Source organism: Metopolophium dirhodum, chromosome 1, assembly GCF_019925205.1.
Source record: "Metopolophium dirhodum isolate CAU chromosome 1, ASM1992520v1, whole genome shotgun sequence".
Classification (NCBI taxonomy): Eukaryota; Metazoa; Arthropoda; class Insecta; order Hemiptera; family Aphididae; genus Metopolophium; species Metopolophium dirhodum.
Window position 1 is genome coordinate 23,042,505 of NC_083560.1, and position 61,114 is coordinate 23,103,618.

General features: G+C 28.8%; 2 protein-coding genes and 1 long non-coding RNA gene across 3 annotated transcripts; 1 reads left to right on the top strand and 2 right to left on the bottom strand.

Moving 5' to 3' along the window:
• Positions 1–42,494: 42,494 nt before the first annotated feature.
• LOC132937163 (E3 SUMO-protein ligase ZBED1-like) lies at positions 42,495–46,039 on the bottom strand. Its single transcript, XM_061003991.1, has 2 exons — positions 45,254–46,039; positions 42,495–44,802 (listed from the first exon to the last, which is right to left on the bottom strand). Exons 1-2 carry the CDS (start codon positions 45,436–45,438, stop codon positions 43,116–43,118), a joined length of 1,872 nt encoding a protein of 623 aa, XP_060859974.1. The 5' UTR covers positions 45,439–46,039; the 3' UTR covers positions 42,495–43,115.
• Positions 46,040–49,296: 3,257 nt separating this feature from the next.
• On the bottom strand, positions 49,297–52,525 carry LOC132937199 (uncharacterized). The gene is made up of 3 exons (XR_009663630.1): positions 52,065–52,525; positions 49,900–50,242; positions 49,297–49,714 (listed from the first exon to the last, which is right to left on the bottom strand). It is a non-coding gene; the product is annotated as an uncharacterized LOC132937199 (long non-coding RNA).
• A 359-nt stretch (positions 52,526–52,884) lies between these two features.
• On the top strand, positions 52,885–57,756 carry LOC132935187 (uncharacterized). Its single transcript, XM_061001659.1, has 3 exons — positions 52,885–53,088; positions 56,032–56,563; positions 56,647–57,756. The coding sequence occupies exons 2-3, from the start codon at positions 56,044–56,046 to the stop codon at positions 57,015–57,017; spliced, it is 891 nt and encodes a 296-aa protein (XP_060857642.1). The 5' UTR covers positions 52,885–53,088; positions 56,032–56,043; the 3' UTR covers positions 57,018–57,756.
• The last annotated feature ends 3,358 nt before the right edge of the window (positions 57,757–61,114 follow it).

The window sequence follows — 61,114 nt, forward strand, 5'->3', positions numbered from 1 at the left end:
AATGTGTTGTCCAAAGTCACCCCTCATTTTGTAATACTTAAGGCGATTTAACACTACAGTGTGTGATCAAATAACTTGACAATTTGCACATATACCAATTAACACAGACAAGTTAACGAGTAGGTTACCGAAAACCGCAATCAAATATGTTTATTTGTTGTTGTAATACAGTTGTAGTTATCAATTATATAATTTAAAAACTCAAATATGTAATATTTTGTATTTATCTCCATAACATGTACTAAACATATCTATAACTAACATCAATAAATATTATTTTCTATGGAGGTTATAATAGATATTAACATGGAGTATCAGTTTTCAACTTTTATTAAACATATATTCTAAAATTATAAGATAACTAAAAAACTTGGTGTTATCCGGAATCACCCCACATGTCCGAAATCCCCCCATTTTACTGTAAGTATTTAGGTGGATCATTTATTAGTTATTATTACTTATTAGGTACCTGCATAATATAATCTTTGAATCTTGTAAAATCACTTATCGAGTCTTGTTCATTTCGAGTTTAATCAACCATTACCCAAATTTAAAAAAAGTTTTAGTACCTAATACCTCCCGGCTCACTGCTTAAAATATTGTCACTTCTTTCGTTCTTTATCAAACTGTACCTATTTTATAAATTCTTATTTTATATATTAGTAGGTATTTAATATGTTTTTCAGGTTTTAGTTGCCTTAAACTTCTTAACCACTGGTAGCTACCAAACACCAGTTGGTAATAGTAGATTTACATCAATTTCACAAAGTTCAGTATCTCGTTGCATTGAAGAAATCACATCTGCGTTAAACACTGAAAATGTTTTTGGGAAATTGGTTAAATTCCCAAGTAGGTAATTTAAGAGAACTTAGAAAAGTCCGAAATGAGTAAGCTTAGAATGGCACTGTTAACTCGTTGAGGTACGATGGTATGCGCTTGTCAATTCTTAGTTCGTTCCTATCTAGTTGAAATGACTCAAAGATTACGTCATATACCTTGGCACTATTCAGTTTAATATAACTTCATTGACACATAGTACGTATATCCCGGCGCTGTTCCTATAAAAGGTAAGAATGTAAGAATGACTAAAATAATGTTTAACTCGGGTTTTCAGGTCGGAAACACTTTTATTGTATTAAAACAAACATAAATAAAACACTTAGAAAATTCAGATCGCCTAGCCCGCACTACGATCGGCGCGTTTCACACGCACGTCGTAGCTACGTCCTCGCCGAATCACCCATTGACAACGGGGGACGTGCCTGCGCGTACGGCGGTGCTATAAAGAAAATATTATTGTCGCCTCAGCACATTATTGCTTCGCTGGCTTGACCTATGTCAATAATTTACAATTTAAAATATTCCTACCTATATTACATATATATTAAATAATATTATTTTGACGACTGTCTGCAATATACGACAGTCCTCGTTGTTTTTTGGAAAAAATGCCCTCCTATTTTAATGCTATTGCTACATAAAAATGTCTTATTACTAAATTAAATACTAAACTTATATTATTACTGGGCTACTGTCTCGGCTTATTCGTGTCGTTGACTATAAAATTATGCTTAAATGTTAATTTAATCTTACTACTTTAATAATGAATTATATAATGCGTGCCTAAAAAATAAATAAATATGAATATAAGGTTATAAAAATGTATTGATTGGTCCTTTTGTGGAAAAATGTTTTCTTAGAGATTGTTCACAGTTTGAAGTATAATATTTTTATTTCGACAAATAGCAATACATTTTCGTTGTTTTTCTATGGTATTTCATTTTTTGATTCTGTGGTAATTAATTCTTCTACTCTTCTTGTATTTCATAAGGTAAGTATTTGAATATTATCTTGCTTGTTTTCGTTTTGTCGAATTTGATTTGTAATTTTTATTCTTAAATCTATATTTCTGCTTTTCAAATTTCTGTTTGGACTGTGTCTTTTTCGTGTCTTTGTATGGAACAATTTTATTTGCTATTGTTTCTATAATTTTTCGTTTAATGCTTATTGTCTACTTTGAAAATATTATATTCACCCTTTGTCTCAGAAGATTGTTGCTACTCGTTGACTCGTGAATTTTTGATTATGCTGAAAATACATTCTATTCTTTTGTTTTTACTTTTGTAACATGTTTTTAATATTTTATTATTTTTCCTTAAATGTAATTTGTTATATTATATCTAATATTACAATAGTTTAGTTAGTATAAAAACTGCTAATGTCTTGCTATTGATTTTACTAATCTGGTGTTAAATTACATATTTGTTCCTAAAAGGGTATTACATATTATAAAATTCGGGAGAAATATTAAAGGTAGAAATATTAAATATTTAAGGTAGTTAAATTAAATTTGTTCGTTGATTTAAAATCATTATATGATGCATATATTATATAAACAATATATTATATAACGATAATGTGGGTGACAGCCGGCTTGAGAAGTTGACTTAAAGTGGTGGCCCATGGCGGTGTCCTCATCATATAGTCGTATACAACAACCGAAACGAAAATTCAGTGTCGTGAAAACGGATAAAAGATGACACCGAACATGAGGTTGGTGTGGTTGCGTGAAAAATGTTCGTCGTGGACAGTGTTGCAATTTACAGGTCCGGGACGTAATATAAAATGATGGTTGATGATGAATCAGTAGAAATCGAATGAAAGAACGTTGGCGGCCGGAGCGGTCTGCTGGTCTCCGACGGTGGCTTGTTGAGTGGTTGGTAAAAGGTATTACATGTTATAAAATCTTGAGGAAAGTTAAATTTGTACAGTTATATTAAATCTTGTGTTTTTTGTTTAAAATAATATTCAGAAAAATTATTCAAGGGACTTGATAAAATTTATAAGATTTTCGAAACCTTCCCGGATTTCTTTAATTAATTACGGTGGTTGAAATGTCGATTTGTCTGTTTTAAATTTAATTTCACACGGTTCTACTTGTGCGCATCCTAAGTCTAAAGGGTCTGAGGTGAATAAACGCTTGAATTTGTTTATTGGTGTTTGTGTCTTTATACGTTGTTCGTAGCTAAGTTCGTTAGGTATTTTTATTATTGTACCTTGTTTATCCGTTACGTCAGTTATTTTTGTTACTATGATTTTTTCTTTATTAATAATTTTATTGTCTGAATTAATATTTTTTATTTCGTATTTATCGCGTTTAATCGTATTTAATTCAGTGGCAATTGCTATAACCATGTTTCTTGGTATATTACTATAGGTATTGGAGAAATTGTATAATATGACTTCGTCATCACTATTTAATAATGTTGTTTCTAGAGTTATTTTTTTATTATTTTGTAGGCGCTCAGTTGGTTTTATTATAATATATTGTATTTGCTTGTCTTCTATTTTTGTGGACACCTTTAATTTTGACCTAGTCTTAGGAGCTATGGTAATATTTTCGTTAGATATAATTTTAATTTTATTTTTATTAATGTTGGTTGCACTTGTGATGCTTTCAGTTGTATAAATGTTTAAGTTGTGATTTACAATATGTTTGTACCATATTTCGTCCATTTTTATAGAATTATTATCGATTTGTATGTTTTTATTTTTAAAATTGACTATTTGGTTGTATCTAATATTAAAATCGTTTCCTAATAGTAATTTACAATTTAGTCCTTCAACGACGTATACTTTGATTTGATATTGTCGTGTGTTGATTGTAATTATTAATTCTGTTGTTCCTATTTGTATCAGTTCGTTGTTGCCAGGGCCTGTTATAGTTAGGTATTTGTTCTTCGGGTTTAGTGACTTGTTTATTTTTTATTAGGGAATAATCTATACATGATATATTTGAGCCTGTGTCTATAATTGCATTTTGTTCGTTGCCGTCTAATTTTATTTTAATGGATAGCACTCTTTGTTTTCGTTCAGTATCTGAATCTACGCTTATATTTTGATTATTGATTTTAATTACATTTTTGTGTTGAATTAGCTGGTTTTTGGTTTCTATGGCATTCTCGTCTTCTTGTATAGGCCGGTTCCGATATTCCCTTATGTAGTTTCCGCATATTTCACAAAACATAACGTTTCCCCCCTCGCTCCAATACTGTTCTTTGTCATCGTGGTCGTCTAGTATGTCCTTGGACGTGGACAAATATTCGCAGTCTTGACAAAATTTTGAGTACCATATTGTGGATTTGTCTGTTTTAAAATTATTGTCGGTTTTATTTTTCTCTATATGGTTTTGTTGGGATAATTTTAAGCGATCGAAATATTCGTGTAAGAAATGGTCTACATTTTCTTCTATAGTATTAAAGTCGGGAAAACAGTGTTTATTGTTATGTTATTGAATTGACGTGGGTTATATGTTTCTGTTATGATTCCTGGTGTCCAATGGCAATTTTTATTGAATATCCCTATGTTTTTCCTATTTAATTCCCAGTAAATTATGGCATTTGTATTTTCGGAATTTTCGTGTATTAGGTATATATAAGTTGAAATTGAATTGGTCACAGATAAACGCTAGATCGTCATCTTTAAGATAGTAGCCAGATTTGCAATTAGAAATGCCGAGCATATTTAATAATTCTACTGTATTTCTATATATAGCATGTTGTTTAAGGCATATTCGTAGTGCGTGGGCACCACAGTCACCGTCTCCGGGTACGTTTTCCGTTTTTATGAATGAACCCGCGATTTGTGAGATTTCATTCTTTAATTTATCGTTAATTGTGTTATTGAAATTTTTTCCTAACGTGATATTACTAGTTTGTGAACCATTGTTTTTAAAATATTTATTTTGTTTTTCATCGTCATTGTTTAGTAGTAGGCATATTAAAATTTTTATTTGCGTGTCTTGAAAAATAAACTTAATCATAGTAGAAATAACGTTCCAATTCTTTTTGTCTCGTCCAGTGCAGATTTTGGGTAATGCTAAAGTAGTAATATTATTCTCAATACAAAATTTTCTAGTGTTAGCTAGTGTTCTAAAAATGTTAGTGTACGCTGGTTTATCGTAATATTCATTTTTTGTTATGAGATATAGAACCCATTGTCTTCCGTTTATCAAATAAGCAATTTCGGTTATTTTTTTTCTTTGGTCTATTAAATTTTGAACGTTGTTAAATTTATTTCTAAATTGTAATGCGATCCCCTTCGAAATAGTAAGGCATTGACTTGTGCAATGGCCGATTGCGATATAATTTCGTAATGATAAAATATTTACTGTCTGTTCACTGTAATCGCATAGGAAGTCGGTTCTATCGTTATTGCTGAGTAGGAATTTTTGAAATTCGTTTAGTGAGTTCAAACTACTTATTGTTACGATGTTTTCTATAGCTTTTTCGTCATCGTCGTTTACTTCATTAGTTATTAGTTTATTCGAATTTTTTGATTTGTACTAATTTTCTACAAAACGAATATAATTATTTTTTTCAATTTTTTTATCTCTGTTAAATGTAGAGGTATCGTTTTTTAAATCAATATTATTTGTTCCCCACGGTAGATATTCTGATTTTTCTCTTAGCTCGGGTGCTATTCGTTTTTTTGAAAAATTGCAATCGTTTGCATAGTGTCCTTTTTCATTGCATTTGTAGCATATTATGTTTATCTTCCATTAATTTTTTCCGGTGTTGAGTATCTTTCTCTGCTGTTGTCCCTACTGTGCCGTTTTCTATTTGCGTCATCTCCACGATTTCTGTTGTTATATCTATTCCTGCTTGTATCTCTGGACCTTTCTTAGGAGTTTTTCCTATCCCTTGAATAAGAAATGACAATACGCCTTACCCTCGTATTCTCTAATTAATGACACTCTCTAAAGTCAATTAGAATGGCACTGTTAACTCGTTGAGGTACGATGGTATGCGCTTGTCAATTCTTAGTTCGTTCCTATCTAGTTGAAATGACTCAAAGATTACGTCATATACCTTGGCACTATTCAGTTTAATAATACTTCATTGACACATAGTACGTATATCCCGGCGCTGTTCCTATAAAAGGTAAGAACGTAAGAATGACTAAAATAATGTTTAACTCGGGTTTTCAGGTCGGAAACACTTTTATTGTATTAAAACAAACATAAATAAAACACTTAGCAAATTCAGATCGCCTAGCCCGTACTACGATCGCGCGTTTCACACGCACGTCGTAGCTACGTCCTCGCCGAATCACCCAGCGACAACGGGGGACGTGCCTGCGCCGTACGGCGGTGCTATATAGAAAATATTATTGTCGCCTCAGCACATTATTGCTTCGCTGGCTTGACCTATGTCAATAATTTACAATTTAAAATATTCCCACCTATATTACATATATATTAAATAATATTATTTTGACGACTGTCTGCAATATACGACAGTTCTTACAGCGATTTAAAAAAAAATATTAAATTTATAAAAAATGTATAATTAATAATTAATTTTAGTAAAAGTATTTTAATTGTCTAAGTTAAACTACTAACATCTATTAGCTTAACATAATAACCTAATACCTATTCATTAATAATTAATAATTACAAATTATTAACAAACTGTACGTCGTGATTAATATCGCTCCGTATTATTTAATTATTTCCTTGTGTAATAGTTATCCGTTTTTTGTGATTTTTATTCCAGTATAACAATAAAAGTGCGCTTATAGTCTTGTGTTGTTGTTGATGCTGTCTGCCCTCAATCTCTTCCCTTTTGGGCAGTTTTCCTTCGATACTGAAAGGTACAGTTCCATTTATTTTAATCTTATCTACCAATTACGGTTCGAACTTTGAGTTTTCGTGCTGGTGTGTGTCTGCCAGTTATCTCGGTTCTTATTACGGCACGTGTCAAGGTCGACGGATCGTCTAATCTGGTTAAAGTTATGTACCGGGAGCATAATAATTTGCCTACCCACATCGTTAAGGCGTTCGCTTGTTTTACCGCCTATTATTAGCAATACTACGTGCATTATGCTTCCAGCTACTTCCGAAACATTGGTATTAGAGCTCGGAAAATGGACCAAGCCATGCTCATTGATTTTATTCTAAATAAAACACTTCCCTAGGGTGTAAAGGTAAGCGATAGTCTATTGTCGCACCTCAATACCAACACTTTAGAGCCTGGATCATTGGACACTACTGCCAAATACTACTTATCCACCTTTTTCTTTTTAAATCTAAGATTTGAAAATGTAATACAAGATTCCTAATAAGTTAATCAAAAAAAAAAGTGGATAAGTGGATGTCGCTCTGCTGTACAGTAGGTTACAAGTGGGTCACTGTAATGGATGGTGTTAAATTTGAATTCAATGATATAATATCATTGTATAAGAAAAACGATTCTGAGCGAAAACGGTCAGTCAGCCTATGATTTTACCAAGTATATTTGATGATATTATTGTGAATAAAGTAATTTATATATAACCTATTTACGTGGAGCCTTGTTTTAAATTTTCAATCCTTAGCCATAAAAGTTAAACATTTTATAAATTTTTAACTACAAAATAATTAATAAATTATAAATTTGATAAATGTTGTCAAAATTTGAACTTTAAATGCTTATAAAAAAAAATTGTGCCTATGTATTTTTAATATTTTTCAACTGCTATTAGAACGATATATCAGGAGCCTTATATTCAATTTTCACGCTTTTTTACCCAACAAAAAATTTTTTATTGATATTTATAGAAAAAAAAACTAAAAAAATTGAAAACTCACAATGTCCGTAAACAGCTCAAAAAGTGTCAAATTATTTTCAAAATTTTATCGTGTATAGAAAATGCTAATATAAACATTCAGTGAAATTTTCAAGTATCTACAGTCATTCGTTTTTTAATTACAATAAAATAAGAAAATTGTTACATGAGAAATCGAGTGAATATCAAATGTTGTAAAAACATAAATTTCGGACGTTCATAAAAATTTAATTTAAGTTTCTTGTAGACATTTTTTTTTTGATAAAGGTAGACAAACTTGTGAGTCATCTTATATTACATTTTCAAATCTTAGATTTAAAAAGAAAAATTTTTATGAATTCTTAACTCAAAATAATTTGCTAATTTTTGTAATTTTTCCGTATTTTGTCAAAATTTGAACTTTAAAGGCTTATAAATAAAAACTGTGACTAAGGATTTTTAATTTTTTTCATCTGCCTTTGAAACAATAACCTAGGAGCCTTCTATTTAATTTTCAAGCTTTTTTACTCAACAGATACAATTTTATTGATTTTTATAGAAAAAATAACTAAAAAAATTAAAAACCGACAATGTCCGTAAACAGCTCAAAAAGAGTCAAAATATTTTGTAAATTTTATGGTGTATAGAAAATGCTAATATAAACATTCAGTCAAAATTTCATGTCCCTACAGTCATTTGTTTTAGAGTTACACCAAAAACCAAAATCGATTTTCTCAAAAACAGATTTTGCGTAAAAATTCCCGTTTTTCCTTAATTTTTATTTTATTTTTCACGTCGCTTGTGAAAACTACTAGGAAATTTTTACTTTTGACCCCTCAAAGTACCAACTAGATTCACTTTCCTATCAGAAAAGTTACTATTGAAGAAAATCCAAGCACTTTTATTGTCTTAAAAGGTGATGACAGACACAAAAATAAAAAAAATAAAAAAAAAAAACACATATCATTGTAAAATCAATACATTCATCGCTTCGTTTAGAATCTAAAACATGTCTACAAAAATTTAAATTACATTTTTTTGAGCGTTTGAAGATTTTACTACATTGGATATTCACTCAATTTCTCATTTAAAGATTTTCTTATTTTGTTGTAATTAAAAATCGAAGAACTCTATACATGGAAATTTCACCGATTGTTTATTTAATCTACTACACAGCTAAGCAACATCCACGGCTTACCTTTTTAAAATTATAGTTGCCATAGTTAAAAAAATTATAGGTGTACCTATTAGTTTATTTTTGTATATACACTTTTTTTATGTCAACTTATATTTTTAATAATGTTCTATATGTATACAATTAAGTATATTATAATATTAATTATTATTAATAATATTTTCGATCATTTTACAAAAACTATATACCTATTATTTTATATTTTTTACATAATACATTATATAAGTTTTTGTTTTGGCCGATAAAGGAATGGTACGATTTGTAGTAGTCATAATTTTATACAAATTTGTATTAATTTAATTTTATGTTAATCCTACATTTTTTAAATTATTTATTTTGCAGTAGTCATATCAAATTGGGTTTAAATAAAACACTTAGGTATGTGTTAAGTTTAGTTACAAATAAATGTTTAACTAAAATAAGCTAAATTCTGTTATACGTATATACCTACTATATAGTTTCCATAATAATACCTTAATAGTTCCTAAATATATATTTATTTAATCTCCTCTGTCGTCATAGTCTCATAAAAAATATAATTTTTTATTATTTATCAATAAATACCCTCTCAATTTAAATTAATGAAAACCTTGTAATTTTTTTTTCTATTTGTAGCCTAATAAAAAACCTGGTAGGAAGCCTTCTGTTGATCCCGAATTTGTATATAATATCCTTTGCAAAAACCCTAAAAGTATATTCTTTGACGACGAAAGCTTGAAACCAGTCTCTAATAAAATTTGGCAAGACATTTCAGAAATGTTACAAAGTAAAATGTCTCCAAATACAATTTATATTGCATTATATCAAAATAGGAATGGGTTACAAGATCGCCTTCGTGAAAAATGTGGCTTTCAAAAACCACTTATTAAAAATGACATTGATGAATTAATAGAATTCATAGATTCTGTAACATTTAATACTGACGAAGAGACCGAAAAAACATAATTCAATATACAAATTCCATTTTCTGAGTGTTCTGACATTTTACCTTGTACTACTCGTTACAAGAGAAATCAAAGTACAAGATCGTATGCTGTATTAAAACCATATGCATGGACAGATGTAATTAACGATGCTTTTATTAGCCAACATAAATTACCATGTAATTTTATTTATAAAAGAGCAAGAGTGAGTGATGATACCTCGAACAGCAAACATTTTTTTACATTTCAAGCCAGGTGCAAAGACTGTGAGGAAGATTTATTTGGTTGGTGTGATAAAAAACCAAAAGATTTTGAACCAATGGAGTTAAGTATATTAGTAATTGATACTCGAGGTAGAGAAAATATACACATTACAAAAAGACCACTTATGGGAACAAAAAGACTTAAAATAAGCAAAGAATTGGAAAATAATATCCCTTCAAACTGGAAAATGCAAAATACGCAGAACATGGAATTTGGAAACGTGTCCCCTCCAACATTATATAAGAATAATGTTTTAAGTAAAGTCAAGCAACAATTTGTCGACAAACAGTTAGGAATAAACAAAAGCAATGTCATTGAATCTTTGGTTGACATTAAACATAATTCGCAGGCGGGAAGCGTACACAGTATTGGGTGTGATCCACTATTTGTGCATTATTGGACCAATCACCAGTTGCTTATTTACAAGGACATAAACAAATCATACTGTCGACTTTCCATTGATGCTACCGGAAGCCTAGTGAAAAAAATCCAATGTACAAGTGTTTATTTATTATCTGCTGATATATTTTTGTATGAAGCTGTAATTAATGAAGGTTTTGGACAATTTCCTGTAGCACAAATGATATCCGAAAAACATGACATGATAACTATTGCTTATTGGCTTGATATGTGGTTGAAATCAGGAATAAGTACACCTAACGAAACAATCACTGACTACTCTAAGGCACTATTGGGAGCAATTAGCCGTTCATTCTGTCTGTCAAATCTCCGAGCATATGTAATAAAGTGCTTTATGGTAATAAATAATCAATCAAATGATTTGCCACCTTGTTTTATTAGGATTGATGTGGCACATATTATAAAACTTTTTTGTAGTTTAAGATCTCTAAAAGGTACAAGAAATAAGAGACTTAAAGAGTTTTATGTAAGAGGATTTCGTCTTTTAATAACATCGACCAATTTGGACGATTTTAAAAAAATATTAAAAGCTATGATGACGGTAATGCTGAGTATGACTGATGGTTGGCAAGACGGAAATAATACCTTACCAAATCCCTCTGAAAAATGCAGACTTTATTTATTGTCTTTAATGAAAGATATGCCTATAAGTGTAGGCAATGTAGATGAAAATAAAAGTTTTAGTGAAGACAAAGACTTGGATTACTTGGATGATTGCGAGGAGAGTATAATTAACAATAAAGATGTACTTATTAATTTTATTAACAATATTCAAAGAGAAAGTCAAATTGATGCTGAAGTTCTAGGAGATCGTGATTCGGCATATTATGTTCCCGAATTAATAAACGACTTAAAGCGATATTGCTATGATTTTCCCTTATGGACGGCTATAATGAAAGACAAATTTGATTCACCGTTCATAATAGCCAGTAGTGCTTCAGTTGAAAGTGATTTTAATGAATTGAAAAATCAAATATTACGTTTCGTCGTACGCCCAATGACTGCTGATCGCTTTATTATACGACATTTGCATAGTATTGAACAAAACGCAAAACTTTTTCGAAGTAAACAACTGAGGAGAAATCAACTTAGTAATACAATGGATGAATGTGATAATGATTATAATGATCTCGACAATAATTCATATAATAAATCAACTGTTGAAATTACATGTATATTAACTGATGACGAGGACTCAAACAAGATTTGTTCGTCACTGTTAGCAAATGAACTCAGTGACACAAATAGTAATAACTCTACAGATAATGAATGTGAAAGATGGCGTGGAAAAGGCACTAATCCAACAGCAAGTTTCAGCATTAAAAATATTGACAAACTTAAAAACAGACCAACTAAATATACGGACGCATCACCTGAGATCGAAAGAATTATGAACAGAAGTACTCGTTCGAAATATGATATGCTGTTAATCAATGGTAGTATGAAAACGCCTATTAAAATGAACAAAAAACGGTATTTAATATCAAATACATGTGCGTTTGATTCTGTTACTACCCTCATTACGATGGCAATTACTGATAGTAAATATTACAAAGAGTTTATAGACAAAAACACAACTAATGTATTTATGACGTTTTGTAATGATCTGGCAAAAAATGGTACGAGTGCAATAATTTATAAAAAACGTTTGGAAATATTAAGAAATATATTTAAGGACGAAGTGGGTATAACAGATGTTACTTTAATAGATGCTAAATGCAATGTAATGTATATAGTAACGAGTCTCTTAATGAATATTCCATCAGCCACTCAAATTAATACATGCCAGGATAATATATGTGCCATAACGAGAGAAAATAAATCAGCAACTATAATATTGAGACTTTCAAATGGATATAAAAATCTTCTGTTAGATTTGGAAGTTTACACAAAAGAACATATCTTGAAATGCGCAAATTGTAAAAGTGGTCTAATTCAATGCACGAGGGTACTTCATGAACATCTTTTTATTGAAACGGACTCCCATGAAGAATTAGTTTTTTCAACAGATTTTCCATCTCAAATAACAATAGAAGATAAATGGTAATTATGATTTAATAATTTATTAATATATTATAATTAATTAACATAATATTAAAAAAGGATTTGGCCAAATTTAAATTCTGAATATATTTAACTTTTAGTATATAAAATAAACATAGCATAATATCATATTATACAACAGTAAGAGTAACAACTAAATCAATAAAAATAAAAATTTAAATCATTAATGATTCACAACAATAAAATATAATTGTAAAACTGATAATTTACTAATAAGTATAATATTTATTATGTTGTGATAGAATAAAAATAGGTTCATTTTTTAATTACAGTATATCAACCAATTTTAACTGGATATTTCACCCTAAAACCTGAGTAAATTTGTTATAAACTTATAAATCTTAATTATTATTATGAATATTATTATTATATTTTTACTTTTGTTATAAAATCATGTTGAATTAAAGAAAAGAGAAAGAATTTCATTATTTGAAAGATAAATATAGGTTGGTTTTTGAGTGAACGATTATAAAATACGTATAACATTATGAAAATAAAAAATGTAATAACAACGAAAAATAGGTATGTATTTAACAACTTACTGCAAATTTCATATAATATCATGTAGTTTTGTGTTTATTGTAATTTAGCTATGTATTATACGGAGCTGTGGCATATGTTCCTGGACATTATATTGCTTATGTTAGACGCATTGGTGGATTTTGGGAAGTACATAACGATACAAGAAAAAAATATTCTAGGTGTCACAACCCAAAAAATGTAAAAATCTACCCCCATTTATTAATGTATGCTTTGAAGTAATATGTTTTTAAAAACATTTTTTTTTTTTTATTGTGAAATCAAAGATGATATTTATTTTGTTTTTGTAATTAAACAATGCTATTTTAATTAAAAATAATTCAAGAAGTACATTATTTATTGTATAATAGTTGAACGTAGTACTTTTGCTTTAAAATAATTTTAGTAACAAGTTATTTTTATGAGGTCAAGAATAATATTTGTTGGTATATTACGATTAGGTTATTTTAGTTGATAAAAATACAAAACTAAAATGATGTTATTTATACTACTATATTATTAGTCCAAATTACGAAGGTTGCTGTTATCCAAAACCATATTAATTTTTTAACTATTTACTGAAATAATAAATTTTTTTTTGGAATATAATAAGACTACTAAAATCTTTTTATGTATTTTTTTTTTTTGCTATGATATGAGGCTGGATATTGGCTAATTTGGTCATGAAGTTGCCCACCTCATTCATAATAATTATTCAAACTAGTGCCAATTTTCCAACAAATTTTATTAGTTCTACCCTCTCTAGCTTTGGCCAATCTATGCGCCAAAGTATCGCCAATATCAAGCGATTCAAATTCTAAAAAAAATATTTAAATTTCCGTGTTTTCTGGTTTCTAAAAATATGTATGTCAAAAATTATTAAAAATTAATTTACCATTGTGATTGAAACAAGTACAATTAATAAAAGTAATATTAATAAAAAAGTTTAAAACATAAAAAAAAACAATTAATTAAAATCACAAATTAAGGTTATTAATAAATTTATACAAGAGTAAAATTCATTAATAAAAAAAAATTTTGTTAATAATTTACCAAAAAATAATGCATATTTGAAATTCATAAAAATATTTTACAATGTCATATATAATGAATTAAACTAAAATAAAAAAAAATTTTAAATAACATGTTACAAATTAATTAAAAAGACTAATTAGCATTATAAATAAAAAACAGTAAATTAATAAAACTAAATTATAAAAAAAATGTATATTAATAATAAATACAAACAAAATATTTAGAAATAATAAATAAAAATAACTTGAAAATGATTAATACAATTTAACCAAACAAATGTTGAAAATTAATGTGGGTATATTACTATATTAATAATTAATGAAAGTATAATATTTAATAATAATTTATACAAAATCCCTATATTCATAATTAAATTGTTCAATGTTATTTAAATATAATAATTGAAATGATTCAAAATGATAAATCACTGTTGCATTTTTAATCATTTATTGTAGACAATTTTATTTATTAATTTTATTAATGTTTTTTTATATATGATTTTTTTAAATTATATTAAAGCATTTTGAATTCCTTCAGAAATATCAACTTCTTCTGATTCAATTAGGTACAGATTCTTTTTTAAATTCATTATTTGGTGATACATGCTTATTCGGTCCTTGGTTGATGGACGAAAAAAATATTGCGGTATTAAAGTTATTTAGTATTTTAATCTTATTTATCATTCAGACTATTTCTTAGTTTACACATTCACTGCGGATGACACCAAATGGCGTCATTTAAAATTTTTTGAAGAAAAAAAATAGACTTATTATATTACAATATACCTACTTGATTAAATATATTTTATATATATATACTTATCAGATTATCATACATTTGTTTTTATGTTAAGGCATCAAATATACATATTTAAATATAAATTATTGAATTGGAAAAAATAAAATAAGATCATAAATAATGTTTTTTCCTGTTTTCTTAGATAGACAATTTTAATTTCTACAGTGATTACATAATAAATATACATTACATTCTTTCTTTTGATAAATTAATACTAGTTCATTACAACTGTTAATAGGCCTTGTATTTGTTTCCCCCGAAGTCGAAGACGATTCTGGATATGAACGATTTTGGTTGGTACTTTGATTACTGATTTCAGACAGTGCATCATTGGTGTTCATTTTTCTTATTTTTTTATTAACACTTCCAGATTTTAAATGAGCAGTTTGAGAACCTTGAGTAGCAATTATTGATTCTTCATCATTTGATGAAGAATTTAGATTCGGTCTGCTTCTTTTTACTTGTGATGAATATGACACTCGAGATGAACCACCATATACGGATTGAAAACTAGAAGAATAGTTGACAGTTAGTGAGAAAATTATTCGTGAACTTGAATAAATTTTATCAATTTGAATAAATAAAAAAAATATAATATACATCTTTATTTGTATACAAAATATAATTTAAACAATATTGTATTACCTATTGTTTGGTCTATCTAAAGAATTTCAAATTCCAGTAGATGTAGATGGCTGGTCAATAAAGGCCAAATTAAGTGGATCGGTAGAACGCAAGGAGTGACTTGGAATTTCAACATCAGTGTAATCGGTGCTAGAACTATCTTCTATTATATTTGACCTTTGGGGTTCTTCATTAACTGAATGAAGTACATTGATTTCACCAATGATTGGTGGTGATTGTTCCTGATAAAATTGAGCCTATGCATATACATATATTTATATTAACAATAACTCATAATTTGTAATATTTTGTTTATTTTACAGTCAATTCACTATCATGCGGCGGATGAGTATATTGAACATTGCGATCATAGTCCCCAATTTCGTAAGGACTAGTAGCAAAATTGTATAGTTCGTGGCAAAAATGTACTCCATGTGTATTCAAAAAAAGCCTTAAGTTATTAATAAAATTTAAATGTCTTATTTCATATGCTGCAAGTGATTGCATTATCGAATTTGTCACAATTATATCAGCGTTCTCAGGGAAAGGCATGGGCGGACCCTCTAATCTTGTAGACTCCCTTATGGCCACAACATCTCTAAGGATGAATGTATGCAATCTGTGCATCTGTGTTGGATTATTTCTGAAAGAATAAAAATATGTATTGATACAATCATAAATTATTAAAAAAGTTCAAACTAATTTTCAAATTTAACTTTTTTCCATAAAAATTGAGGCAAAAGGTTTACAATTCAATATAACTGAAAAACCGTTAACAAGCAAATTTCTACTTATATTTTTTTCTTGTAAAATAATACGAAGAGCTAAATACACCGAGTAACTAATTCTAAGTATTAACTAGAAGTTACTATGTTTTCTACATTTTTCAAAAGGTTAAACAAATTGTTTAACTAAAAATTACCAAATAAATACTAAACCCAACCACTAAATATAGCTGAAAAAATTAAAAATATTCAATACTATTAGAGATTTTTTAGAAATCATGGATACTTTTAAGTGGTTGCTTTGTTTTAGAAATTGTATTATCAGTTAGTACAAACTAGAATTGAATTGGAATAAAGTGATTTTAGAAACAATAATTGTTAATAAAAATATTTTTGTTATTATACATTTTTGTAAATGTGAACTTATATAATATCTGATTATTTTCTATTACCGTAATAAGAAGAATAAACAATAGCTTATACTTAAAAAAAATAATATAATATATTCCTTATCACACAACAAACACACAATAAATATCATTGTATAAGAAAAACGATTTTGAGCGAAAACGGTCAGTCAGCCTATGATATTACTAAGTATATTTGATGATATTTCTGTGAATAAAGTAATTTACATATAACCTATTTACATATAACCTATTTACGTGGAGTTTTTTTTTCAATTTTCAATCCATAGCTATAAAAGTTGAACATTTTTTAACTACAAAATAATTATTAAATTATAAATTTGATAAATTTTGTCAAAATTTGAACTTTAAATGCTTATAAAAAAAACTGTGCCTATGTATTTTTAATATTTTTCAACTGCTATTAGAACGATATATCAGGAGCCTTATATTAAATTTTCACTTTTTTTCACCCAACAAATAAAATTTTATTGATATTTATAGAAAAAAAAAAAAAAAAAATTGAAAACTGACAATGTCCGTAAACAACTCAAAAAGAGTCAAATTATTTTATAAATTTTATCGTGTATAGAAAATGCTCATATAAACATTCAGTGAAATTTGCAAGTATCTACAGTCATACGCTTTTTAGTTACAACAAAATAAGAATATCGTTACATGAGAAATCGAGTGAATATCAAATGTTGTAAAAATATAAATTTCAAACGCTCATAAAAATTTAATTTAACTTTCTTGTAGACATTTTTTTTTTATAAAGGTAGACAAACTTATAAGGAATCTTGTATTACATTTTAAAATCTTAGATTTAAAAAGAAAAATTTTTATGAATCCTCAACTCAAAATAATTTGATAGTTTTCGTGTTTTTTCCATATTTTGTCAAGATTTGAACTTTAAATGCTTATAATAAAAACTGTGATTAAGGATTTTTAATTTTTTTCATCTGCCTTTGAAATAATATACTAGAAGCCTTCTATTAAATTGTTAAGCTTTTTTAACCAACAAATACAATTTTATTGATTTTTATAAAAAAAAAAACTAAAAAAAATAGAAATTTAAAATGTCCGTAAACAGTTCAAAATAAGTCAAAATATTTGTAAAATATTATGGTGTATAAAAAATGCTAATATAAACATTCAGTCAACATTTCATGTACCTACAGTCATTTGTTTTAGAGTTTCATCAAAAACCAAAATGTTCTCAAACTTTTGACCCCCCTTGCTCCTAAAGTACCAACTAGATTCACTTTCCTATCAGAAAAGATACTGTTAAAGAAAATCCAAGCACTTTTACTGTCCTAAAAGATGATGACAGACACAAAAAAAAATGAAAAAATGAAAAAAAAGTGCACATTATTGTAAAATCAATACATTCATCGCTTAGCTCAGAATCTAAAATTAAGATTTTTCACCAACAACCCGTCTACTTGGTGACAATCAAAATTAGATAGGGGCAAAAACCCTTCATCAAATGATGGTCCTTTAAGTCATCTAATTTAAGTCATTATAAATTATTTTGTAATCATACCTACTTATTTTACTTCAAATAACATCTGAACAATACGAAATAATAATAATAATAAGACTTATAAAATAATGATAAAAATATTATCTAATATTATTTATAGTAAAATTTTGGATTAAAATAGAAAATTAATTTTTTTAAATTTTACCGATAGTAAGCTGAGGTACAATATCTAAAACGGCCAGCTATATCGGGTAATGGTACAGCCCATGCATTACCAACATACACTTGTATTCTCATTCCTTGACCTGAAATAATATATAAACTAAGAGAATGCCATAAACGTGTCTCCACCTTACAAATGAACAATATATCAAATTTAACGTTCACATAATCCATTTTACTCTTTTATTTTTAAATTTAGAGTCAAATTGACTTCATTTAAAATTTAAATGTAAGATGCAGGACACCTCAGAGGCTTTATTGACATTTCAATTAAAAAGCAAGTTTTGAGCATTTAAAAACTGTCTTTTTTCAACGATTTAAAAAAAATCAAAACTGGCTAAAAATTAAATAACATTGAAAGTCTCTGATATGCCGTAGGGCCTAGATAGTAATCTTAATTTTAAATTTAAAAATATGCCAATTGACTCTAATTAAAAAAAATAAAAAAATAGTTTAAATGGATTATTGAAAACGTACATATTGCTATGTTGTACATTAACAATTGTAGGACGGAATCAACACATGGTAGTGGCTGTTCCCTTAATAAAGTTATAATAAATACCATTGATTGGTATTTGGAAATTAAGACGTAGAAAGTTCTGAGACGGTTGATAAAATTGACCATGATTGTGGATCACTTCCACTTCGTTCAGGCCAATTACACTCCGCAAGGTACTTATTGTTGTCTGGTTTACACGATCCATATTCAAAAGTGAATGCATACCACTGAACATTCTAGACAAAACATGAAAATATGAAAATCCAGTAGTTATTTGATTCTTTTTATATATAGTAGGATACTTTTTAAATAAATAGATAAAAGATATAGACATAATAAATATTTGAACATACAATTCAACTATATACATTTTATTATGAGGATCGTTGGTGTTAGGGCAATTTAACTATAGCATTTGAGCAAATAATTTAAAAATATTGCTGAAACACATTACAGCAATATTTTATCAATGCATTTTGACTTTTGTTTTAACAGACATGGAATTATTAGTGAATTTCACTAGTATTATCAAAAATGCTAAATATATAATTTTATTTTAAAATTAAAATAAATAATATTACACATTTTTTGTCTCGGAATTTGAATGAACAAAAAATATATTATGATACGTATTATATAATACAAATTTCATCTGACATGTACTTGTACACAGTTGTATGTAAATATTCTTGCTTGTCTAATACAACTTTTTGACAATTACACTATAATTAGTATTTTTATGTACATCATTGCTTTAGGTGTTATTTTTATTTAACTTTGTTGTAGTATAGCGGTTACTTTAGAGATATTCAAGAGTAATAAATCTATCTTTGGTAATCTATACATTATAACTAGGTTATAACAATAATATAATGATTTTTTTATAATAAGTACATTGATACATTTTTAAACAAATGTTAAATAAATAAGATGAATTGTTGATACTTTATATTCCAAATTGAATATACAATTATAGTGAACATATGTTAAATAATCTTTACCTAATAATAATATTAATAAGTACTACTTAGTACTTACCTGTTACCATTTGATATTTGAAAGAATGGCCTTACGGATAATCTTGGTCTTGGACTAGAAAAACAAACATTGTAATAAAAAATATTGTAAATTTAAACATCATATATCAATATTATAAAATAATGTGTTTCTTACCTCAGTAGTATAGGAACAGTATATGTTTCAAAGGCGCCTAGATCATCAAATGAATGATGAATGTATCTGAAAGTTTTCTTACATAATGGACAAGTTGGTTCACACTAAATAATAAATATATAAAAACATAACTGGTGTGTTTAAGACATTTTATTATTAGTATGAAACTTTTCAAAAAGTTCTTAATAAATTGAATCAATCATTATATTATCTGCATTAAGTAAACTAATATTAATGAATTATATCAGATTTTTTTTTTATACTAATTAAAGACTTTAGACAACAAATATGATGACTTTTTTCTGATGTTTATTTTAAGTTTAGCCTCCTTACTTTTTAATTTTTATTTGGACATCTTTATAAAAATTTAAATTACTGAGAAAATATTCAATGTTCATTAAAATTAATGGTAGTAATAATTAAAGTAAATGTCTTAACAAATAATATTTACCTAATTTTCATATTAATAAGAATAAAATAGTACTTATGTATTCCAACACAAACTGCATAATTAAGTAAATTTTTATTCAAGACATTTTTGAAACATTATTTGAACAATTAATAATTATTAAGGCTTAACTAAACTTACACTTGAAGATTGTTGTAAGCACATATTTGACCACGATTTTAAACAACCAAAACAAAATAAATGCACACATGCATTGGTATAACATTTATTGGTTAAATCATCCAAACAAATTGAACATTGTGGATCTGGTGTTGAAGGACGTTCAGTAGGTCCGTTATTATGAATGTCCATTGTTAATGATTGATAATTGATACCTTCTCTTCACCCTTGATGAAAATTCCACTACTAAATTCCTCTGTAAGGTTCAGATTATAAGATTATTGACAAATTAAATCATTGTAAAATAAAAAGTAGGTTAATTATTCTGTAAAAAATAACATTAGTTATACTCTGTTCAAAACAAGACCGGACCTCGGCGGCGACCAGTTTTCGTTCGCGACGGTCAGGCACCTCCCCACCATAGATCACGTGTCAGGCCGAGCCGCAGAAATAAGCCACGCCCATGCGCACAACTCGGCCGCCGAGGTCCGGTCTTATTTTGAACAGAGTATACAGTACGCATCACGAAAACGTGCGGATGACCGCAGCGCGCTGTGTGTCGGTTTTTCAGTAAACCAGTGGGCCTCAATATTTGATCCATCACAGGTGCGCGCCACTGGCGCGACGGGTACTATACGTTTTGAAAAAAACAACTAACCTGCACCTTTAAAAATGTCCCTGTCTTTTGTTGACTTTAATATCATTAAATACATACACATAATTTATTAATATAAAAATACGAGTTTTAAATTTTATATTTGGCGCGAAACAGTTTGGCCACCACCAACGAGAAATTGCCACTGGGCGCGCGGCGGTCATCCGCACGTTTTCGTGATGCGTACTGTAGATTAAGTAAATATGGAGTACCTACACATAGGTACTCCATAAATATATGTAGTATATGCCTTAATAATTTAATTAATATGATTAGCAAAGTATTTAGATTGATACTTCCTGGGTTATCGCGACAACCAAAATTTAGATTTTAGGTGCCAGGAACAAATTAAATTTTAGTTGTTGCACATTTAAATGTGTTATTGCAACTTGTGCAGATTTTCATAAAATCAATTAATAAAGTAAAGATTTATTAAATTGGAAAAATCCCAATAGTTGTCTATTAGCAATTAATTATTCTACCAATTAGAACAATTTACTTCCAATTTAAAGGTGATTTTTTAAATACCACTGCAAAAGAAAATTGTTTAATTTACCCCTTCTGTGAGCATGCCTACGAGAACAGAATAGTATAGAACACAATTAAAAACACCTAATGATTATGCTAAATCATAAATTATGATAATTACGATAACTTGGATGAGCATCGCATATAAATTTAAATAGTCATTTTATCCGGCAGTCCCTATTAAAGGAGTGAGTGTTGTACCTTGGCACCATTTTTATAAAAAAAAATCTAAAAACACAAAAATGGTCTAAGGTACAACATATATTGTACCCTGGTATTTGGGGCCAAGGCACAATGAAAGTTGCATTGAAATATGCATACTTCATTTCCAAAATAGTTTTATATTATATATTTGAATAGTTATAAATAGAGACCGGAATTGTATGCATTTGCATGTTCATACTGAGTGTATGCACTTATACGAGGGTTTGAAATGTCAGCAAATCAGACCTAACTGATTCCATAGACCAAATTTAATTTTGCATATAATTGCATATTTGGAGGGTTGGGGCATATTTGTTCATAAATGCATATAATGTGCATATTCATTCAGTCTTAGTAAAATAATCAAACTATTTCATGTTTTCATTTTGGAAACTGGAATTTTTAAATATTGGTGAAAAAAAATGACTGTCAACACTCAACCTGATATAGAATATTATCTCGTATATAGTTCGATAAACTTTTATCTGACAAATGAAATTATCTACATTAAACATACATGTCTTAAGGTTTTAAAAAATTTAGGATTCATTTATTGGCTACACTGCATATTTGAAAAGTGTGATATTAAACTGATATTAATTCGTAACATTTCACGTATCAGTGTTTTATCAGGAAGAGAACGAAGTGTCTTACCCCCAAATTTTACACCAATGATGAGTTCTTGTATGAAATTTGCGCCTATAACTTCTGTGGACGTTGAACGATCCTTTAGTACATACAAAATGATATTAACTGAAAAAAGAACAAATATGACCTCTCTAAATATGGAAAAGTATATTGTAATTAATTGCTATGAAAACAAAAAATAATGGTGTTTTTTTAATTTAAATATTTTGTTCCTATTTAGATGTTGAAAGGTCCAACACTTCTATATAATTTTGTTATGTTTTATTTCTTTAAATTGTTTTAAAAACATATTATAATGATGTTTTTTAATATTTTGTTTGTTAACTATTTAGATGTTGAAAGGTCCAACACTTTTATATGAATATATAATTTTGTTATGTTTTATTTCTTCAAATTATTTTAAAAAGCATATTAAGATGATGTCATTTTTATATTTAAATATTTTGTTGATTATATACAGGTATAAAGTAATATAAATTTATGATGCATATTTGAGCATATTTTTCAATTATTTCTGCATATTAATGCATATTTTGACCCTTTTGCTTTGCATATTTGCATCATATTTGCCACATTTTTAGTGCATATAATTCCGGTCTCTAGTTATAAATATCTAGTTATTATTTATATCAATTATTATAATTAATTCTAAATACACTTTGCCACGCCGCCAATTGCAAACTTGTTATCTAAGTTTTTCTACGATACGAGATTTGTGTAGAGAGAGCCTAAAATAATTGGGCAATTGATAAAACCATTAAATAGCTTAAATAAAAATTTCATATCATAAATTTTCCTCCGCTCGGATAAGTTTGCAATGTCAAAAAAATCTAATAGTGGTTGATAAGGAGAATGTTGCACACGGGTTAAATTACATTTGAATGCCCTGAATCTAAGGAAACGGTTTTGAATATTATCTAAGCATTGAATTTGATAATTTAAGTATGGTGACCAAACCACAATGTTGTATTCCAATATTGATCGGACTAGAGAAGTATATAATGTTTTAATAACAACTGGATTAGTGAAATATTTACAATTTCTTAAAATTAAGCCTAAAATCATCGACGATTTTATAACAGTATGTAATAAGTGTTTATTAAATGTAAGAGTTGAATCAAATATTACGCCGAAATCACTGATTCCATGAACACGTATCAAAGGAGACTGGTAAATGTGATAAAGCACTATAAGTGGATCACGAGTTCTAGAGAATGAAATTACTTTACATTTATCAATATTTAATGGTAGTTTATACTTTGTGCACCAATCTGACAAAGCATTCAAATCATTTTGTAATAGTAATACATCATTTTGGAATTTATTTTCCGAAATAATTTCAAATCATCGGCAAAGAGAAGTTTACTTGAATATTTAAAATTTAAATCATTAATAAATAAAAAGAATAATAAAGTAGCCAAATGAGAGTCTTGAGGTACACCTGAAGTTACATTGAATGGATTAGATTAGAAATTTTTATACTTAACAATTTGTTCCCTTTTTGATATATATGAAGAAATCCAAGAAAGATATCGTGTAAAATAAAATTTCAATTTTTAATTTTGGACCCAAAAACTCCAAAAATGACATAAAAACCCTATAATGCCCTAAAAAATGACGTTAAAATCAAAAATTAAAAAAAAAATTTTCTTGTTCTCATTAATAAGTACATATTATGGACTTGTGACCAGGCGAACATCGTAGAGCAACCTCTGGAAAAAAAAATAAAAAGTGCATCGAAATCTCAGCCTCATTTAATATTAATATAAGTCACATTATATTATAATATAATTTCAAGTTAATTTTATTTCAAAAGTATCTAAATTAAGGTAATTTTTGTCCGTAGAATAATGCAAATTTTGGAATAGGTTTTTATTTTGATGTATCATTTTAAATTTGCCCAGTCATTTTCTTGAGCGTAGAGAAAAACCATCTTATAAGCCACATTATGTGTCTGGAATTTTTTATATTTGCAAATAAGCAAATATAACTTAACACTATAAGTTGAGTTACTTTTTTTTTCAAAGTTAACTTTTAACTTAACAAGTTAACGAAAAAACATATCAGTGACTTTTAACTTAATTTAACTTTATTATTTTAAAATAACTTAACTTAATGAGTTAAAAAATAATAGTTAACTTTCACAGCCTTAGACCTACTATAGTGGCCGAGTATATGTATTGTAATGGAAATGTTAAATTTTAATTCAATAATAAATAATTGAATACGTAAAACTATTCTGAGTGGAGGTGGTGTTTCAGGCTAGCATATTTGTATAAATAATATAAGATCAATAATTATTAAACTATAATTTAAGTATCTCTTAAACTATAATTCAAGTATCTATGGTTATAAGTTTTTGAGATATACCAAAAAAATTTAAACGGTTTTTAAAAAAATTAAATTTGCGTAAATATTAATATTTTCCATAAATAAAATTCAAGTTGGCTCTTTCGGAAACTACTGGGAATTTTACTTCTCAAACCCATTTTAAGCATCAACTAGATTAATTTTCCCATCAGAAAAGATGTTGAAGTAGAAAATCGGACCATTTTTAGTACACCATAAGTTGATGACAGATATAAAATAAAATAAAAAACACGAACCATCGTAAAACCAATACATCGCTACTCTCAGAATATAAAATAATATTAATAATAATCGAAAATATCTTATGACTATAAAGAGCATTATTTTCCGATAAACCTTTTTTAATGTGGAAAAAGTTATGGGGATTTTTTTGTAACATTTTTAAATGTAAGCTAAGGAAAAATGTTTTTATAAAAGTTGTCAACATTTTTACTTTAAATGCATATAAAAAATAATAGTGCACATGTATGGTTAATATTTTTGAACTGCTATCAATAAAACTTATGAGGAACTTTGTACGTACCTACTACCTATGCATGAGAAATTTTATAGTAGTTTTATACTATTGGATTTTTCATGCGTTTTGACCAATAAACTGGCGGTTAATTTTCACCTACTTCCGGTAATATAATTTTAATTTTGAAAAAATATTTAAATTTGTTCACCCATTTTCTATGTATTGTAGGAAAGAAAAACATTTTCATGTTTTTGTTTCATTGTCCCTCTAAACCAGTGGTTCTCAACCTTTTTTGTACAACGACACCTTAATTTAGATCCATAAAAATGGCGACACACTTAAAAAATTTATTATGGATTTTTGTAAAAGTAAAAATTACAAATCGAAAAATGATGCTAAGCGAATACGGTCAGTCTGTCTATGATATTATATTACTAAGTATATTTAATGATATTATTGTGAATAAATTCAATTTTCAAAAGTCCAAATTTAAATGCTTATAAAAAAAGTACTACTAATATTTATAATTAATCGTACCACGTAAGTAAGTCCTTAAAAAACTTCCGGTGACGATCGATGACGGTATACAATATATCTATAGGCTGCTATAACGGTTGTTTTCAAATTTTATTAAACACGGCACGCCGTGCTTTTCAAAAATTTTCATGACACACTGGCATTTTTTTTACACTAAATAATTAGATGAACAAAATTGTTTTGAATTATAATTATATAAGCATTTAATGACAAATGTGTGCTTTATGGGCTAACAAATTTTCATTAATTATATTTTTGTAATTTTATTCTGGTTCAAATAGTTTATATTTTTCAGAAGACCATGGCACACTCAGTTTGAAAATCACTGGCCTATAACATAGTATAATAATATTATTATGTCTTCGTCATTTAATTATTAACGGAAATTATAATATTCTTTTGCAATGAACTACGTAAATAATTTTGATACTGCCTACAAAAGGCTACATGGACAATGCGCATAACTTACTGCAAGACACTAAACGTGGTAATAACAATTCAGAGCAGCTCAATTTATCATTATTATTTTGTTCAACTTCAATATACATCGTTTCGATCATGTATTTACAATTGTCTATTTGAATTACCAACATAAAATAAATATTTTTGCCCATGGATTATACGAGTACTATATTTTAATATCTTGACTATATTTTTCCCCGATAGTGATACACGCATAATGTAGCGCACACAATATTACTTATTACAATTAGATATGTACACCTCTTTACCTACTCCGAAATTAATATTTAAAAAAATTAGTATGACGACATTTATTTTTATGTTAGGATCGATCATTAAAATCATTCTTATCTGAATTTTAAAAACAAGACTGATAGCCGATAGGTAATATTTTTTTTCACGGGCATTTACTTACAAAAACTATACTGAATACATCGTATATATCTGTATCATGTCATATATTGCCTCATTACCAAAGTAGGTAGGTACCTACTAATTTTGTGTTTAATATAAAAATAAAAATTGGATTTTATTAGTTTATAAAAATTATAAAAATTTAGATTTCTAACAAGACCTTAAAATTTATAAAATAATCTAAAAATAAAGTAAGTTCATTAGAAAATAAAATAAATATTGGGCCCCATAAAATTCTGCATCGGGCCCAAAATCCATTGGACCGGTACTGTCTGCTTCTTGTTTCGCCCAGTTTCGGGCGCATACGAATTGGGTGTCGGGTTATGTGTTCGAAAATGATATGTTCGAATAAAATGTGTTCGAATGAAAAGTGTACGAAAAAGCATGTGTTCGGATGAATTTTTGTTCGAATGAATTTTAGTTCGAAAACTTTGTAAATATTATTATCTATAGTATATTAATAGCCGTATATTCCGACTATTGTACCGTTAACCAGGGAAAGACGGTTAGACGTGTATTCAACATTAATATAATATAGTATCTAATAATCTAATATAGAGCAATAAATTGTATCTACTCGTTATGTTATCGTTAGCGTTATCATAATATGGGTTTCTGTAACATAGGTATCGACTTTAATTTACCAACTGCTGCAGTATATTTCCGATTGTCAGACCGAACGAAATAGCGAACGAATATGTCGACGTGTACTATAAAATTAATACCTACTATACATAAGAAAAATATGTTATTAGTTAATGAATATGAATTTATGTTTAGTAAAAATAATTTTCGTAAACGAGATAAAGAAAATGTGTACTATTGGATCTGTGTCAAAAAGTGTGGTGCTACATTTCGAACAATTATTAAAAACAATGAACATATTAAAGATGAATCGTGTACATTAATGGATCATTCACATATAACCTAACCTACGAATTGCGTACCACCAAAACAGGTAAACGAACCTTTTTGAACGAATTGTGTCGTTTTACTTTTTCACTCACATATTTTTTTAGTAGTTCCCAGTGGTTCCCAGTGGTTCTCAGTGGTTTCTAAATTTATTTTTCTATGTTTTTAACAAAAATAATAATAATAAATTAAAAATGTATCAATAACATAATATTATAATAAGAAAACTTGTTTTTAGTGGTTCGTATTTATTTTTAATAAAAATTAATAAAAAAATAACTACCTATGGATTACAGGCGAGGCACTATATAAGAAACCATAGTACGATGTAATCATGTTAACACCATAATATAGTGATTGGTTGAGTAGGTGACCAATTAATATAGATAATCCATTTTTCAGACATACCCGATAAAATAAGTGAAAACCAGAGTTTTCTAACATTTGGTACCTACATTATATCGGTGTGATCTGATCATATTTACTATTTAATATTATACTATTATAGTTATTTAGTGGATAAATATAGGTATAAATGAAAAATAAAAATTTTCTCCGAAGTTATGGGCAGCAAAAAGTTCAAGCTCACAAAGAATCACCAACGTATTCCATTCAAAATGTTATAGTTTTTTTTTACTCTCCTCACCCAAACATATACCTAAATTATAAATGTTTAAGAGCTTTTAAAAATATGCAAATTGATACTATAATATTGATAAGTCTAGAAGAACTTCGATTAGCCAGAAAACTAATATGAGAAAGAATACTGTATATAGAAAATAATTAAAACACAATAATTAAAGGTTATGTAAAGAAATTAGCTAATAAAATATTATATAAATACAGAAAAAAATAAAACTTAGTATAATGAATTTTTTACAATAAACAACATTGCATTAGGAACTTATAATAATTAACTGTAAGTAAAAAAGTAACATGAATTGCGTCCGGGGCGTAATTCATTCAAAAATGTTTGTTTACCTGACATGATACGCAATTCGAATGCACTGGTAGTTTCAAAGTTAGTGTACCTGCCACAACCAGTATTGCATTGGTGGATACCGTATTGTAGTAGCATGTTATTCTTATAGCCATCCTTCGTTGAAGCCCCGATAGCACCCTTATATTTTTTTCGAAAACTAAAGCTGATACCCGGATCGGTGCTACGTACAACAGTTGACTCTGGGTAACGGACATCAGAAGTTGCCGTTCTTTCTGTTTTGGTCCTCCTTTGTTCGGCCAACTAGGAAACCGTGTTCATGGCATTTGCAGATAAACACTCCAAATTAGTATCAACCTAACTGAAGTACAATTCAATCAATGGATTATTATTAGTGTCATTTGTCGACTGTTTAAATATTTGTGCTGTGCTGGATTGGGCGCACGAACGCCACGAGAGCGTGTAAACGTTAGAGCGTTACGAGCTAGCGCAGAACTAACCTATCATAACCTACCTACTTAAATATTAATATACTAAAGGTTAACAATAATAATCAAAGATATAACATTAACACTACAAAACTTGCTAAACTAACTAACTGAGACTGAGACTGGAAAGAACATTGTCTGTGTTTGTAAGTCTATATTTTACCATAATTATATTCAGGGCTTGAAACCGATTTTAAATACCGGTTGAAACTGTTAAAAACCAAAATCGATAACGAAATCGAAAACAAAATCGAAAAAAACCAATACCAGTATTCAAAACTAAAAACCAAATCAGAAAAAGTAAATACCGATATCCGAAACCGAAATTGAAATCGGGAAATATATTTATGGTTTCAAGTCCTGAACTTATCTTTGTAAATTATATATGGCAACGCTATCTAACTAGGAAAATGAGCAGCAGTGAGGGCCAGTCCTTCATGCGTCCATTTAAGTTAAAAACGATTTGGTGACAGTAGATGGCGTTGCCGTTATCAAAATACTTTAAATCTAAAATATATTAATACCGATAACCAGCCACTGACGTTATGTTGGACTAAACTAGCTAGAGTTTTCAGCAACTCTTCATGGTTAATCGTGTCATATACTCAAATGCCGTTGTTAGGTCCAAGAAAAATGTTAAGGTTTTTTTTTTACCAACATAAAAAAGTTTATTATTTTTTAATTATTATTTGAGTAGGTTTTTGAAAAATGATTTAACATTGATATCGGTCCATAGTTAATAGTTATTAATGTATTTATGTTCCCCTCCTTTGTATAAAGGAATTACTTAAATCTATCAGGAAAAGTACATTTTCCAATACTTAAATTAATACTAAATAACTGTAGGTGCCTACTATAGAAAATACCTACCTACATTAAAAGTGAATTTTGAAAAAAGTATTCCCAAAATATTCACGTATAGATCTTAATTGTACGAATAGGTATTTACTTTATTTTTTCGGCCAAAAATGGTAACGAGGATGTCGGACACTTTGTGTGGTCGGGTAAAAACGGTTATTTTAGAACGAGGATATACTTATTGTACTATTATATTATAGGCACGGATTGTCACATAATTTAAATGGCAAATAACAAAGATTTTTGTGGCATATTTAAAATAATATGTAAATTATTGATAAAATGCTAAAATATTTTATTTTGTTTTAATAAAATATTGGAAATACGTTAAAGACGTAAATAGGTACCAAGTTACAACAAATATTCAAACAAAACTGTACAATATTAGATTTCTTAAAGTTATACAGTGGTATAGTAAAAAAGTAAAAAAAAAATTGATGGTCTGTGAAGACACTGTGTAATAATTTACACATTCAAGTATTATGTTTAATAACCTTAAAAAACATAAATCCGATTTTAGCGATTTCGATATACATAGTAGATAATACATGAATGCCAGATACCTTTATTATATGATTAAATAAATTATAAAAATACAAAGATATACCAGCTTCCTAAGTGCATACACCTATATCTCAGTTATATATTTTTATGTTCACATCCAGGACCTACAATAACTCGGCACTCCTTTTACTGATCATTTCAATAATTTTGTTATGTTATAATTAAAGATCGGATTTATATGTTTTTACGTAGGTATTATTGTGCCTGAGTCTATGGAGTTAAAGTAAAAAAATTGGACTATCCGTTTCATTCTGAATTCGTAGTAAAAAGCTTTTTTCCATATTTGAGAATATTTAATCTGGGTTAGAGAATAATAAAATATTAGCAAAATAATTTGCACATTTTTGGGATTTCAGGATTATCAAAATTAGAACATTAATGCGTGTTCTAAATTAATAATCGTGCATATTTATTATTTTCTCAAAATTCGAATTTTAAATGTTTATAAAAACTATTATGAATAATATGTATTTTTAATATTTTTCAACTATCATTGTAACAAAATATATTAGGATCCTTGTATTAAATACATTTTTTACTACACTTAGAATCTAAAATTACGAAATAATCTCAAGTTATACGTAGTTTATTTATAATTGGTTCATTACAGCCATAATATAAAAATTAATACAGTTAATATGTACAGGGTTATTTTTTTATCGTGAACCAGATAAGGGATGTATTAGGAATATTAAAATAATTTTTTTTTAAACTTTCTAGGTTTTACTATTTTACACTGTGTTACAATTATGATAATTCAAACCGTTTAGTACGTCACAACATATATCAACCCGGCTTCTAGGACCAGCACCTTATTAAGTGTAGGTACATTAATGCATCATTTTGTAAGGTGAATCGTGGTGTACAATATACAAAAACGCATAGGTAAATAATTAAATTAAAGAGCCCACAACTATTCCCCAAAATTGTTAACTATTATGCACACTTGAATTGGAAACGTTTATTATTATTCATTTATTTATAATGAGGAAATATAATCACAATTAAAATATATATTATAATGTATATAAAATAAATATTATAAATTATAATAGTTACGTTATAAGTAGACAGGTAGTAGGTATATACGTAATTTATACTTACAACTGAATCAAAATAACTAAACAAATTACTAGACAGTAAATAAATGCTCTAATCAAAACTCAATTAAACGACGAACACGATTTATGGCAATCATATAAACTATGATATTATGCCATTGATAAAGGAAGGAGTTATCCAACTGTCGGGTATAAGACGTGTATAACGCACTTAAAACTGATTAGATCTCAGTTACAGTGTATTACTAAGTGCGATTTTTCGAACTAAAATAGAACTATATACAAGTTGGAAATTCAACTATTGTGAAATGGAAGTAATTATGGCTATGTATTCGGAAAGAATATTCTTAATAAATATAATTCAATTCACTAACACTGTACCTACAAACAAACATATTATTTTGTTATAACAGTTCAACAGTTCAACTCACAGAAATAACTTGTAAATAAAATAATTATTACACGATAAGTAGCCCAAATAATGCTTCGATTTTCAACTTCAGTAGTCAGTAACTATCTTGTTCGATGGGAGAGTGAAATTAGTTGGTGCATTCGGGAGGCGCATTCAATCGTTTTGAAAACTCCATGAAAAACAAAAAAATATTTAGATTATTATACTAATAAAATATAAACGATTACCTATCTTCTAAGTTGGATTCTACGCTACCTATACGATCTGATCTGGTCTTCGCCGTCGTCACTGACAGATAAGACTCTGGTATTTCAACCCCCGTTTGAGAATGTCGTGACATATGGATTGCATACCTGTTGCTCCTAAAATTAAAACAAATATATTTCGTATTTAGTAACACGCTGATCTACGGCTGGTATACGTATTCAATTTTTATTCCAACAGAATAATATCGTCAAAAAAAACCTTTGACAAATGACAATGGTCATCGATAATTGATGATTCTTGGACAATCATCAGGAATTCATCTTATTTTTCGGGTTTTTATGAATTATACGAACCTAATAATTATGAAATATTAATTATTATTTTTTGAACTAAAATAATTGTAATAATTATGGTTGGTAGTTTATAGCATTTGCATATTTTCTTATGATGCGTAAGAAATAGAAGAGTAAGCTTAAAAATTTGTTTACAGATTCAAAGAACTGAAATTAATTAATTAATTTTGCATATTTTTCTATTTTTTAGATTTTAGTGGTACCAGCTGGATATATTGAGGTATTTTTGCATATAATATTTTGGCATTTTTTGAGCTTTTTTAGACATTTTCTATTATTTTTTAGTCTATTTCAATAAATATCTATGAAAAAATGGTATCTGAAGGTTGAAAATGTAAATTAAGGTTTCTCTCAAGAAGGCACCTAGTTAATTTTGTAACCAAAAAAATCTAAAAATATATAGGTATTGACGCAGTTTTTTTCTACAGACATTTTCAGTTTTTTGAAAATCTTTATATCATGAACATTTTGGAAAGTTTACTTTACACAAAAGATAATTCGAAGGCGTGGTTTGGCGATTCAAATACGTTAATAAACTAAGAATAAACGTAAATAGTTCAGGCCTTGAAACTGATTTTAGAAACCTGTATAAACCGTTTAATAACTGAAACTGAAAACAAAATCAAAAACAAATCCAGAAAAAATTGGAAACTGGTATTAAATTCAAAACTGAAACCGAAAAAAATTTGAAACTGGTATACAAAATCGAAACCAAAACCAAAATCGAAAAACTTAAAAACCAGGTTACAAAACCGAAATTTTTTCAATCGGTTTCAAGCCTTGGATAACTTAATAATCGTCGATGCCATCCGCATCATCTGCCGTCGTATTGGGTGCACGGGGGCCAGCCGCTGTTGCTGTTAGACTCCTGCCTGGTCAGCGCGGACCGATTTCACAGTTTCACAGATAATAGTACTGAGTTTATACAGGCCGCCACGACGCGATGAGGACGATCCGTAGCATGTGCCCCTGTTCACTTAATATCGATTCTGGATGTAGCCGGAGTTTAATCGTATATCGAACCCTATAGAAATTTTTATAAAAATGATAATAATAATCACGACTACACGAGCCTGCTGCTAATGTGGCGGAAAGTACGTGAGTCACGTCTCGTCTCACTTCGCTTCGACTCAGAGCAGGGTTTCAGCCACTCGTGATCATGTCGTTTGGCGTAGAGAGGAGAGGCTAATCTGTCCACAGCGACCAACACCGACGTCGGTCACCAGGGCAGCAGTCGCTGCTCGTTTATACATGCGTATGACTCGGCGTATGTTTTCATGGGTAAATACAAGTTTTTGTCTATTAAATAGTTGTCAATTTCATGAAGTGAAAACGCTAAAAAATATTCCGTGTGTCTACAAAAACACTTACACAGTAATATAATATAGGAATATTTAAGTAATTTTAAATATAAAAAAAAATAAAAAATACTCATTTTTAAAATGAAAAATTTTTGGCCCAACAGACCACATTAGTTAAAATATTAAAGTGAATTGACCTCTTATAAAATTTAAAAGTAAAATTATTATCTAGACAATATCATAGGTTTTTTTTATTATATTTTAATTTTAAAGCGAGAAATGCGTATTTGAAGATGTACAATTAGTATTAGCTTTAGAGGATTATTTTTTCCGATTACGGTACTCTGTGGGTATAGTAGGTACTGGCGTAGTCTAAGTGGGTTGATAAACAGTATAATTAGAAAAAAATATCTACCTATTTAATTTTAAAATGCCAAAAAAAATTTACGTTTTCACTCCAAATTTAAAATCAGAATTTTCTTTTTTTTTGAGATGCTGATGAAGTTGAAAAATCGTTTTGTAAAATATGTAAATTGGTAATTTTCATAGAAGATGGTAGACTTAAATTATATGGTGCCTGACAGCATAGTAGGAGGTACTACATAAATGAAAAAATAAATTAATTTATTGACATCATCAGATGCATTGTACGTATTTAGTTGCATGTAATTTGTTTTAATATTATATTTGGTTAGATAACTTATATATAATTATAGGTACCTATATATAATCTTAATTAATCAAGTATCAAAATAAAACTGATTTTATGTACCAGGTATTGGCTACTAATATAGTACTCCCTATGTATATAATAATAATTTATTATTTTGTTTTTTTTTTTGTTTAGTGTTCCGTATTTTTGTTTTATTTCTACGACCACTATCTGCTTTTAATATTAATTTTGACCTTAGTAGGTATAACATCTGAATAAATTATAAATACGTTACCTAGCTAATTCGAAACAACATTTAGATTTTATTTTATGAATTATTTTACTTTATTTTGTAATTACAAAAATACAAATATAAGTTTGTAGTATGTACTTTCTCAAATTCTAAAATATTATTAAAAATTGATTTATAATTTATATTTTCATGAAAAATGTATTGTATGCATATAGATTATAACAAATATTAACAATACAATTATAATATTGTTACAGGTATTATATTATTTGGGGGACATATGGTAAATTATTATAATTAATTTAGTTTCATAAACTAAATTCATTAACTAAGAAAAGTTTTTTTAGGGGAGGGGACGAGGGGTGTTGGATTTTAATACGCAAATACGGCCTTGTCCATAAACAACCAAATGTCCAAACAGCAAAAAATCGGCAGGTAATATATCCAATAATAATACACGTCTTTTAAATTTTCCAGTTTATGGCCATACATTTTTATAATAAGTATATTATATATTAAATATAATCTAATATAAATAGCACCTTAAATTTGATAAATTGTGTAGTATTATAATCCTAAATACTAGAGTTCTGGCTACCAACACTGCTACAATCCAAATTAAATCATGTTCTGTGAATTATTTCGTAAATAACTATACAAAAAAAACTGTATTGTAATAATAAGTATAATTCATTAGTTTACCTCTGCCCCACACGGGGAAATTGAATTTTCCGGTATATCCGATGTCGAACGAATTCCAAAACCGGTCAAACAAATTCAAACAAATTACGTACTAAATATTGGCAAAAAGAAAATGTCAAACAGTCGATTATTTACTTATGAGGGAGGCTGGGGAAACGTTTCCTCAGCTCCCCAAGGGGAAATTGAATTTTACGGGTTACGTGATGTCAAACAAATTCTGATTCGGGTCAAACAAATTCAAACAAATAACGTACTAAATATTGGCAAAAGAAAATTCACGAAAATTGATAAGTGGGGAGCTGGGGAAACGTACGTAAAACTATTACCCATGATTGAAATTGTCAAAAAATGTTTATATATTCATTTTATATACATGATAAAATTTTCAAAATATTTTGACTCTTTTTCGTTATTTAAATAGAAGCTTTCAATTTTTATTTTTATTCTATAAATTTCAATAAAATTTTATTAGTTGGGTCAAAAAGATTGAAAATCCAAAACAAAGTTCCTTATAAGTTTTTGTAATAAAAGTTGATAAATATTAAAATATTATATTGATATTATTATCCATAGGCACGGTTTTTATAAGTATTTAGTATAAGTATTTAATGTTCAAATGTTTACAAAATGTATCAAAATATCGATAAATTTTGTCAATATTCGAACTTTAAATGCTATAAAAAAAAATTGTGCATATGTATTTTTGATATTTTTCAACTGATATTTTAATAATATATCAGGAGCCTTGTATACAATTTTCACGCTCTTTTACCATACAAATTAAATGTTATTGATATTTATAAAAAAAAAAAACTATAACAATTAAAAACTGACAATGTTTGTAAACAGCTCTAAAAGAGTCAAAATATTTTCAACATTTTATGGTGTTTAGAAAAAGAAAATATAAACATTTAGTGACATTTTCATGCATCTACAGTTATTCGTTTTTGAATTACAACAAGAGAACAAAACGCTACATAAGAAATTGAGTAAATAACCAATGTTGTAAAAATATGAATTTCAAACGCTCATAAAAATTTAATTTGACTTTCTTGTAGACATTTTTTTTTGATAAAGGTAGACAGTCTTAGATTAAAAACAAAAATCTTTATGAATCGTCAACTCAAAATAATTTCCTAATTTTCGTAACTTTTCCGTATTTTGTCAATATTTTAACTTTAAATGCTTATAACTAAAAACTGTGACTAAGGATTTTTAATTTTTTTCTTTGAAACAATAACCTAGGAGCCTTCTATTAAATTTTCAAGCATTTTTAACCAACAGATAAAATTTTATTGATATTTATAGAAAAAAAAACTAAAAAAAATGGAAACTGAAAATTTCAGTAAACTGCTCAAAATAAGTCAAAATATTTGGAAAATGTTGTGGTCTATAGAAAATGCTTTTATAAACATTCAGTCAAAATTTCATATATCTACGTTAATTTGTTTTAGAGTTACACCAAAAACTAAAATTGATTTTTTCAAAAACAGATTTTGCGTAAAAATTCCCGTTTTTCTTTAATTTTTATGTTGTTTTTCACGGCGTTTTTAAAAACTACCGGGAAATGTTTACTTTTGACCCCCCAAAGCACCAACTAAATTCACTTTCCTATCAAAAAAGATGTTGTTGAAGAAAATCTAAGCATTTTTACTGTCCTAAAAGGTGATGACAGATACAACAATTTAAAGTGGGTAAATGGATGTCACTCTACTATACAGTAGGTTACAGGTGATCATTAATCATTTAACAAAACAATTAAATTATTGAACGTAATAAATTTAAATTAATTTTTATGAACAAATATTACAGGAGTTGAAACAAACAAGAACGTTAGCTCAAAGGATTATTATGCGTACCGATTAATGATTAGACGTGGCCTGGACAACGTCATTTTACGATGTCGTGAGCTTTGTCAACAATTCATGGTCGACATGTACGCGAAGATTGAGAGCGAACGACTACGATACTTACGATATAATCAACAAAAGCTGCGCGCGGAAGAGTACATTCATTTGCGAGACGCTATTGTTGCAAATGCTACAATGTACCTATAAGACCACACGCAGCTCGGCATGTGTCCAGTACGTGATGGGCAGCATTAATTATTATATAAAGGACAATGTAATAGGTACAAGGAAAGTATGATATAATTTGTTATATAAAAGCAAGGCTACACGTAGCAAGGATGTACGTGTAGGTACTCCTTTTCCTTGTATCAATGCACCTATATAAGAGGGACCCTAACGAAAGGCTCATCACTCTATAGTTGGCAGGCTACTAGTTGACGGTATCCATGCTGATTATTTATGTCTTAAATTGTACAAGTTCAATAATTTGAAACTATTCATAATTGATTTGTGTTTTATATTTAATAAACTTATATTATAATCAATTCGAATAAGAGTGATTTGTTCGACTTTGAAGCTTATCAACAGTGTCTCTCATCCGGTTCACAACAGGAACAAATTTTGGTTCCGAAACCAGGGATCTTCACATACATCGTATCAACACGACGAAGATTCCGACCCGAATCATTCAAGGGAAACCTGATCAATTTCTCGAAGATCATTCAGAACATCTGCAGTCGATCGGAAGGCGTTTGGAAACGACGAAGTCAAATACAAACAACTTAGTAATGTACAATAGTTGGTAAGCATAGTCTTAAGTCACAAAGCCCAAGGCGACACCGTAACAGTTTAAACGTAACGTTAGACGATAGTTTTGAAATAGACCTTTCTGAAAGTCATATATTTGAAGTTGTATTCGGATCACCAGTGACAGGTACTAATAGCAGCGCGTCAAGCGGAAATACGAGTGTAGCAAACTATACAGTTACTATAGATAAAACTGTAGAGCACGTAATACGGTTAGTACCCGAGTTTAGTGGGGGTATAGATGAGAAATTAGTATTTTTCATAAATGCATGTGAGTTAGTTGTAGATATAACTCCAGTGGCTAATCAGGACATAATGTTAAGGGCAATCCTAAATCGAATAAAGGGCTTAGCTTACGAGGTAATAAAGTACGAAAATATAACTAGTTGGGATATGTTAAAAACGTTATTAAAAACTACATAGGTATGATAAACCCACCAATGCAGCGTACCTACAAACCGAATTGTTTAGCGCGAAGCGAAAGTGAAACCTTGCCAAATTATTCCGAAAGGGTACAACAGTTAAAAAAGGAATTACGTACCGAATACTTAAATTCGGAAGAACGCGAAAATATTGAGAAAGTATGTATAGATTTCATGGACATATTTCATTTAGAGGGCGATAGGTTAACCCACACCACATCCATAGAACATGAGATCAGAACTCCGGAGGGGGAACCACCCATATATCAGAGACAATATAGGTTACCGCATAGTCAAAGAAATGAAATAACGAAACAAATAAGACAAATGGAAAGCGACGGTATAATAGAACCTAGCAGTAGTCCTTGGAATAGTCCTATAATTTTAGTCCCGAAAAAAATGGACGTATCAGGAAAGCCAAAATTTCGTTTAGTAGTAGATTTTCGGAAATTAAATAACATAACGGTGGGGGATAAAATGCCCTTACCACAAATACAAGACGTGTTAGATCGATTAGGTAGGTCTAAGTACTTTTCTATTATAGATTTAGCCCAAGGTTTCCATCAAATTTCGTTAAATAAAGAGTCACGGGTTAAAACAGCCTTTAGTAGTGACATCGGGCATTGGCAATATACGAAACTACCAATGGGTTTAAAAAACAGTCCTCCCACATTTCAACGATTAATGAATAACGTTCTATGTAATTTAATCGGTTTAAAATGTTTAATATATTTAAACGATATTATAGTTTTTTCTACCGACTTATATGAACATGACAAACGAATTAGAGAAGTGTTTACTCGTTTACGAACACACAATTTAAAGTTACAACCAATTAAGTGCGAATTTTTAAGAAAAGAAGTAATATATTTAGGGCATAAATTAACCGAAAAAGGGGTACAGCCCGACGAACGAAAAATTGAATGCGTTAAAACATTCCCCATACCTACAACGGTAAAAGAAATAAAATCCTATCTAGGATTGACAGGTTATTATAGAAACTTTGTACCTGATTATGGAAAAATCGCAAAACCAATAACGAATCTATTACGAAAGGGAATAGAATTTAAATGGACAGTAGACTGTCAAGAAGCTTTCGATAAATTAAAAAATATATTATGTAGCGCACCACTATTACAATATCCGAATTTCGAACAACCATTTATTATTACGTGTGACGCTAGTAATTACGCGGTAGGATGCGTACTAAGCCAAGGTGTTATACCGGCCGATTTACCTATCGCATACGCGTCACGTACACTCAATAAAGCCGAAATAAATTATTCAACAACCGAGAAAGAACTAGTAACTATTATGTTTGGTGTTAAACAATTCCGACCATACGTTTATGGACGAAAATTTACAATAGTAACTGACCATAAGCCATTAACATGGTTATTCAGTGTCAAGGACCCAGGCAGTAGGTTGCTTAGATGACAAACAAAATTAGACGAGTTCGATTATGAGATTCAATACAAGAGTGGTAAGACTAATTTAAATGCAGATGCATTAAGTAGGATAAAAGAAATAAATCTAATCGAAGCTACTACCACGTACGATGTATTTTGGGAAGAATTTAATTCCAAGATAATTATAAATACGCGAATAAAAGAAATAAACGGACAGATAGTAAATGCACCTAGAGATTCAATTGTAGTAATAGATATACCTAGGGATAAGATAATAACCAACGAACAAACCCAAGCAATAACTAGAGAAGTAGATATAGCTAATATTAATACCAATATTGGGGATATAGCATATATAGAAAATAGCAAATTAATCTGTTTGGTAACCAAAGAAAAGGAAAACGACGTTCCTACATATGAAAATATATATAATGCACTAATAAAATTAAGACAGTTATGCGAGTTTAATAGGATATATAAGTTAACAGTATTCAAGAATGAGGTAAATTATACCAAAGATAAATTAAATTGGTCACAAGTACGAGCAATGTATAGGTACATATTCAAGGGTACGCACGTAAACGTACTAATTTATTCCGAAACCATAATAAGTAGCCAGGATAGGTTAGATATAATTAAATTATATCACGACTCACTCATGGGTGGTCATTTAGGAGTTTCTAAGACATTAAAAAGAATAAGAACGCACATACAGTGGAAGGGAATGAGAAAGGACGTACGACAATATATAGAAAAATGCGAATCATGTCAGAAAAATAAAAGCTCTAAGAAAATTAAGTTACCAATGGCGATCACTACGACATCAACAAAGCCTTTTCAAAAGATATTCCTAGACATTGTAGGTAAGCTACCCACGTCTTATAGGAATAATTCTTACATACTTACTATCCAAGATGACCTGACCAAATTTCTATTAACAATACCTTTAGAAGACCATAAAGCTAATACAATGGCTAAGGCATTTGTTACTAATTTCGTATGTATTCATGGCATACCTATGAATATATTAACAGATAACGGACCAGAGTTAGTAGGTGAAATATTTACTAAAGTACGCAAAATTCTCAAAATTAATAAAACAATGGCTAGTGCATATAGACCTGAGACAAACGGTTCTCTTAAACGAGCTCATAGGGTAATTAAAGAAATGCTTAGGCATACGATAGACCAACACGCGCAAAATTGGTGCGACCACATACCATTTGTTACATTTGCATATAATTCAGCTGTACACGAAAGTACCAACTTCCAACCATACGAGTTACTATATGGTAACCCAGTCGAGTTTCCGTCACCTTTGCAAAGGTGAACTGAGCCGTGCTATACATATGATAATTACGCGTACGAAATAAAACAAAAAATGCAAGCCGCACACGGACTCGCGAGAGAGCTGCTTATAAAAACGAAACATAAAACAAAAGAGTATTATGATAAACGACAGAATGAACAAGACGTTCACGTAGGAGATAAGGTACTAATACTGGACCAAGCTAGGAAACATAAACTTACACCAATTTGGGTAGGACCATATCCAGTAATAAAAGTATTGGATTATAACGTAAAAGTACAAAAAGAAAAAAGGATAGCTACCTTACATAAGAATCATGTTAAAATATTTAAGGAATAATGTTATAAGTTGACTATTCAAATTACATATAATTTTAGGTTTATAATAATAGTAGGAGCTTTCCAAGCCGTTCAAACGCAAATTTCGCCATACAATGTTTCAACAATTCCGCACGAGAGTGGGATTTACTTCGAAAATCGAGGACCACTAAGGTTAACCAATTCGGACTGGAAATTATTAATATATATTAATTTAGATAATTATAATAATAGATATGTAGAAACAATTAACTTTTATAATAAGACAGAAAAAATATGTAAGACTCTACAAAAAGAAAGCCCTGAGACATTTAATACCACATGTGGTAATTTTGCATTAACCTCCGCGTCATTATTACAAGAAATTAGTAGAAAAAGGTCCAATATGTTGCAGTCTATAGATATAGAAGAGATTAACAAACGTGAAAAACTGGGATTGATCAATATAGTAGGACATATTCAGAAGACGTTATTCGGAACGTTGGATGACGAGGACGGGGAAATGTACAATACGCAAATAAGGGAACTCCAAAGTAGTAGAGTAGGTTTGCTAAAAATAGTAGATAAACAAACTAGTATATTAAAATTAACAAATAGTGTATTTAAGGAAGCGCAATTAATGGAGAATCAAATTCGAAATTTAAATATATCGTGTAACAATCTCGAAACCAGCTTAAAACGCGTATGGTATCAAATAGACGTATTAGAAATACGAACGACAATAACGAATTTAATAACAACATTGTTACTGCTACTACAGCAATTAGTATTCGAAACGGATTTGGTAGGTGAAATAATATCTGCGGCACAAAATGGTATAATACATTCAGGTATAATATCCACTAGGGAGTTAAGAATGCAGCTGCGGGACATACTAATAAGTAGGGGTCACTATTTCACGTGTATTTAAGAACACGAACGTACGTGTTTTTATGGAAACGGTGTTAAAGACCGTGTAATTCAAATACACGTGTATACGTGTATTTAGAGTCCATATACCCGTGTGACGTGTATTCAAAGTCCTTACGTTATGATCAGTGGTAGATACTAGATACAAGGATGGGTAAAAGGGACACGTGCCTTTGCCCCTCCGGCCTCCCCATTGTCATTTATAAAAATAATTACTAATTTGAGTTTTATTTAACGATTGTATTATAATATATTTGACAGTAAAACACTATAAAGATAACTTATAAATACGACAAAACCCAAACTAATTCTTTTAATAAATTACAAATTAGATTCATACATAATAAATAATAATATAAATTATAAATGTTTTCGTATTTGCTTTTTCAATGAATATTTTTTAGAAATAAAAAATTACAATATAATAACAAAAATAATTTCTTAAACTATAAAATATAAATACAATTATTAAAAATTAACTGTAGAGAATTTTTTCTTATGATAACCTATGAATAAATAATTTAGGATAAAGAAACAAAAATATGAAATAATAATTAAACACAGTCACTGTATAATTATGAAAGAAAAAATGTACATTAAATGTTCTATAATAATAATTGACGATTTTGATACAAAAATACTAACATATTAACATTTTCTGGTGCTAAACAGTTCCTTTTGGACGTAACGACATTCCCGGCAGTTGAAAAACATCGTTCCGAACTTACAGATGTTGCTGGTATTGACAAATATTTCTTTGCTAACTCGGCTATTAAAGGATATTTTTTTTCATGTGACTTCCACCATTCAAATGGATCAAAATCGTACCTCAGTTGTGGTTCTGCTAAGTAATAATGGTATTGTGTCGAAGCATCATTGATGTCACGAACTTCTTCGCCGTATAAAAATTCAAGTGCACCCTTATTTTTTTGAACACAAACGTTAGTTTCCTCTCTGTTATCCGGAGTATTCATTTCAACCAGTAAATTTTTTACTTTGGAACGAATATTTTCCCTTACATCTATTTCTTCATGTTCCAATTCTTTATACCTCGGGTCAAAAAATGATGAGACTTGTCTTGTAGATACTATGTTTTCTAAATTGTTAAGCTTAAAACGTTCTTTCAATTGCGACACTACTGTCTGTTTGAAATTTATAACGACTTCATTATCATCTTTGTTTAGTTGAAAGTGTTTTTCAATCACTTTTGAAAGAAGTGGTCTAACCATTGATACAGGAGAATGTGTTTCGGCACAAAACACAGTTGTGACAATTTGTAATGGTTTTAACAAGATAATCAAAGTTTCCATTTTTGTCCAGTCACTTTCCGTAATTTCCAACTTTTTTGCTATTGAAACATTTGTTGTATTACGATCTGCTAAGACGTTTGTCACAGCACACCTGTTAGCATAAAGACGATCCAACATCATATATACTGAATTCCATCTTGTTTTACAACTTTGGATCAGACTTTGTTGTGTTAATCCAAGCTGCTCTTGCATTTTTGTTAAAGCATGCTTAGCTACATTGGAATGCTTAAAATGACCAACCATTTTACTACTTAACTGAATTAGTGTAGTGATTCCATCTTGTCCTAATCCATTGTTGACCGCGAGTTGAATGCTATGAGCAGCGCACGTTACATCGTATGTTTCAGAGATATTTGTCAGTAACTGTACAGCATTTATTGCATTTCTCGCATTATCTGTGACAACTGTCATAATTTTTCCACCAATTTCCCATTTATCAAACGTATCTTCTAATTGATGAGCAAGATTTACAGCAGTATGAGATTCCTCCATTGCATGTGTTGTAAGTGTATATGACTTCGGGCACCATTGATCATCAATTATATGAGTAGTAACTGTAATATAGCTGTGTTGAGATAATGATGACCAACAGTCAGATGTACATGCTATACTTTTAGAATCTCTTAATTTTTTCTGTATTATTTCTGTTACTGACGATCTTAACACTTTCATTCTGGATTTTATTGCTCCTTCTTTACAAATTTTATAATTAGGTTCAACAACAGCCATAAATTGTTTAAAACCTTCACTTGAACAAAAAGATATGGGCATTTGATTCACGGCTATCATTTTTGCCAATGCTTGATGTATCTGTTCGGTTTTTTCAGAATTGCAAATTTTGTCCTCCCGATTTATAAAAGTTCGTCGTCGTTTCCTAGGTATTGGCGCGTCAATTTCCAAACTTTGCGATTCTGAAGAACTTGCAGTCGTAGTTGAACTGGTTAAGATACCGGAATTAACAAATTCATGACCAGAAACAACCCTTTATTAATGACAAAATATATAGATAAGTTCCTATGATTAGTGTTTTAAAATTTTGAATTTTTTATTTTAAATATATTGTGAACTATGATGAAAATTCGATGCATTCCTAACTATTATTTACTAATTTTAAGTCTTTACCTATCTATATTCTATATTATACATATTAATATTTAATATATATATAACATAATAGGTATAATATTTCTGTTAAATAAAACAGCAAAACATAATTTTACTTTAAAAATCAGATTATATTTCTAAATAAATACAGTGTGATCAGGATAAGTGGAAACACTCAATAACTATGTGCAGACTTAATATAATTTAATATTGTTATTTTATTATTTTATTACTTGTTTAATTATGATACGTCATATATAAAAAATATTCTTTGTAAAAAAAAAGATAATTTACGGTTTATGAACATAATATATATTAAATGTACTTACCTTCGTGTTACAGTTGTAGGTGGTTTTATACTATGTATAGTTTTTAAATGTCTGCCCAAAGATCCTGTTGTTCCACCAATACAACAAAATTCATTGTTTTCATTTTCGGTACACAAATCACAGTAAGCTTTATCGCCATGCCGTTTAGCATACAGCCACACCCAACTTTTACACTTATTACTCATCTTATGAATTAATAAAATAGTTATCTATTGTTATTTGAGTATGGAAACATATGACAATGCACAAGACGTGAACAACACACAAATGAAATAACATCACTCCAAATTAAAGAACCCAACTCGTAATTTAAGTTTTATTAATAAAACGTATTTACGAATTTGCGATAATGTTGTTATCTTCACTATTAAATATCTATCATACTCGTTAAAGTTGCTTCAAGGACGTCGTTCCATAAATTAAAGTTAAAAATATTAACTCTAGACTTTGACCAGCTTGCCGTACTGGCTTCGTCTATCTGTTAGTAAATGTCAATTATCGGCCGATAACAAACAATATAAGAGACAAAATAATTCAGTACACGAAAATTGTATAGCACACGTCAGAATAACATGGCAATATTATTAATAAAAAAATAAAAAGTTTCTGGACTTTAAATACACGGGTAATTTTAATACACGGGTATCTGGACCTTTAATACACGTGTATTAAGATACACGTGCACACGAACTTTAAAAACACGTGTAAATAAATACACGGGTATTACTACATTTTATTGTACATGTTCGGACTACGTGTACACGTGTATATCAATACACGTACCAAACCGAGAGCCCTACTAATAAGTCTGCCCAGGCAGTTGAAATTACCTTTTGATGTAAATTACATATCACTGTACGAATTAAATAAGATTTCAAAACTGGCCATAGTATATATGAATGGAACTCTTGTCTTCGAGTTAGTGATTCCATTACTAAACCCAGTAGAACTAACATTATATCACATAATACCATTGCCGGTACGTAAAGAGCAGCTCTATATGCACCTCACACCCGAATTCGAATACATGGCAATATCAAAAACACACGAATACTATTTAACGATTTCCGTAACATATTTAATGAACTGTAAAGAACTAGCGAGTATAACAATGTGTCCCGAAACACAACCATTACGTGTGGGGTCCGCGGGGTTACCATGTGAAATCGAATTATTCATGAAACCAACGATAATTCCGAGAACTTGCGCGATAAAATATTTAGAATTATCACGTAGCATTTACCACAAGTTGAAATATCATAATAAATGGATTTATATAATAAACACGTTGGACGATGTAGCTGTCACCTGTGATCAGTGGGACAACGCTAAGAATATACAATTAAGGGGCGTAGGCATAATAACCTTAAGTGAACAATGCAGGGCGCACACACCGCAAGTAGTATTAACACCTAACCGGCATCTGAAGTCCGTTCAGTATACCGACTTTATTCCTCCGGTAAACATACCAGCTAGTGTAAAGATTCCGTTACTACCCAGTGCTAAGCTCGACAGTTTACTTATCCACCGAAATCCGGTAGTCAAGCTAAACGACATTAGTGACTTTTCCAAAACCATCGAGGAGTTGGAAAGCGCCGTCCAAGAGGAAAAAGATAAGAATATTTTAAAATCAACCAGTGGTATGCATACTAAAATAATTATTATATTAAGTATAATATTAGGTCTGATAATAGCTTATAAACTATTCAAAATATATACTAACCGTAGATACCATAGTCATAGAATAATCGTGCCTAGAGTAGAAGTAACTTCTTTATGAAATATTCTGTAGAAAAATATGAGCACGGCAAGAGACTTAGTTAGATTTATCGATCATCTTCGCTATACGCTACACAAAGATGAGCATACAGTACAATTACGTGAGGGTAGCCAGGCTCCGGTCTGTCTATTAAAACATTTAGCAAGAGCCAACCGGAGAAGCGGGTTCCTTTAAAACCGGATAATGATACTTGCGCTACAAGAAGTTTTAACCATCACCTTTGTTGAATGGCAAAAAGAGGAAGGGGCTCTGGGGGGGCATGAAACACCATGCCACTTGCTTTTCCACTCTATACAAACAGACACTGTAATTGTAGATACTTTAACTGCCATATTATTTAACGTCATAATAAATTAAATAAAAAAAAAAAAATAACTACTGACTATGTTGATGTAAGGGTTACGTTTAAAAACTAATTTTTTGTATATGTTGCTTTATAATGTTTTACTTTAAATAAGACTATGTTTTTTCCACTATTATATATTTTGTATTTAATAAAAAAAATAATGTATGTAATAATAATAAAAAAAAAATATTTGCATGAAATAAATTGATTAAGTGTATGGAAAAAAAAATACATATATATAATAATAAAAAAAAAATGTAATGTACTAACATAATATTAAGAATTTAAATAACTACTAATAACTGTTCATATTTGTAAAGGATGGATTTCATGATACTAGTAGTTTAGCATTCTGAGCAATAGTTAGAGGCCTTATTAACCATAAGCCCTCGTTTTGTGGGGGAGGTGTTGCAAATGCTACAATGTACCTATAAGACCACACACAGCTCGGCATGTGTCCGGTACGTGATGGGCAGCATTAATTATTATATAAAGGACAATGTAATAGGTACAAGGAAAGTATGATATAATTTGTTATATAAAAGCAAGGCTACACGTAGCAAGGATGTTCGTGTAGGTACTCCTTTTCCTTGTATCAATGCACCTATATAAGAGGGACCCTAACGAAAGGCTCATCACTCTATAGTTGGCAGGCTACTAGTTGACGGTATCCATGCTGATTATTTATGTCTTAAATTGTACAAGTTCAATAATTTGAAACTATTCATAATTGATTTGTGTTTTATATTTAATAAACTTATATTATAATCAATTCGAATAAGAGTTATTTGTTCGACTTTGAAGCTTATCAACAGTGTCTCTCATCCAGTTCACAACACTATCAAAAACAACGCCGACGTCGCCGAAATTGGTAACCATGTAATTTTACCATCATCGTACGTAGGCAGTCCACGTCATTTGCAAGAATATATACAGGATGCTCTGACGTGCGCGAATATGGACGACCATGTTTATTTTTTTTGTTTATTTTTACTATAATATGTAACATGATATTATATTATATTATTACTAGCTGATCCCGTGCACATCGATGCCCATTAAAAATGCGAACTCTATATTATGAATAATATGTTTGATATAATAATATAGCTTTAAAACTCATGGCAACCATTTATAAACAAAAATGTCAATCGGAAATCTCAAAATCTCTGTTTGAGCACCTCCCGAGGTTGATGCTATTAATTTTTAAATTACCCTATCTTCTGCCCAGAGGTATAAACTATCTCCGTAACAAATTTCATCAATATCGGTCATGTATAAAGGACATACAGACAGACAAACATTCATTTTCATATATATGTATATAGATTATGATGGCATCAACAAAAAACCATGTAATTACCTATTATAATAAGATTATTATTTTAAATTACCTATTATGAAAGTATTATTATTAAATTTTTTATGTAAATTTATCAACAATTATGATAGAAATAAATATACGATGAACATAGAATAAAAATGGTTACTTAAAATGTTTGTTAGTTAATGTCATTATGGGTACAACTCTGTTTGTAATCTAAACGCAAAAATCAATGTTTTATAATTTTATTTAACCTAACCCAATGTTAAATAGACAAATCAGTTAATGCTGATGTACATATTTTAATGCAGTAAATAATAATAATATACCTCATACCTTACGATAGTCTTTGTTTTCATAATGTCATATTAAAATAAAGAAGAATATACTTTTTACAATATGTAGTAATAATTGCATAAGAAAATTAACGAAGTACTATAGAACAATAAAAGTAATTATGTTAATATTTGTATTTAAATATTCATATTATATTTAAGGAATTAGTAAAATGATAAAAAAGAGTAATATTTATATTAATTACAAATAATATAATATGTAGATCAAGAGATACACAGTCTAAAAAAAAGGGACACTTAATATTTAATATGTAATAATATAATATCAAATACTTATTGAATAAATGTACATCATAATTGTGTATTGTGGTAATTTAACAGTTGTGTGTAATATACATATTTAAAGGTAATTTACAATCAGTAACGCAGTAAAAATACTGATAATTTACACGGTTATAACATTGACTGTTTGAAAATTTATGGCACTGATTGCTTGCACTGTTCTTTCAAGCTTGAAAAGACAATACAATGTAATCAATCGTTGGTAATGGGAACAAACCTCCTTTGTGATAAAATGTGTTGTTTTCAGGAAACACAAAAACGTCGATTATGAATTCTAGGAATCAAAGAATATGTTTCAGACATTCTGACAACGGCAATTAATTGTTCCTCTTCTTCTTCTTCAATTTCTCTAATTCATTTGCATACTAAATACCTAAAAATACGTTAGATATATAGATTATACATCATAACTCATAACATTATACTAGTTACTATATACAAATTTACAAGGCTGGGCATTAAAGAGTTAAAAAGTTCAAGTTAATTTAATTTTAACTGTTTAACTTAACTTGTTACTATTCGATTTTCATTAACTTAACTAATAACTAACAGACATACCATGCTAACATGAGCATGCTACTCAGCAACAGTGAAATTTGAATCTCCAGAATCTGATTCACTATAAATATAGTGATTCCTCGGAGCGCCTTTTATATACTAGACAACAGTCAGATTGCATTGTATTTTACAAAGTCCCACTTAAGTATTCGCTATGGTTCTTTCATGTACGAAAAGACAATTCAAAAATCCAGAATCTGATTCAGTATTAATATATTCACTATAATGATCTTGCATATGGACATCAATTTTGGATGAACTTTCACTAAAAGAATCCATCAAGAGGTCCATCAATCTTATCACGAGGTTTAATTTTTCTTTTTTTCGGTCTGCGATCCACTACCTATAAAAAATATAAATTAATTTCAATTAAAAATTATTAAATGTATTACCTCAGCTTACAGTTTTAAGATCTAAGTATTAGTTTTGTACTAAATTATACAAATAATTAAAAAAATCAAGATTATATAATATTATTATAATGTTTATAAGACAAGTGCATTTGATTTTTTTTGAATCTATAAAAAGTATATTTTATTGCTAATAACCATTGCTCAACCAAATCAATCCTTGCACATATTATTATAGTATTATGTTACCATATAGATATTTTTTAATTTTAATAAAATATAATATAAAGGTTAATATTTAACAGTTATCAACTTGGTATGCAAATTCAATTAAAGACAAGTACAGAACAAACAGTATCCAATTCATGTGATTTTAGAATAATAAAAATATTATAGTAGAAGATACTGATGATACACCTATTATTTTGATGATAGAAATTAATATCAGTTATAACTCATTTTAAAATTAAAACATTAATAAAAGCCTACAAAATGCGTTAGATAATATTCTTAATTTTAAATTTGATAATAAAGCTTTCAATACAAATATTATGCTATATTTGTAAGACTCAGACAACACATGTATTATCATGTATAATCCTTGTTAAGCTTTATTTAACACTGCTTAATAAACTGTAGTTTTTTCCCGAGTGTATGTTATCTAGTGTGACTTATTCGTTTGCCAAAATGTAATAATAAGAAAAACTAGAACTGTGTCCAGAGACCGATATTTCGGTTACAGAAAAACAAATTATGTAGTCAAAGAAAAGCCAAAGAAAAAGTAATGACATCAAAACCAAAAATGAATGCAATACAACTAAATATTCTATTATAAAACAGACAAGTATACGACAGAAATCGATGGGAGATGTAAATAATAATGAGCATACAAGTAGGAAGTACTAAGTGCTGTGCAGGTATGTGATGAGTAGTGTACGAAGGATTTTAATTTGGTTAGAGTTTTACCTAAAACTCATCACTAAACCGTGAAGGGGGAAATAATCCCTATTTACATTATTTTATGCTGAACAGTTTTTATATACCTAATTGGTAAATACAAATTATAGAGTTAGTCTTGAATTAAGTCTACATTTAGAGTATGTCACTTGGTCACAAATTATAAATCCTTTACAGGCTTCAATAAACATGATAATAACTGATGATATGATTATTGTCGGCATTTGGCAATATTCTTATAATAGGCCAAAAAAAAAAAAAACCGAAATCGGGTATAGGTCATGATTCTCAATGTGATTGACGTTGTATATAATTTATTTTACATCTATTAAAAATGACTTAATAATTAATTAATCTACTTTGTGCATTGATTATGGAAGTACCTAAATAAGATTTCTTTTTATAAGATTAGAACCGGTATGTTGTGATCCCGATGTTGACAAAGGTCGAATCAAATGAATTAACATTTTTAAGTTTATTGACGTGGATTAGTATTTAACACATTTTAAACACTCAGAATAATGTTACAATTTAAGACAAATATCTCTAGCACGAATACTGTAAACTAGTCGTCACGCAGAAATAGTATGTCAGAGTTATCTCTCTTGGCGCACTTATACTAGACAACAGTCGGATTGCATTGTATTTTACAAGGTCCCACAAGTACTCGCTATGGTTCTTTTAGTAGGTACTTTAGAAACTATCTTTTCTTGTGACACTTATTAATAGTAATTAATATATTATAACACGTACACCGTGCGCACTACTGTAATAAATATAAATGTGTGCGGTCCTACACCTTGTGGGTATTGCAACAGGTGTGCCAGTGCAGTATCTGATACAAATTGGTAAACTTACTTTTCCGTCCTTAAAATCTCAAGATTCGTATTAAAGTCGACGTCGAAACACGAGTGTACAACGAACAATAATGCGACTGAATTCAATGAGTTCGTAAATTAAATAATAATATGATATTTACTAGTGAAATCGAAGTGCACGTTATCTGCGAGTGCGGAATCGCGGATTCGCGAAGCCGCCAAGCCGGAAGCAGTCGTCCGTTGTGCAAGGTGCGAACAACATGGTTGTTGAGATATTAATTAAAATAAACAATAACAACAAAAGCGACCGGTGGCCGGCGGGGCGCGGGCCTTGGGCGACGCGCTGTAGTTCTTCCCCACTACCACGGACTAATATATATATATCTTATTCTGAGATCATATTATACAAGACGTGTACGATCTAAGCAGATGCAATAATTATTTTATTTTACTATTAAAAACGACGGTATTTCTAATAGATTTCGTACCATGAATGTAATGTTTTGCCAACTGAGAACACGGTGGACGTCTAATCACGGTTATAATCACGGCTTTGGATAGAATCTAATTCCATCCCACGATGCAGTGAAGATTCTATCCACAGATATATCCGCAGTAATGAAAGTGATTTGATTACAGTGGTGATAACAATTTGTCCTCCAAAAAGATGGCGGCCGAGTGTCCAAGGACTGATATATCCGTGATTCTATCTAAAGCCGTGGTTATCACGCGGTGTACTTTATCTAGTATTTTAGAAATCTGTGCCGATATCAAATACTGTAAATGATAAGTTATTTACACGGACCACGGATTATCCATGATTAGTCCGTGGTGGTTACAGTGGTTATTTACCATATGTTATTTACAGTATTTGCCGATATCTCCCCCGGTGGTGCAGCGTCGGATGGTAACGCCTTATCATGGGACCGGTAGAGTTCCGCCAGTATCGAATTCCGCAGCTCGTCGAAGACTCTGTTCATAACCTCTGTCGCAGCAGCTGAATGGTGGCAACAGGATCCAGATTCTCGAGAAAATCTCCGTCGATCTGATTTCAGACCTAATAGGTAATGTATAAGTCGTGTATAACGCCGTGTCCTACGTGAATCCGACAAATGCGACGAAAAATAAAACTGTTTGATATTGAGGCGGAACAGCATGGTCAGAATACATATCGTCGGATTTACGTAGGACACGGCGTAACAGTAGGCCGTAGGTTTATCGTACATGACAAACGTGCGTACTGACTACTGAGTATTACAACTGGTGGTACATGGATGTAGGATTCGATGTGGCACACAAGGTGTAAGGTCAAGAGTACAGAATACATAGGTACTGAATATTATATCCTGTCGTGTGTACAAATTGCAGTGCGGCTGTCTATACCGGATGTCGACTAGCGGCACCACGGCACATGATGTTAAATGTTTTGCGTTGATTTTTTTTCCAAGCGTCTGTATATAAACAGTGATTAATAAGAAATGTATAATCATTATATCAGTAGGTCACCTAATGCGTTTCTGACACACAAAATAAATAACGATTAAGGTATATAGATTTACAATAATATCATTGAGCCATCAACTATATTCTATACTATTGACCACAGGGCATGTTAAGTAGATAGGTTTAGAAGCAAATGTTCATCTTTTTTTATTTTAGTTCAGTACACAATGTTTTTTTCATGGCTCGTTTCATATAGTTTTTTTATGAGAAATGTGGTGACAGTAAAACACTAACATGAAAATGTCTTTGTGTGTATAAAATATAATAATATATCTACTTACATTCTCTAAAACAAAAAAATATATTATAAAAAAAATAACTAAAATTTTTATTCTTTGATTAAATATTTTTTTTAGTTCAGGATTTTTATCCTATAATACGTGCCAAATCATTTTTAAAATATTTTATAAACTCAAAATTTGTTTATTTCTATACATATTACATAATATATATACATATTACATAATATATATACATATAACTTTTAAGTAACAAGCAAAACAATTATGTAAATAAACCAAATGTTTATTTTATCATTTTCCATACATGATACAATTTTATACATGGTACTCTTTTTGGGCTATGGAACTCATGTCCATACCAATTTTTTTTAATTTTGTTGGTATAAATGTTGATAAAAATGTACTCTTTGAAAATTGAATACTAGATTCCCGATAAATGTTTTAAATAGTAGTTTAAAAATATATAGGCACAATTTTGTTTTATAAGCATTTAAAATTCAAATTCGCAAATTAATAATTATGTATACAATGTTCAATTTTCATAGTTAAGGATTGAAAATTTACAACAAGATTTCTCTTAAGAATTTTATTTTATAACCAAACAATCTAAAAGTTATATATGCATTATGCATAGTTTTATCTTATAGATATTTTAAAGTTAAATTCAGACGAAATTAAATTAAATATATTTTAATGTAGGTAATGGAGAATAATGATTTTAGTTATTTTGTTGTGATTTAAAAATACTATTTGTGGATACTTGGAACTTTTTAAGTATATCATTATATTTGAACACATTGCAAAAGTTTGAAAATACTGCATTGTAATTAACATAGTAATTAATCGACAAAGTTTGAAATGTTATTTGTTTAAAATATATGCATTGAATATAATTGTTATGCTTTAAAAATTACACTAGGTTGAAATAACATTAGTAGTAAATGATACACGTTTTAATTAAAATGGTCGTGAATCGACAAAGTTTGAAATCGTATTTGCCCAAATATACATAGAATATAATCGTCATCATATAGGCGCACATAAAGATTCAAACTTTTGTGTTTTGTATATCAAGTCAAATACAAAAATTAAGATTCAAACGAAACAAGATTTTAACAAACACCTTTTCAGATATTGACGATTAAAATATTGTCTATTCTAGTTATTGATCATTCAAATTTTTGATGGTCTTCCTTATATTTTATTGACACTATGATATTTTCTAATGCAATTTTTTCGGAAAAAATGAAATATTCAATTTACTGTATTATTAATTGTAAAATAAATAACTTAAATAGCAATAATATCATAAAATATACACACATAAAAATAAAGTAGTTGATTTAACTTGAAACTACAATGTTCAATTTCTATTAGTTAAATTAAAAAATAAAATTGCAAAAATAGGGTGTCCAGTAAATTAAAAAATTTCCGTAACATGAGCAAATTTTAAATAGTTGGATAGTTTAGAATTTTTTATATTTTTGGTGATTTTTTGCTTATATTAAGTGATTTTTTTATTATTTTATAGAGATACAAAATCCAAACTCTAATTATATACTATTATTGACTTGTTAGTTGTTTTTATGGTAACATCCACCACTGACATTTTCATTAGATTAATATTTCATAGCGATTATTTATGCAACTATTATACTAAATTGGACTTATGATTTAAGAAGGATTTGTATGTTTTATCTAAAAAAAACTTTCCGCCACCGATCCCTTTAACTTCCGAGTGCGCATATTATTCTTGTTGTAAAGTGTCCTGGTAAGTTATCCTGTGTGACATAATACGTGTCATATGGTATCTATTAAATGTTTTACCCACTAATTAATAAACTAGTGCTCTGGTGTATTCTAGACTGTAGTTGATTTCCTAAATTAATTTTTATGTTTACTTTTCATTACTTATTTTAATATACATAATATTAATATATAATGTAGGTGTACTTGAAACAAGTAGGGGATAGTGTTGTATCATGGGACAATTTTTATTAAAATTCTTCTTTTCTTTAAAACTTATTAATTAATGATTTGTCCAAGGTACTGCATACCAATTTGGAAAGAATAAATCTTTTTAGATATTGCAACTTATGGTTTGTAAGAATAGACTACACCATTAATTTCCAAACAATCTCTAATATAAAATGACACTTAGCTCAAGAATTTCTATAATAAATTTAGATATACCTACTACTTACATATAATTTATTTTTAGTAATAACAATTGTATATCTAATTATTTTTTTATTTTTTCAGTATCAATTAAAAATGTTAAAGTGCCTAAACGATGATAGCAAAATACAAATGAGACTGAATATTAAACAGCATCGACAAAAACTTCTTCAGTATTTGGAGAATACTAATGATACTGTTTTAAAGCCTAAAATCAAATTAATTTCAAATGATATTGAAAAATCTAATTTGAATCACAATGTTAAAAGGAGAACCAGATCAAGTATTACTGTGAAACAACTTCAACCAAATGTCAAAGTAAAAATAAAAGAAGAGCCTTTGTCAAATTTTGAATTAAAACTAGAACCTTTACCAAACATTGAAATAAAAGACCCTGAACCTTCACCTGTCATCATAAAAAAACTCAAAGAACAATTAATTGAAGAAGAGCTATATTATAGTTCGAGTTCTGAAGAAATTGGTAACAATATTTCTGTTGGAAATACGGAAAATTTTCAGTCACATAATGATAATGACAGCAACAATTCAAGCATTATAGAAGTAGTTAAATATGATGGAGAAGAACAACTGGCCAATGACAAAAGTAAAAAAAAATGTAAGTATCTATGATTTTGTTCATCAATGATATTAATTATGTAATTATTTTTTTACTAACTGCATTTTATTTTGTTCTAAAAGGTATGTATTATAACTGCAACAGTGATAATTCTTTATTGGATATCAACTACCCACTCACTACAAAGAGAAAAATAATGATTTTAAAAAAAAATGTTAGAAAATCTGAAGACAGGGATAAACACAATGCCAAAGAACGAGAATGCCGAAAACTCGTAGCCAAAAAGTTTCAAACTCTGAGAAAATGTTGTAGTTATTTGAACACCAATATACGCAGGCCATCAAAACTTAGCATACTTTTGGCTGCTAAAAAAGAATGCGATTTGTTAAGACATAATGGCAAGAAAATGGAAGCAGAAAAAATATACTGGCTCAAAGCAAATAAAATTTTGAAAAATAGGATAAATGAATTGAAGATAGATGGGTATAGATAGTATGGTAGTACAGCACATCGGCCCTCGATTCTCGTACTTGAAAAGTGTCAACCGAAATGAATCTCTATAACCAGTATTAAACAGCTGGAGATATTTGCTCTAGCGCTTATTTGTTGTAGTGATTATAAATGTAGTTACCATTCAAATGGTAAATTGTAGTTGCGTGATAGTCACTACAACAAATAAGTGCTAAAGCGGAAATACATATCCAGCAGTTTAATACTGATTATAGAGACTCATTTCGGTAGACACTTTTCTAGATTTATTGGGCAACCATACTATCATTAACCGTGGTTAATACTGATAATGTATGATAAACCAGGAAAATATTTTGGTAAATTTGTTATATTTCACACTGCCCAATGTACCAACTCACTATTTTTATCTTTAGTAGGTATATAAAAAAATATGTTTATTTATATTTATTTTTATAGTAATATTTAATAGATTTTGTTCATGTTTTCTTTGTAATACAAAGAACCTGTACATAAAACAAAGTCTATGTATACATTTGTAGTATGTGTTACGTGTTTCTAATAACTATCAATTTTCTTTTTTATTCACTAAATATTAAATTAAATTCATTGGACGAATTATATTTAATTTAACTAAGTGTAAATTTGTGCGCTCTTTATGAGATTCTGTCACAGTTACTCATTTAAAATCCGTTGTACATTATTTAAAAGCTCAACTTAGTTTTATGTAATTAATTGATTTGTTTTCATATTATCACAACAAATTATTTTAAAATTCAATATTTCAGCAATGTTTTTAATTTTAAGTATTGACATAATATGTGATATTTTCTTAAAATTATAAATCAATTATTTTTCATAAATGTCTTCTTTATCAATTAATCTCTTAGTGTTTTAACCCTTCATCTAACTCCTCTTCTTTACAATTCTCATATTATTTTATGTGTATTCGTCTTATATGTTAACTAACAGAAAACTTTTATCCACTGTAAATTATAGATCGATTAGGCTAGGTTGTTACCATAGACCTACAAGTTTAGTAACCACAAATCAGTTATTATGTTACCAACTAAATATAACAATTAGCAGAATTTATTGTAACAAAATTTTTAATTTGGCAGTATCCACACTGTAATTTACTACTTTGTTTCTTTTTTACTCACTATATCGTACCCCTGGCCTCTCTCTAAGAGCTGTCCGTTAGTTTATAGGTCTATAGTTTAGTGATTCTGGTCCATTTACATTTTTCGTTGGTATTTTCAGAAACTAAATGAATCTGTATTTTATCACTTGATAAATAATTGGCGGGTAATATGAACTTTTCATCAAGTGTACTGAAAAATACCGTCGGGCAAATACTGATTTTTATCGTGGTACTGAAAAGTATCATCGGTCATTCATCTGATCAAATTTTGTGTGCTGCGGACTACTGTTACCACACTTGTGAACCACGGTAAAAATCAGTATTTGGCCAACGGTACTCTCAAATACCATCATTATATCAATATTAGACGGATAATTTAATTTTTTAATTTTTTACTCGCAGTAAATTAAATTATTTTAATTGCAATATTATCATATAATAGATATACCTACTTATAATAATATATTTTTAATATTGTATGTTAACAGTGTTATTAATATTATAAAAAAAAAATTATAATTATGTACCTAAGTACTATGCAATTATTTTAATATATACCTATTTGTTGTAATTTATTAATAATGATATGTTCATATTTAACTCATTGATTATACAACAAATAAGCTATTAATTTAAGGTTAGGATAACATTTCTTTGAATGTTAAAAATGTTAATATTTAAAAATCAATATTTAACTAAATCTTGTTTGTATTTCTTTAAACATTAAAGTTTAAAATGCATTAAATATACAATTTAGGAGTTAATATGAAAAGTTCCAATAAAGCAGTCTGCATTATTATTAGTATTTTTTACAATTTTGTTAAAAATTATTTTTTTTATTGAGGTTTACAACAGTTATTTATCATAGGCCCAGAAGTATATTGAAGTTTGAATTAATATTTTTCAGAATTTTTAACATATGAAATTATTGGATTGTATAACATTTTACATTTAAATGCAGTGGTTGTCATAATTTTCTAACCATTTTTTTTAAAACCTTCATATAATTCTCAAAGGGAAAAGCTGAACAGTTGTCTAGTGAATCAAAATTAATAAAATCTTCAAGAATATGCAGTAAACAATGCATATTGTGGGACATCCATTCTTTTCCATGACTACTGTTAAATTGTTTAATGAAGTATTAATGAGTTATTCAGTATAGTTTGTAAGTGGGGCAGTATACTATTTTATTTTTACCTAATAATATTAATACTGACAAATTCAGGCATAAAAATTTGAAATAAATGTTCCATCCATAGTATATTTTAAAACCACACGAGCAGTATAAAGCAGAAAAAGTCTAAACTCTGTAACTTTTCGTGTTGAGTTAATTAATTAATCCACGAGGTTTACTTTAAAAATCACAGGGCACCATATTATTAAGTAAAATTAAATATTCACTTATCATATTAATTTTAAAACCGGGTATACGAACAATCAATGGATTGTTTAATTAGCTACAAATGTAATAAATGTATTTATAAACATAAACACAATTTATGTACGAAATGTATAAAAATTAATATTTTAATAATTAATATAATAATGTATAATACAAAATATTTGTATAATAATTAATATTTTAATTATGTATATACTTGGCAAGTCAAGAAAAATTGGCATAGAATCACCTACATGATATTTTTCTTGGTCTTTGTTTTTGAAGCTATTAAGTGTTCTTTTTGAGCAATTCAATTCAGGAAAACATACTTTATGTTGATAGAATATACCTTCAAGCTTCATTGTATCATCTGGGGCAAGAAAAATAAACACTATCACATTTAGTTTTCATCACAGCAGAACACGTCTGATACAATGTCCTTCTTAAATAATTTATTATATTTTGTAGTCCACGACAAATATAACAATTAAAGTATGTTTCTTAATTTCTTTAAAATATTCTGTCAAGAATATATTGGAATCATATGGTTTATTATTTTCACAGAAAATACTAATAGGAAATATAATTTTATTTAGCATAAAATTGGCCAAAATATAATATTAGAACTTTTAGTTATTTGTAAACCTTCAATACCATAATCTAATTTTATAAGGTATGGTTAAAAATGTTATTTTACTTTTATTTTTTTTTTTTAGTTTCTTTGTTATTAAAATTATAAATTATTAGAACTTTACTAAGTTTGATATAAATGAATACAAATATAGGTACAATACCAAGAATTAATGTCATAAACATTTTTACCAACAAAAAAGGGGTTTTTTAAACATTAATTTTTTCATTAATATTATATAATATTAATAAAAATACATATTATGTATTTTTGATATATTTTGATTTTAAAAACTTTTAATAATATTCTTTCTTGGTATTATACTAAATGTACTTTTGAATACGACAGATAGGGTGGTGTGGGACCCTTGTTAGGTTTCAGAATAGTCATAAATCGATCACTATATTCGTTATCATTTATCGTATTTATTGCTAAAACAAGCCACCAAAATGTGTACACAAAATATTACAGATTCTTTCAGATAAACGATAGTTTTCAAAATCCTACAACTCTATATAATACCCCATCTCAACCCCCTCCCACCTAAGTAGTTATTGGCCAGTAGATTAATTTAAAAATAGTATAATTAAGATGGTAACTAAAATATAAAATTTAGTTATCATATTGTATAGAATCTCAAAATTTGAAGGGCATATTTTTTTCGTATTTTTATTTTACATTTTGGTTATTTAATTACTACTGCTTAATAATATAATACTTAAAAATATTTACTTCTGAACATTTGTAAATTTATTAAAATAATTCATTGAGCTTTGTTTACAAATATAAATATAATTTACATCCATATATAATACCAAGTATAGAAATCAATGAACCAACTGAAAATCCAAATAATAGTGAGGACTGAACAATTTTCTAGCATTTTTGAGATTTGGTAGAATTTCCATGTTGGTCTTTTGCTACAAGATATCCTTCTGCAAAATATATTTTTAATCTATCTAGTTC

Excerpts from the sequence above, each read along its gene's own strand:
- LOC132935187 (XM_061001659.1), top strand. The coding sequence starts at position 56,044 with ATGTTAAAGTGCCTAAACGATGATAGCAAAATACAAATGAGACTGAAT. Across the intron at positions 56,564-56,646 it reads TGACAAAAGTAAAAAAAAAT|GTATGTATTATAACTGCAAC; the intron begins GTAAGTATCTAT and ends TTGTTCTAAAAG.
- LOC132937163 (XM_061003991.1), bottom strand. The coding sequence starts at position 45,438 with ATGAGTAATAAGTGTAAAAGTTGGGTGTGGCTGTATGCTAAACGGCAT. Across the intron at positions 44,803-45,253 it reads CCTACAACTGTAACACGAAG|GGTTGTTTCTGGTCATGAAT; the intron begins GTAAGTACATTT and ends TCATTAATAAAG.